Source organism: Sus scrofa, chromosome 2 (assembly GCF_054392235.1).
Source record: "Sus scrofa isolate SSC_HxYL_T2T_F1_AM1 chromosome 2, Sscrofa_HxYL_maternal_Yorkshire_Landrace_v2.0, whole genome shotgun sequence".
In the NCBI taxonomy this organism is placed as follows: Eukaryota; Metazoa; Chordata; class Mammalia; order Artiodactyla; family Suidae; genus Sus; species Sus scrofa.
Window position 1 is genome coordinate 27,723,219 of NC_139384.1, and position 54,475 is coordinate 27,777,693.

General features: G+C 41.0%; 2 protein-coding genes across 6 annotated transcripts in view; one reads left to right on the plus strand and one right to left on the minus strand.

Moving 5' to 3' along the window:
• RAG1 (recombination activating 1) overlaps window positions 1-2,002 on the minus strand; it is an 8,164-nt gene extending 6,162 nt beyond the window's left edge. The window contains exon 1 of the mRNA XM_021081425.2: window positions 1,907-2,002. The gene's annotated coding sequence lies outside the window, so the exon portion shown is untranslated. The remainder of the gene's footprint in view (window positions 1-1,906) is intronic.
• A 29,747-nt stretch (window positions 2,003-31,749) lies between these two features.
• TRAF6 (TNF receptor associated factor 6) lies at window positions 31,750-54,250 on the plus strand. Of its 5 annotated transcripts, none has more exons than XM_085009599.1 (7): window positions 31,750-31,955; window positions 37,325-37,645; window positions 42,291-42,441; window positions 43,186-43,933; window positions 45,267-45,598; window positions 48,940-49,017; window positions 50,616-54,250. In XM_085009599.1, exons 6-7 carry the CDS (start codon window positions 48,940-48,942, stop codon window positions 51,480-51,482), a joined length of 945 nt encoding a protein of 314 aa, XP_084865725.1. In that variant the 5' UTR covers window positions 31,750-31,955; window positions 37,325-37,645; window positions 42,291-42,441; window positions 43,186-43,933; window positions 45,267-45,598; the 3' UTR covers window positions 51,483-54,250. The 5 variants fall into 5 exon arrangements, with proteins under 5 accessions (XP_084865725.1, XP_005652858.1, XP_013845523.1 ...); XM_005652801.3 differs by having other exon boundaries at window positions 43,186-43,344; window positions 45,527-45,598; XM_013990069.3 differs by having other exon boundaries at window positions 31,750-31,877; window positions 43,186-43,344; window positions 45,527-45,598.
• Window positions 54,251-54,475: the final 225 nt, after the last annotated feature.

Sequence of the window (54,475 nt, forward strand, 5' to 3'; positions counted from 1 at the left end):
CTATGTACCAAGGTCACTTTTCTATAGTTTCCCCCCAGAAAAATTTAAGATTTGGCTAAGTTAACGGCAGAAATTGGCAGAACAATATAAATCAACTATAATAAAAAAATTTTTTAATTGGCTAAGCTGCAAATCTGACTACCATTCTTAGCTTACCTTTCTCTTCTGGTAAACACGCAGAAAGGGGACTAAAAGAGGGACCTGTTGACAGCACATAAAGTTAGGATTATGGGTTATCTTGTAGTCATTTTCGTTCTTTCTTTCTTTTTTTTTTTTTTTTTTTTTTTTTTTGACACTCAGGAATTTTGTGAATGCTTGATTTCCTCTCTTCTAACAGAAGGTTTCAGCAGTGGACCAGACTCTACAAGGCAGGGTGGTTGCTGCTGGCTCAGCTGTTCCCATCGGGCTCTGCCCTCTGAGTATTGCCATCACTTGCCATCACAGCAACCAGGGGCCTTCTCTCTAAGGGCACGGATTCATTTTGACAAGTCAGGCAGGGTCAGAAGCTGTTATTTGTGTTAGTGAATCATCAGTAACCTCAGGGGGCAGAGTTACAGCAGCGCCCCCTCCACCTCCCTGCCAAGCTCCCCCGACACACACACCTTACACACACCTCCAAGCTGGCCCTTGGTCAGTCATCTCTCCTCTTAACATATTCCACTTGGTCCACACACAAAGTTCGAGTGACTGCGGTGTGCCCAGGTGTGATCCTTTATTGTCACACCTGTCCCACTCAATCCCTCATTCATTCACTCCACAAATATTATTGTCTACTCTTTGCCAAACACCATCATCAAAAAACGATAGTATCAAAAGCCTTTTATAAGTCTCAGGCATCTACAAGATGACCTGAAGATTCTTACGCTTCCTCCAGGCAACTTCTTGCTTGAAGCACTTCAGCCCCTGGTCAGGAACCCTGTTCAAGAACATAACCTCTGTGTAGGGCTCTACCGTGGCATTCTCAAAATTGCTCTGTATCAGAATCACTAGGGAACTTGGGTTTAAAAAAATAAGGCAGATCGTCAGGTCCCAGAGAATCTGATTCAATTTATCTGGGGTGGAGTCCAGAGATCATATTTTTTTTTTTTTTTTTTTGTCTTTTGTCTTTTGTTGTTGTTGTTGTTGTTGCTATTTCTTGGGCCGCTCCCGCGGCATATGGAGGTTCCCAGGCTAGGGGTCGAATCGGAGCTGTAGCCACCGGCCTACGCCAGAGCCACAGCAACACAGGATCCGAGCCACGTCTGCAACCTACACCACAGCTCACGGCAACGCCGGATCGTTAACCCACTGAGCAAGGGCAGGGACCGAACCCGCAACCTCATGGTTCCTAGTCGGATTCGTTAACCACTGCGCCACGACGGGAACTCCAGAGATCATATTTTTTAACAAGCATTTCAATGATCCTGCTGTATTTCAGTGGCCCACAGGTCACACACTGAGAAATACTGGTCTCCTGGTCCTATATAATTCAGGAAATTCCTGGCACTCCCTGGCAAATACCTGGGCAAGTACATTTCCTCCCGCCCTGGAATTTGTTTGCTCCTGATTACTCTTATTACCTGGACCAGCACAATATTTTTTTCAAGAGTCTCACACCTTTCCTTCTGCTGATTTGCTTTACACATCCACTCAAGAAGCACTCCTTAAACACTTCCTCTGCCTGCAGCATTTATTTACAGTAATTCAGATATTTTCCGTCTTCTCTTTGAACGTACAGTGTCTTCCTCAACTTGGTTTCTGGTTCCTTTCCTATTTTCGTACATTAGCAAGAAAAGTCAAATGTACGCCAGCGTCCCTTGCTCCCTCCTCTCATTCCCCGCAAGGAACAAAGCCCAAGTACTTCTAATGAGAAACATAAAAATGTCATAAATATTGTGACTCAAGGCATGAAAAGGATGAGTGTTACCTTGCTCAGCAGGCTGCCTGGGCAAAGTGTTAGGATGTCTGCACTTCGGTTGATATTACTCGCTACCAAAGAGAAGGCAAAATGTGCTCTCCCATCCCTCAGAGCAGATGGCTGCTTTATTTATCAGCCTCCCCTGTCCTTCCCGGTCCCCCCCACCACCCCAGAGGGCTAACCACCAGTGATGGCAGCCAATCACCAGCCAGGAGCCCCCAGCTCCAGCTGGCACCTGGCTCTTCAGGAAGCTTAACTGGGGGATCTGAAGACCCACACATGGGTGTGTGCTGGAGCACTGCCAAAGCTGCCAGTTCGCTCCCCAAGGCTGTTGGGTTGGAGATGATCTTGTCAACATAAGCTCGGGCTTGTGCTAAGCTCCCGCAGCTCTGTGCCTTAGTTTCCCCACCTGCAAGCTGGAAATCTGAAGAGTCATTTCTGAGAGTCAATGAGGTTATAGTGAGACTTGTTATAGGAGAAGACTTGGGACAGTGTTTACCTTTAGCAGATACTCATCAAATGCTAACTATCTGAGCACTTTTTATTATAATTTTGAAATGGTAACCAAACCACCCGCAGAATTCTCCTCCCTGGTCAGTTCTCAGTCAGGGAATTCTGTGCTCCTTGCAACAACACCATGTTTACATTACTGGAGTTCTTTTCTTTTCCTTTCCTTTCCTTGCTTTTCCATTCCTTTCTTTTCTTTTCAGGACTGCACCTGCGGCATATGGAAGTTCCTGGGTTAGGGGTGGAATTGGAGTTGCATCTGCCAGCCTGCACCACAGCCACACCGGATCCACTTGCATCCGCAACCTACACCACAGCTCACGGCAATGACGGATCCTTAACCCACTGATCGAGACCAAGGATTGAACCCGAATCCTCACAGACCCTGTGCTGGGTTCTTAACCTACTGAGCCACAACAGGAGCTCCTAGAGTTTTGAACTCAATAGACCAGGATTTAAACCTTGCCTTGGGTCTTGGATACGTGACTTACACTTTATGAGCTGTAATCTCCTCATCGACAGCCTAGGCTGGATCATATTAGCCCCTAGTTATCCAGAGCAATAGGCAGTGTCTAAGTGCTTTACCTATTACTTTGGATATTCACGTATCACAATTTTGTGCATTTGATATTATCTTCTCTAAAGAGAGACAACAGAGGTTTAGAGCAATGGAGAAACTTACCTAAGGATACATGCCCCTAAACAGTGAAGTGGGATTCAGAGTACATGTCCTTAACCACTTCACTATTCTGTAAAAGGAGAATACTGGAAGCCCTTTGCAGCAATCGTGTGAGGGTGACTCAAAAATGAATTTCAGTAGACCTACCACGGTCTCTGTTTCAAATCCCCTTTATAATTCTTAGATCATCTTATCCCCCAAAGTACCTCTGGGTGCAGCTAATGTGTGAGAGGTTGCCTCACTCTCATGTCAGCTTCAGCAAAAAATGGTCAAAGAGGCAGGGGCAAGGATTTCTCTGGGCTGTGCTGCCCTCTTCAGACATGCCCCCCCCATTTTGTACTTAACCGCACAGCAGTCCTGGGGACACAGCTTCCGCTCACTAAGACAAAGACTGGGCAGAAGCCACTGTAATAACACTGGGAGAGATGGCCTGTGGCTTCTAGGAGCTGTGTGTTCATACCCAAGGTTCACATGACATTGTGGGGCTGGGCAGGCAGAAGCTGAGAATTTCCTGAAGACAGAGCCTATGTTCAAATCAGCAGGAAGCAGGGCCTCCAGGATGTGGCTTTATGGTCTTGACGGCCTCTCTTACGAGAGGGTCGAGTGGAGGAGTTCCCACTGTGGCGCAGGGGAAGTGAATCCAACTAGTATCCATGAGGATGCGGGGTTTGATCCCTGGCCTCATTCAGTAGGTCAGGGATCCAGCATTGCTGTGAGCTATGGTGTGGGTCACAGACGCAGCTTGGATCCCGCATGGCTGTGGCTGCAGTGTAGGCCTCTGGCCTGGGAACTTCCATATGCCATGGGTTTGGCCCTAAAAAGCAAAACAAACAAAAAAACACAAAAAACCTGATAGGGTCAAGTGGAGAGGAGTCACAACATCGCGGACGCGGGAGAAGATACCCTTCATATCCACCTTCCCATGGAAATGCTACAAAACCCTGCATCTCCACGGGACCCACAGAAAGAGAAAGGGCCAGAAGTTCTCACTTCACCTTGAAGGAAACAGGAAGTCAGTACTTTCTCACCAAAGTGGAACAAAGCAGCCAGTCCCAGCTTCCAAGGGTCAGGCTTCAGTTCCATAGACTCTGTTAGAAGTTAAGTGACACTAGAGTGACCAGCTGAATGACCTGGAACTTTCCTGAGTTTAACCCTGAAAGTCCCAGGCCAACAGGGTCAGTAGGTCACCCTTCCACGCCAAACCAGAGTGAAAAATTTTCTCTGAGCTCAACAATTCATAAATGGAGTCCTTTTCAACATTTCTTAGGAAAGTTAGATGTTCACAGAGATTCGTCAAAGAATATGCACCAGGGCACAGGGGACAGGAATGTGGGGATCAGACCAGATTACCCAAGGGGTGAGCTCTTTTTAATCATATTTACCAGGGATGTCTGTATTGTTTAATTTTTTATCAGTCATGTGTTCAAGATAGAAAAAAAAATAAGATATACAAATAAAAGTATTAATAATGAATGTAAAATGGGGCAAAATAAAATACTGGGTGTATATGCAGAGATACTCCTCTCTTTTTTTATATGTGAAAGCCTGGATTTTTATACAGCAGATTCTTCAAGAGCAGGATTTCCAATATTTTCTTCTTCTTCCCCATTCCCAGGAACCTTCCTCCCATCCACACCGAAATGATGCTGCTGTCCCCTGTTCCCTGCTGTGAGGTGATATCTCCATTGGATCCCCAGGAAAACATGCCGAGCCAAGAATCCTTGTCTCTTTGCCTGACCCCTAAAATTCCATCCACTATTTTTTCTTTTTTCTGTTTTAGGGCCACACCCACGGCACACGTAAGTTCCCAGGCTAGGGGCCGAATCAGAGCTGCGGCTGCTGGCCTACACCACAGCTACAGCAACACCAGATCCTTAACCCACTGAGCAAGGCCAGGGATTGAACTGGCTTCTTGGTGGATACTAGTTGAGTTTGTTTTCCGCTGAGCCACAACAGGAACAACCTCCATCCATTATTTTTTTTTTTTTCTTTTTAGGGTTGCCCCTGCAGCATATGGAGGTTCCCAGGCTAGGGATCAAATGAGAGTTACAGCTGCCGGCCTACCACCACAGCAACAGCAATGAGGGATCTGAGCCACGTCTGTGACCTACACCACAGCTCACAGCAACACCAGATTCTTAACCGACTGAGCAAGGCCAGGGATCGAACCTGAAACCTCATGGTTCCTAGTCAGATTCGTTTCTGCTGCGCCATGAGGGGAGCTCCTCCAACCCCTATTTTTTATTCGGATCTCTTTCATACGACAGACCCCACCTGGAGCAAACCTCGACTTTCATCATGAAACAGCAAAATCAGAGCTACAAAGGATCGCACATCATTCCAAGCAAATCAAAACTAAAATATGGCCGACAGACCTTGGCTAGATTTAGCAGAAGGAAAAGAATGAACAGGGCACACTAGAGTTTGGACGAATTGACGCCAGGTCCCAGCCTTGAGCAGAGCCCTCCTGGCCGTGTGACCAGCTGTGGTTAATGCTAGAAGTGCCAACAAGACCAACACTGGTACTGTCCCTCTGGGCGCATGCGCCCTGCTGTCCCTCCCTTCACCTGCCTCTTCATCCAAGCCCCAGACCTTCCTTAGCAGGGTGCCGGGCACTTATTCCCCTGGGCTCCCCGTGGGCCCCTTTAAAAGGGCTTTTCAAATTCAGTTTCCTTCCAGACAGCCTGAAACTCCAGTTGCTGATATCAATCAAAATCTACTCCCGCAGCTGTGGTCTGAGTGTGTGAACACTGCATTTTGTGCTCTTATCATAATCCAGCAGATGCTGTTTACTGACACCGTGATTACATATAGAGGCATGTATCTATCTATCTCCAGCTCACAAAACTCTTGTCTTCTAACATCACCCCATCGAATGCCAGAGCTCAAAGGGAACTTAGGTTATCAGATCCAATGGATGCATCTTCTAGGTGAGAAGCAGTCCTTGAAGGGCAAAGTGTCCTGTTCAGTGTCACAGCAGGGAATTCATAGCAAACATAACATTACAAATGGGTCTCTGGAGCCCCAGGACAGGAGTCTTTCCACTACACTGAAAAGGCAGCATTGTTTCTTGGCCGTGCCAATTCTTCTTGCCTCTCTTAGCCTGGAAAGGAACTGAAGGTGGCAAAAGAGTACAACCGTAACAGGTCATTGCTAGACTAGAGCCTTCAGGGCTAGTGCAAACTTGCCACTTGCCACGGCTCGGGTGGTAGGGAGCCAGTGTCCCCACAGGCTCTTTCCTCCCCTACTTCCCCAGCCTTGAAACTGCTTTCTAATTAACTCAATGTGGATTATCCCTGTTAGTAAATTTTCTAATGCGTTATTAATTGCCTTAAACGTCAGCTGCAGCTCATTCCCCGCAAATTCCGGAGTGCCTTGGCGGGCTTGCTATGTTAGCAAGGCTGTTTTCTAAACAACTAGTGCCATCGTGTGGGCAGAAAAAGTCTATATAATTGAGCTATCAGAGAAAAAAATCAAAGTCTCAAGAAGTCCATAAACTAGTTCAGGAGGCAACAAGTTTGGTTCTCTTCTCTCCTCCCTTTATTCCAACTTCTATCCCCCCCTGCCCATCCCGCCACCATCTCCACGCCTGTAGGAATCCCCCATGAGCCCTACAGACCAAGAAACAATATCAAAAGCTGAGATAGTCAAAGTAACCTGCTCGAGACCCCAAACCTAGTTTAGTCTTCCACTAAAGTCAAGGGTCTAACATGGAACTCATTCTTTTGCTACTGCTAACTGGCCCCAGAAAATATGTAATAAATGCTTTCTCCACATTCTTCCAACAAGTGAAGATTCGAGGACTATGTCTTCATGAGCGAGTATGAGGAATGAGGAGTGATGTCCAATGTTTAGGATCTACTAGGCATCCTTTCTAAATTGGAGGCATCTTCAAACCCAGATATTACAAAGGCGTTTCTTCCCTCCTTGTCTCATTCATCAGTATAAGATCTAATAATGAGCTCAAACATCCATGTAGGATGAATTTTTTCTAAATGGCTCAGGGTAAGAATTCAAGTTTGAGGAATGGGCTTTCTCAAGCCTAAATATAATAGCCTGAAACAACTAATTGCTGGAAAGCAGCAGGTATCTTTACAAAAAGCCAAACCGGGCACCTGTCCCAGGCTCTACAGTCTGGGAGCTCCTAACATTTCATCGTTGTTTTTGGAGGGTGAGAAAGGAATACTTGTAAACAATATCAAAAGCTGAGATAGTCAAAGTAACCTGCTCGAGACCCCAAACCTAGTTTAGTCTTCCACTAAAGTCAAGGGTCTAACATGGAACTCATTCTTTTGCTACTGCTAACTGGGTATTCACCTGTAATTTAACAGGGGTATTCACCTGTAATTTAATTTAGTTTAATGGTGTTTCTATTTATACTTACTATGTGGCTTAATTTTCTATCTAATGAGAACAACTGCTACGTTTTTAATAAATTTTAATTTACAGCTCTATTCCTATTCATCTTAATGAAGAGTGAGTCTGAAAAGACATGGGTAGAATCAACTAATTATTTCTGTGCAAAAAAAAAAAAAAAACTGCCTTTTAATTGTTTATAACATGTTTCTTCCCCCCCCATCAAAAAAGTTTTAAGATTTACTCTGTGATTTAAATGTATATCTTGTTATAAATTTTTTCCTAGGACATTCTTCCCTCTCAAAAAAGACTATGATTTCCAAATGCAGATAAAAGCTCTATTTACTATTATCATTCTAGAAGAGAGGAAAGTCTGTATCTTTATTTCAACATTGGAAATGTCCACTAGGAGTAATTCTTTCCTTGATGATACAAGTTTCTATAAAGATCAATCTAGATTCTCCTCATTCGTTTCTACATTTCAGGTTTTTTTCTTTTTAGGGTCGCACCCATGGCATATGGAGGTTCCCAGGCTAGGGGTCAAATCAGAGCCACAGCCACCAGCCTACACCATAGCTCATGCAACGCTGGATCCTCAACCCACTGAGCGAGGCCAGGGATCGAATCTGAGTCCCCATGGATCTCAGGTTCATTAACCACTGAGCTGTGAAGAGAACTCCTACATGTCAGTTTTAAAAACTAACTTTGCTTTGGGATAAATAAGGGCACACTGGTTGAATTCAGCTTTAATTGAGATTTGCTGTTCTTTGTACTTCTAACAAAGAAGTTCCCCCCTTCATTTTCCTCAGGTCCCTGTCCATCTCTCCAACCTTTCCAATGCCATCTCAGCACCCCCAAAATCACCAAGCGTAGCAAAACCCCATGATTATCTTTCACAGCATATGTATTAGTAGGCGGGAAACAAAATGTTCTCAGTGACATGAGAAGACATCAGAATAGTCCTCAGACCTTCTCAGTGCCTTTGTGGCTTCCCCATTTCTCATGGCACACATTCCACTGTGTAGAGACTTCTGTAAGATACCAGGAACCGAATCCAGGTTCTGTGGCCCTTTGGCCATCTGGACCCAACTCACTCTCTCCAACAAATCTTATAGTTTGATAGAACTTATTATATCAATCAATGATATAACTTACGGTTATATCAATAACCATACAGTACAATGGTTGAAGGAACTTGTGGTTTATACGTATTGATCTAAAGGTGGGTTGAATTTATGTTCTCCTCAATTCGTACGTTGAAATCCTAACTCCCAGTACTTCAAAAACGTGACTGTATTTCAGGATAGAGCCTTTAAAGGGGTGACTGAGTCGAAATAAGGTCCTTAGAGTGATCCCTAATCCAATCTGACTGATGTCCTTATAAGAAGGAATTGGGGAGTTCCCATCATGGTGCTGTGGAAACAAATCTGACTAGTATCCATGAGGATGCAGGTTCAATCCCTGGCCTCGCTCAGTGGGTTAAGGATCCAGTGTTACCCTGAGCTGTGGTGTCGGTTGCCGATGCAGCTAAGATCTGGCGTGGCTGTGGCTGTGGTGTAGGCCAGCAGCCACAGCTCTGATTCAAGGCCTAACCTGGGAACCTCCATATGGTGCAAGTGCAGCCCTAAAAAGCAAAAAAAAAAAAAAAAAAAGAGAGAGAGAGATAAGGAATTGAGACACCAAGGGATGTGAAAGGGATGTGAAAGCCCAGAGGAAAGACCCTGTGAGGACACAGTGAGAAGGTGGCCAGTCTACAAGCCAAGGACGGAGGCCTTGGAAGGAACCAACATGAAGACTCCCTGCCATCTGACCTCTAGCTTCCAGACCTGTGGGAAATAAATTCCTGTTGTTTGAACCACCCAGCCTGTGCCTGTGGTGTTTTGTTATGGCAGCCCGAACAGACTAAGAATGTGGAGGTCAGTTTTCTCATCTCGGACATAGCTACCTTTCACTGATCCACTCAAGGAGGAAGAATTTCTTTAGATGGTCAACTCTGAGGACACCCACCTCATTGGGCCATCATGGTCATTATTATCTGTATTATCTCCACCTTTTTCTTCTCTGCAGAACAAAGCTTGGATGGTACAGCCCCATTCACGCTGAGGAGGGGAGATTGCTTTCCTCATTCTAATTCCCATGCTTTTCTCATCCAGAAACATTCTCACAGACACACCTATAGAAATAACATTTAGCCAAATACCTGGGCACCGTGTAATCCAGGCAAATTGTCATGTGAAAGTAACTGTCACAGCGGCCTTTGACCTCTAGGAATGTGTATGGTCCAATGTGGAATTAAAAAACACACCTGGAGTAGTAGGTAGGGTACCTAGAGATAATGAGATTATGAATCAAGAGTCAAGAGATAGGAGATGTACCTTCCACTCTGTCACTGTGGAGCTCTGTGACCTTGAACCATTCATGCAATCACTCTTTTCCCCCGCTTTCTATGGCCATGGCTGCGGCATATGGAAGTTCCCGAGCTAAGAGCTGAATCAGAGCGGCAGCTGCTGGTCTACGCCACAGCCACAACAATGCCAGATCTGAACCACATCTTGCAGCAATGCCAGATCCTTAACCCACTAAGCGAAGCCAGGGATAGGACCTGCATCCTCACGGACACTATGTTGGGTTCTTAACCTGCGGAGCCACATCAGGAACTCCCATGTAACCATTCTTGAGTGGTGATTTTCTCAGTTTAGTCTCTATAGAAATGGGTAACACCCACTTGCCAGAATCCCTCGGGGAATCAAATAATTAAATGAAGATGCCTGGCCCAGGAGTCTGACACTTGGGAGGTATTTAATAAATATTAGGTGCTAGGTGGGAGCAAAGGAGGTGACGATAGAACCACATCCCAATAAGGTTTGGGGTCTGAGAGCACAGAGTCAGTTCCTTGGGTTGAGCCTGGGGAAGTGAGCAAAAACCCCATAGAGGCCCTACAGTGCGCCTGCGTGAGGCCCCGCCCCAGAGTTGATAACACCGTGTGGGGGCAGGGGATCAGAGGTCTGAGACAAGCCATGGGTTCTTTGGCACTGGAATGGTGAAAGGGGCACAGACAGGCAGAGAGAGGACTTCACCTGCACAAGGAGGAGGAGGCTGAGCTATAGTCAGATGACCAGTGATGAAAGAGCTCTGTCCACAGATTCCAGGAGGTGATCAAGATCACACTTGATGTCAAGATCACACTGGCCGATGTCAGCCAGGTCCCCACCCTCGTCTCCAAGCCAGGATGTCAGACATGGGAGAGCCACCAAGGAAGATGGGAGAACAAGAGGGAAAGTCACGGGACTGGCTAGTTTCCTCTGAAACGACAGGGAAAATCAGGCACTGTTTACATTGACTTTCCTACCTTTGGGTTGAATGGGGGTTCCTAATTGGAGAGTCCATTAGCTTCTGAAAATAAGGCCATTCGTTTATTTGTAAACTGAACTTTGTAACTGCTCTGCGTATGAATTTTATACATAGTTTCTTTTTTTTCATATTTTTCTACATTGAAGGTGTATAACATGCATAATAATGATTATTTGATTGTTTGACTCAAAGGAAAAAATTAAAAATATAATTTAAGGCCCCCAGTTCAACTATTGACACCAAGCTTTATTGCCTTCACCCAGTACTGCCAGCTCATATGCCCCTTTGATATAACTGAAATTAACGGGTTTCTTGAGCCTTTTAATGTCACGGAGACCACACTCTCAAATACTAATATCCTTTCTCCTGGCAAAGAGCAGTGGAAGGGTGGCTGTCAATGGCCGTCTCTGTGTGTCAGGCGTTTTCATCGTGAAGGTCCAAGCAGATGCCAATGCCAAGTTCTGGTTATTTCTGGGGCAGCCTCCGCTTGCTCCTGAGTATCCTGGTTATTATAGATGCTACTAATCAATTATCCCAACTCTCCCACTCAGGCTTTCAGCAAAACATTAAAAAAGAGGTTGCAGCTTCTTCATTTGTAGAAGCAAAGGTGTGGGGGGATGCCAGTATCTCCATAATTTCATCCTGTACCACATTCACAATTTTTGCCTTATCCAAATACCACCCACACTATTATGTGTTTAATATTTGTCTTTAAAGGAAGTCACCTTGTTTACTTAAATTAATTTACCTGGAGAAGAACTTTTATGTGTTATCAAATATTTGCAGCAGAAATACAATGTAGGGAGTGTGGAAAGTAACATAATGTCTTTTCTATCAAAGGAAATCTTGGTTATTCCATTTTGCTCAGGTTTCAGCAGAAATGCCCTTGCGACCCCCTTCCTGTTTACCTCTTTTCCCAGCAACAATTTGTCTCAATTAGCCAACCGGGAAGAATGTGCGCCCTGACCTGACCAATGGGAAGGGGACAGGTAAATCACCCGCGTTAAGATAAATAGGGGAGGGTCCTTTGTTTGGCGCACGCGCTTTTTGGAGTACCCGCGCCCTTCTGCAGAAGTAAAGAGCCTTTTTGAGATTTCTCCTTGTCCATGTGTCTCACTTTCCAACAATGGCAACCCGAGCCAGAGTTATTTTAATTTCCAACAGAAGGAAAACACTCTCTCTGTTAGAAAAGAAGCTTGGTGAGGATAAAGACCCACCCATACCAAATAGGGAGTTTTTCCTTCCCAAATTCAAAAGGATTGAATGAAAATAGGGAGAGCAATTTAGTGGTTAACGTGTATCTGATGTTAATATCTACACTTGATACCTGCACTTGAAGTCAGGTTGTGTGCTACCTAAACGCATTCCAGGCACCGCAGTGAGACCTTGCAAAACACTGAAGGATGTGATGTCTAAGAATTCTCCCAACTCTTTAAGAAGCTGCAACTTATGTCTGTTACAAATCACTGCACACCTGCCCCGGAGCAGATGCCTGCGTGTGGAAAGTCAGTTCAGGAATATACCCAGTAGGTGGCAGAATTGAGACAGTCCTGCAGGTGGAGACCTTTCCTAATATAGCTCCCTTGTTTACAGCTCTCAGCCTCTTCCTGCAGCTCTTCCTCTTCACCTGCTGTTTTGTCTACATCTGCTTCGAGGTCCCCGAGGAAAACAACAGACCAGAACAGAACTTCATGTGGAAACCAGACTAGGGGTTCCAAAATACTCACATTTGTTGGAAGAAACCCCCAGCACCCTCATTCCCTCTGGAATCTGCGTTCACTCTAAATTCGGGGAACAGAAAGGATCAAGAAGATGCTTGTGCCCTGGATCCAATTTGAAGTTTTCAACCAATCAACCAAAAACTCCAGCCTTTTTAATCGTAAGCATTGTGTTGGACAGGGGTAATAGAACTTAATAACCTGCTGCTTGCAAGCTAGGTTAATTGGGCAGATGATATTCAAGCTGCTGCTATTAATGAACGGAACAGATAGGGTGTGACTATTAAATTGCATGCTGGAGACCATAAGAAATGCAAAGTTTCAAAGGAGATTAAGGGAAGGCTAAGGGGACCCTTCTTCCCCAATGACCCATGAAAATACCCACAGAAACATCCAAAAAGAGAGATAATTTCAGTAGTATCAGATATTAGTGATAAAATGTAGACATATCCCAAGATCCCCAGAAGGAGTTTCTAGAGATGAACAGAATGATGGGTTGATAGGGTCTGTATGAGTCTGCTAGGGCTGCTATTACAAAACACACACTGGGTGATTTAACCAGTAGGAGTTTATTTCTGACAGTTCTGGATGCTGGAAGTCCAAGATAAAGATGTCATCAGAACTGGTTTCTCCAAGAGCCTCTCTCCTTGTTTTGCAGGCTACCTCCCTACTATGTCCTCACATAGTCACCGCTGTGTTGTTGGTTCAATCTCTGCCCTGAGAACTTTTGTATGCTGCAAGCACAGCTGGATAAAATGGGGGAAAAAAATCTCTCCCTAAAACTCTTTTTATCTAATAGCAGGTTTAGATGCATATAAAATTTATTCTCAGTTCAAGGACAATGTTTTACCATACTAAAAACATGTTAGGAAACTAAAAGAAGCCTGCAGAATATACAATAAGTCTATCCCTATTTGCCTTCCTATCCTGTCAAATAAGAATGCACTGAATCAAGTAAGAACAATTTCACTGTGAGTCTCTTTGCATTTGCATTGAAGAATTTTACATTTGGAAAGAAAGCTAGCATTGCTTTTGCTTATGGGGAAACCTCTGGGTATTTTCGTTTGGTTGGTTTTTGTTTTGTTTTGTTTTGTTTTTTGCTTTTTAGGCCAGCACCCGCAGCATATGGAAGTTCCCAGGCTAGAGGTCAAATTGGAGCTGCAGCTGCTGGCCTACACCACAGCTCTTGGCAACGACGCTGGATCCTTAACCCATTAAGCAAGGCAAAGGATTGAACCCACATCCTTATGGATACTAGTTGGGTTCATTACTGCTGAACCACAATGGGAGACCTCATGTTTACTGCCTCTCACTGATGTTGCATTTTTTTACAAATTGGAATTTTGGTGGCAACCCTCCACTGAGAAAGGGTATCAGTGCCATTTTTTTCCAAGAGCATTTGCTCCCTTTGCGTCTCTGTGTCATAGTTTGGTAATTGCCACAATATGTCAAGTGTTTTCATGTTTGTTAAGGTGATCTGTGGTCAGTGATCTTTAATATTACTCGTATAATTGTTTGGGAAAACCAAGAACCATGCCCAAATCAGATAGTGAACTTAATCCATAAGTGCTGTATGTGTTCTGACAGCAATATCAACAACGAGGCAAAACTCTGCACCAGCAAAAAAGATTACAGCTCAATAGATGATGGTTAGCATTATTTGGCAATTATATATATATATATATATATATTTTAATTTTTTGTCTTTTGTCTTTTTTAGGGCTGCACCCACGGCATATGGAGGGTTCAAATCAGAGCTGTTGCTACTGGTCTACACCACAGCCACAGCAACACCAGATCTGAGCCACATCTGTGACCTACACCACAGCTCATGGCAACGCCAGATCCTTAACCCACTGAGCAAGGCCAGGAATAGAACCCGCAACCTCATGATTCCTAGTCGGAGTCGTTTCCGCTGTACCACGACTGGAACTCCTAATAAAGTATTTCTAATTAAGGTATGTACATTAGTTTTGTAGACATAGTGCTATTACTGCACACTTAATAGACTACAGTATAATGCAAACACAACTTTTGCGTGCACTGGGAAACCGAAAACTTGTGTGACTCACTTTATTGCAACATTTGCTTTATTACAGTGGTCTAGAACCCATCCACAATATTTTCAAGGTTTGCCTGTATGTGGTAGGTAGGTCCAGCCTTAAACTCAAGCAGAAACTGCAGGGAGCCTCTGGAGCGAAAGGTGTGAGGGTTCTGATTGAAATAGAAGCATTCTTTCCAGCTCTACATAGAATTCTCCTGTTTCTAGGAAGAATAATAGAACAAAACCAATATGATATCTATGAAGAAATTCTACAGCACAAAGAAAAACCTTTATAAATGACCAAATAATTCAGTGGGAAACTCTTTTTCTGAAATAGAAGACAAATGGGAAAATATTTATTTACTTATGTTCCTCAAAGGAATTGCCTCTGTTGAGCAAGCAGGGGTCTTGATGAGAAGATAAACCAAGGTAAGAGGGAAGTATGATGAAACTAACACCCAGAGAGAGGACATCAAATAAATACACTGGACACTATGAAAGACAAATTTGCAATTTGCTGACACAGAAAACAAACTGCAGAAAAACTCTCGGACCACACAGGAAGTCAATACAGAGATGAAAATAATGAGAAAAAAGATAAAGGCAGATGTTTTAGAATAAACGAAATAATGAAATGAAACCCACAGAGTGGTGGGGGCTCCCCCAAAGATAATTGAATGCAGTCAAATCACATGGAATAAAAGCATTATTCAAGATATTCACTGAAGTTAATTTTCCAGCACTTGAACGAAGCTTTAACGCTGGGAGAGCTCGTCACCATATTCTGAAAAAGATGATCAACAGAGAGATCTCTTCCAAGGGGCAGGCTAGTAAAATGCTCAAGTATAGAGAACGGTAAAGAATCATGAAAATAATCCGTTCATGGAAAATAATTACCTTTAAAAGCAAAAATTAAGAGGTATGATCAATATAAAATGACCTTCATTAAGACAGCTGATGCTGTTTCTTTGATTTGTGGTTAGGATAACTCTTGCTACCCTGCATTGGTTTGCTGGTGTTTTAATGTACCATAGAGAGAGAGAGAGAGAGACTGATTCTATCCTTTTATGTATCTATGCTTCTTTTCTTTTTCACTTATTTGTTTTTTAATGTGCTATAAAATATGTTATACACACAGAAGAATGCTTAAAAACATCCGTGTATACAACTCTTCCCCTTAAATTCAAATAGAACCTGTGACTTGAGTACAGGGAATACAGTAAAGGTGATGCCTATGCTGCTTCATCCAAGACTCTGTCTTAGCAGCCCAGAGGGAGAGACTTTTCTCTCTTGCTAGTTGGAAGAAGTAAGCTTCCACATTGAGAGAGGGCCTATGACGAATGCCACCAGACAGGGAAAGGCTGGCAGACTCTCTTAACTGAGAGCAGACCACCAGGCAATAGCCAGCAAGAAAACAGAGATCTCAGTCCTATATATAACCTCAAGGATATGAATTCTGTCAACAGCCTGAGATGGAAGTGGGTGTTTTTCCCCAGTTAAGTCCTGAAGACATTGCAGCCCAGTGAAACTCTGGGTGTTGCTAAGCCTTGCCTGGACTCTTAACATACACAACGAAATACTGTACTAGCCAAGGGGTGAAAGCAACCCCCGAGTCCATCAAAGAATGAGTGAGTAAACAAAATGTGATAGATACTGTGAACTGAGGTTTGGCACCTGCTGCCAGCCTTGACATGGAGTAAAACATGAGCCACTGCAGCCACCACCCCGCAGCACCCCCTGAGTGGAGTCAGGGTGGAGACCAGCAGTGAGGCACTCTGTGCTCTGGGAAAACTGGATGAACAGGTCTTCAGAGAGTCAGATAGTTTTAGAAGTTTTTTTTTTTTTTTTTTTTTGTCATTTTGCCATTTCTTGGGCCGCTGCCACAGCATATGAAGGTTCCCAGGCTAGGGGTCTAATCGGAGCTGTAGCCGCAGGCCTACACCACAGCCACAGCAACGCGGGATCCAAGCTGCATCTGCGACCTACACCACAGCTCACGGCAAGGCCGGATCCTTAACCCACTGAGCAAAGGAAGGGATCGAACCCGCAACCTCATGGTTCCTAATCGGATTCGTTAACCACTGAGCCACGACGGGAACTCCAGAAGAAGATTTTATGTGCCCAGTTCTTGCATCTCCTCATATCTAGAAAAACACTCAAATCCTTCATGGTGATGTCTGCCCCTTGTGACTGGTAGTAACCTTCAGGAGATCAGCAACAAACTTTTATAAAATGTGTGTGTGCTGCATGCACCTGCCCCTCATCTTTATCGTATCCTGATACTCCCCCTTTTCCTCCTTGGGTAGTATTTCAGCCTGGTCTGTAGTTAAGGATAAAGAATATCACAGGCATCTATATATAAACGCTGTCACCTCCAAGGGTGAGAGCCGGTGAGTCCTGCAGGCTGTGAACACGCAGGATTCTGGCCCTGAGAGTGGAGATGCATATCAAAGGAATGATTTCCATGAGCCCAGGCCTCTTTTGTTCCTGCTCCCTGGCCTCTGTTGCAAAAACCCCTATAAGTCCTAGCTCCTCCCTCACTGCCTGGGAGCAGTTTCTCAGGGCTACCTGAGATCCTCTCTCCTGGGCTTAAGTCCTAATTTTGCACCCAATAAAATTTAGCTCTCAACTTTCAGGTTGTGTATTTTTTTTAGTGACAATACATACAATGGGGTGTTATTATTCAGCCTTAAAAAGGAAGGACATTCTGACATACACTATAATATGGATGAACCTTGAGGGCAATAGGCTAAGTGAAATAAGCCAGACACAAAAAGAGAAATAGTATGATTCTACTTATATGAGGTATTTAGAATAGTTAAATTTGTAGAGACAGAAAGTATAATGGTAGTTGCCAGGGGCTGGAGGAGGGGGGAAATGGAAAGTTGTTGTTTAATCGGATAGTTTCAGAGGATAAAAAAGTTCTAAGGGTGAATGGTGGTGATGGCTGCACAACAATGTGAATATAATTAGTGCCACTGACTTATACACTTACAAATGGTTAAGATGTAAATTTATGTTAAAAATTGTATGACTGGGAGTTCTCCTCGTGGCTCAGTGGTTAGCAAACCCAACTGGCATCAATGAGGAAACGGGTTCAATCCCTGGCCTCACTCACTGTGTTGCGTGAGCTATGGTGTACGTCGCAGACACAGCTTGGATCCCATGTTGCTGTGGCTGTGGTGTAGGCTGGCGGCTACAGCTCCGATTGAACCCCTAGTCTGGGAACCTCCATATGCCCCGGTGCAGCCCTAAAAAGACAAAAAGACAAAAAAAAATTGTTAGTTAATGTAATCATTTTGTAATATATAAATGTATCAAATCAGCACATCATATACCTTAAATTTACACAATGTTATGTGTCAATTATATCTCAATAAAGCTGGGAAAAATAAAAATAACTTAAAAAGAAACTGTTGTAGTAAATAGATGTGGTTTTAAGCTGCTATGTATTTATTTATTAAACACCATAGGAAAGCAATGAAGCATTCTATTCATTTGTTAAAAATATATGTACAGTCTGATGAATACTTTAAAGTGAATACCCATCAAACTATTTCTTTTTCTTTTTTTTTTTTAAATCTTTTTAGGGCTGCACCTGCAGCATATGGAGGTTCTAAGGCTAGAGAGTGAACCGGAGCTGTAGCCACTGGTCTACACCACAGCCACAGCAGTGCAGCATCCGAGCCGCTTCTGTGATCTACATCACAGCTCATGGCAATGCCTGATCTTTAACCCACTGAGCAAGGCCAGGGATCCAACCTACATTCTCAGGGATGCGAATTAGATTCGTTTCCACTGAGCCACGATGGGAACTCCCAAACTATTTCTGAAATCAAGAAATAGTATATTGCTAGCTGACGCCATAAATGTCCCTGTGGGTCCCTCTACCCTAGAGCAAACACTTTCTGGTTTTATTTCATACCTTTGCTATCTAGGAACACCACATGTTAAAACTGGTAGCATACAACCCAAAGCTTTAACCAAATGTAAATCAATTGGTCTAAATGTATTTGTGACATTGTGATATAATAAGAATTAGGTGTTTGATCTTAATCCATGTTTTGATGGATTTTTACTTGTTTTTCAATTTTTTGAGCTATCATAGATATTATATTTTAAATTTCAGTCCTCACACACATATTGCTAGTATGATGAAATACAGTTGTCTTTTTTTAAAATGGTTATCTTATATGCTAAGGACTTCTAACTTTTTTACTTCTAGGAAATACTTATGTATGTGTGCATCGTATAAGATTTTCTACATAGACAGTCATATCATCTGCAAGTAGAAACAGTTTATTTCTTTCTTTGTGATTTGTATGCCTTCTATTTCCTTTTCTTGCCTTACCCTATTGGCTAGAATTTCCAGAACTATGTAATGTAAGAGCAATGCATTGGATATCCTTGCCTTGTTCCCAATCTTAGAGGGAAAACATTTAGTCCTTTACTATTAAGTATAATGTAATCTGTAGCTTTCTTGTAAATGCTATTTATCAAGTTCAAAATGCTGATGAAAGAAATCACAGAAGATATAAACAGAGACATACTATGCTCATTAAAAAGATATAAACAGAGACATACTATGTTCATTAGAAGGACAATATAATAACTATATCAATTCTCCTACAAATTAAAACGTAGGCTTAACACAATTTTTATCAAAATCCCAGGAGGAATTTTTGCAGATAGGCAATATCATTCTAAAATGTATATGGAGGAGTTCCCACTGTGGTGCAATAGGCTAAGGATCTGACTGCAGAAGCTCAGGTCACTGCAGAGGTTCAGGTTCAATTCCCAGCCCTGCACAGTGGGATAAAGGATCCAGCATCACCACAGTTGCCGCATAGACAGAGCTGTGGCTCAGATTCAATTCTGATTCAGGAACTCCCATATGCCATGGGTGCTGTCATAAAATTTTTGTTAATAATAAAAATAAAATGTATATGAAAAGGCAACGAAACTAAAATAGCTGAAGTAATTTTTAAGAAAGAAAATAAAAGTAGGAAGAACTCATCTATTTGATTTCCTGATTTATTATATAGCTACAATAATCAAAATGGTGTGGTATTGTGGTATTGTTGGAAGTATAGACATACAGAATAAAGGAACCAAAAATAGACCCACACAAAGATACACAACTGATTTTTTACAGTGGTGCAAAAACAATTCAGTGGAAGAAAGACAGCCTTTTAAACAAGCGATGGTAGAGTAACAGGACATCCAAAGGCAAAAAAAGAAAGTAGGGAGGGGACAGAAGGGGGAAGAGGAAGGGAAGAAGAAAAAAAAAGGAAGGAGGAAAGAAGATGACTTAGTCCCCTACCTTATACAAAAGCCAACTCAAAATGGATCACAGTAAAAACACTATAAATATACTTAGAAAATGCCAAAAGATATGAAGAGACGTTTTGCTAAAGAGACTATGCAAGTGGCAAATAAGCATATGAAAAGATGTTGCACATCATTCGCCATGAAGGGAGTACAAATTAAACCCAGACTGAACTATTATTACATATCTATCAGAATGGCTAATATAATAAACCTGAATCACACATCTATTGCTGTTGAGAATGTATAATGACAGAGACACTCTGGGAAACTATTTGGCAGTTTCTTAAAAAGCTAAAATGCAAATGCCGTATGACTCAGTGACTGCACTCCTGGACATCTGACCCAGAGAAATGAAAAGTTATGTTCACGCAAAACATAAATTTTTTTGTATAGGAAAGTTTTCAGTCAAATTCAATGCAAAATTAACATACTATATCATTCCATTCACTTGGCATTCTTGAAATGGTAAAATTATAGAAATGGAGAACAGATTAGTTGCTTCCTGGGTTTAAGGAAGGTAGAGGCAGGAGGGAAGTGGGAGTGGCTATAAAAGGACATTTTGGGAGATCCTTGTGGTGATGGAAATATTTAGTATCTTGATTGGATCAAGATCAAGATATTGTGATATTGTGCTATAGTTGTACAAAATGTTATATTGATGGAAATTGGGTAAAGGGTAAGGGTAAGTGAGATTTCTCTATGTTATATCTTATAACTGCTTATGAATTCACAATTATCTCAAAATTAAAGTTTAATTTGTTTTAAAACACTATATAATGACGAACAAATGTGATAGCAAACTTGGGCTGGGACTTGGATGGGAAACCAAATCAAACAGCTCTATGAGCAATGAGATCCTGCTGTGTAGCACTGGGAACTCTGTCTAGCCACTTATGATGGAACATGTAATGTGAGAAAAAAGAATGTATACATGTATGTGTAACTGGGTCACCTTGCTGTACGGTAGAAAAATAAAGGGTAAAAAAAATTTTTTTCTAACCCCCCAAAAAAATAAAATTAAATTAAATTAAATTAAGTGAAATTTGACTTAAAAAAAAAGAAACAGCTCTAAAAGATTATTTGGGGATACAATTAGAGAAATTTGAAAATAGATGCATATTGATAATATTTATTATACAAGTTAAATAGTTGAGTGTGGTAATGGTGTTGTGGTTATATAGAATACTCTATAACTGTTCTTTTTATTAGTACACTGAATTATTTAGGTATCACATGTAATAACACCAGCACTTAACTCTCAAGTAATTCACAAACAAGTTTAAAAAAAAAAAAACCAAAAAACTCGCAAATAACTAAAAGAGAAAGAGAGAGGGGGAGGGAAAAACAGAGTGAGCAAGCTAGTCAGCCAACACAGAACATTGCTGAAGGGTAAGCAAATAAGGGAGTTCCCATTGTGGCACAGCAAAAACCAATCCGACTAGTAACCATGAGGTTTCCATCCCTGGCCTTGCTCAGTGGGTTAAGGATCCAGCGTTGCTATGAGCTGTGTTGTAGCTCACAGGCCTGGCTAGGATCCCACATTGCTGTGGCTGTGCTGTAGGCCAGCAGCTGTAGCCTACGATTGGACTCCTAGCCTAGGAACTTCCATATGCCATGGGTGTGGCCCTAAAAAGCAAATTAAAAAAAAAAAAAAGTCTCTGTAGTCATAATAGTTATGAACTCTGTCCAGGCTAGGAATCTTTTTGTCTTTTTTTTGCCTTTTCTAAGGCCACACCTGCAGCATATGGAGGGTCCCAGGCCACCGGCCTACACCAGAGCCACAGCAACGGAGGATCCGAGCCGCATCTGCAACCTACACCACAGCTCACAGCAACGCCAGATCCTTAACCCATCGAGCAAGGCCAGGGATTGAACCTGCAACCTCAAGGTTCCTAGGTGGATTCGTTAACCACTGTGCCACAACAGGAACTCCAGGCTAGGAATCTTTAATGTCTTGCTCGCCTAGACAAACACTGCCTCCTTTTCTACTCCCTGTCTTTACTTTCTACTTCATTTAGATAAATGCTGTAAACTTCTTATAAATCTGAAACATTTTACTGAATTGATACTGTAACCTTTTTCAAATGCATGTTACCAGTATCTATAAATACTTTTCAAGTTTGCCAGCTTATGGCTTCAATGGCCCCCCCACCCCGACCCCTGTCATCTGAAAATGACCTGCAGTGTCATCTTCCCCGCTGGAATGTCAGTAAGGTGCTAGGCAATTCTTAAAGGTGGCTCATGTCAGAGCCTTGGGACATTTATGTATGCAGAGATCGGGGTGTAGTTATCCCCAAACTCGAGCAGTAAGCATTCTCCTCCTTCCTGAATACAGTTGTATAACTAGCAAGGCCTCATTTAAAATTTTTAAGTTAGTTTTTTGTTTGTTTGTTTGTCTTTTTGTTTTTTTTCCCTTCACAGTGGCTTCTTAGGAAAGTAGAACCAAGTTTCAAAAATGTAAGGGGAAAATCTTAGCTTTTTTTAAAAAAATAATACTCTATTCTAGAATCCTAGAGAGAATGAGTAAGATACACACAAAGAACTTGATGGGGAACAAAAATTGATTGACAATCTTTCTGGGAAGTCATTTGAAACAGAAGTTATAAATATCTATAGCATTTGACCTACCAATTTCCATTAAAGGAACCCATTTTAAAGTCATAATTTAAAATGTAGACAAAGATTCACACACACTTAAGTTCACTGACATGTTGTAAAAGTAAATGCTATACAAGAAATAATTTGATATTCAACCTTAGAGGAATAGTTAATTTATTACAGGTACAGGCATTTAGAAAGGACTTTTTAAAATATTATTTTGAGGTGCTTTAATTACTTAGGAAATCCTTGATACAAGAAGTGAAGTAAATGCAAACTATTTTAAGAGCAGCGGAACTAAAGCTGATGAATCATTTCCAGTTTCCAATTGTGTTCCAAATTCTAATACTTTGTTTCCTCTCTGGGGTAAGATATTGGGCACTTGTCCAATTTAGTTCTGAGGAATTTCCTATCAAAAAACAACTCCTCTCTGGTCATGGGAAAGATTATCTCTTGTTCACTGATTTCTAGTTATTGATTTCTAGTTATTCACTGGGAGGAAAACAAAAAATGTACATGAGCCTTAATAAATGCCTTGAGAAGACATGACCACCACCCCCTCAAAAACCATTTTGGGGAGTTCCTGTCGTGGCTCAGTGGTTAACGAATCCGACTAGGAACCATGAGGTTGCGGGTTCGGTCCCTGCCCTTGCTCAGTGGGTTAACGATCCGGCGTTGCCGTGAGCTGTGGTGTAGGTTGCAGACGCGGCTCGGATCCTGCGTTGCTGTGGCTCTGGCGTAGGCCGGTGGCTACAGCTCCGATTCAACCCCTAGCCTGGGAACCTCCATATGCCGCGGGAGCGGCCCAAGAAATAGCAACAACAACAAAAGACCAAAAGACAAAAAAAAAAAAAAAAAAAAAAAACCCATTTTGGAAATCTTCCCATATGCACATGTAGAATCTTCAAAGACCATTATTAGTTTAACATAATTCTTATACGTTGTAGCCCCTACAGAATATCCTTCGGAAAAGCCTAGAGTATTAGTTATCACTCAGAACATGAAAATTACTCTGCTATAAGAAAGTAGCCAGTCCCATGGTATTGACCAAAGCAATGTTTTATTTAGAAAATCCAGAACGAAATATGTTCTGTTCTGGCGGAAACTGAGATGAAAGTATAAGTATTTTGGGTGGATGAAATGCCTTTGAAAGTTCAATTTGAAATCGGAAATTGTTTGGTCTTAACAATCCGAAGGCATTAACAACTGCAACATGTGAAAAAGGCAGACATGGGCAAAAGCTTCAAGAACCTGGAATGCGTCCTGGTCTATGTGATGAAAAACTGAAAGGTGTGACAGCATTAACAACAACAACAACAACAACAACAACAACAACAACACACACACACACACACACACACACACCTGTTCCATTCACTTTATAGTGAAGCAGTTTCAAATTTACTTAATTTTGTTATTATAATGATCTTCCTTTAGGCTGTTTCCAATCTATAAATGAAGTGTACATTTTCCCCAAAGCATTTTTATTGAGCTATTTGGAACAAACTACATATTTTCTATAAAAACAATGTTACAAATTGTGACTCGTTCCCCCACCTTCCCTGTCTGCCCTACAAAAGATTATTTGACTCCTATCTGAAATGAGCTTGCAATCCAGAGATACAATTATGGAAAATAATATTGTTGCATCAAAGACACAGGATTTCAACTTGAATTGCAGATAATTCAAGGAAACTCAACATTATTTACCTGACTGCCTTTTGGGGAAATTATATTAGAAAATCTAACGAGGAACCCTGGAAACTTATCTCCCGTTCTTCCCAACAAACAAGCTCAAACCACAGTTTCGGACACGTCCTCTTTTGTGCCTCAAATTTTCTCTGCTTTCCACTGCTGCTGTCAGAGTCTCCATACCACTCAGCCAGCAGGAAATCACACACAGGAGGTTTTTGAACTCAGAGCCTCCCTAAATGATAATCCTTTATTTGTTTCAAAATATAAACAAGCCAAATGCTTAACTATACATTTTTGGTTTTGTGTTACAGGGACACAATCAAGGGCTTTTGTTGTTGTTGTTGCTGTTGTTTTTTAAGGATCCCAATGCCTTGAAAGTTTCAACATTGTCCCATTCAAGAAGTCAAACCTCAACCATGCAAAAATCTAATTCATTTAATATGCAAATGTTGGAAAAAAGCAGAATTAAGCAGGAATGTTGCATGTTAAGCACAATTTCCAAAAACTTCAACACAAGACTGCCACAGGGATAGAGAATGAATACCTCCTAAGCTTTTATTCAACCCATTAATTAATGAGGGAATTCATAGGATGATAAAGCTGGTCCAAAGGAAAGCTGGAGAAACAGATTTTTATAGTCAAAGGAATCCTTTGGCTTTACCTGCTTAATAGATAAAAATTGGCTAATATTCCATAATGCATTAACCTCTGGGGGGTACAATTTTTACATTATTCATGGGCAGAAATCTATGAGTTAATGTGTAACTTCAATATCTGGTCTCTAATCAAATTGTAATTAGCAAAATTGAATAGGTGAATTCTTGGCCGTAATTAAATAATTATTAGGCAAACATGTTAAACAATGACACTGTAACTTTCCTTTAATTTTATTTCAAGTTTTGGGTCACGTTTCTTAATAGCCAAGGTTTTAAAAATGTTCAGAAGAGAATGTACCAAGAGAAATCACAAGGTATTAGCTTTTTTTAAAATTTGTGTGTGTGTGTGTGTGTGTGTGCGTGTGCGTGTGTTTTAGGGCCGTACTCGTGGCACATGAAAGTTCCCAGGCTAAGGATTTAATCAGAGCTATAGTTGCTGGCAACGCTGGATCCTTAACCCACTGAGCAAGGCCAGAGATCAAACCTGCATCCTTATGGATCCTAGTCAGGTTTTTTAACCACTAAGCCATGAAGGGAACTCTGCAAGGTATTATTTATTTACCTTAACGAAATACTCTGACCCTTAGCTTTTTTAGTTCAAAAATTGATTTTTCCACCCAGGGTGCCTGTTCACTCACTCAGCTCACAGGAAACGAATGTACAAATCAGTCAAAAGCAATTTGTTTACATTAAAAATATAACTCATGAATAGATCAGATATTTCCATGCTATGGCTGGTACAGTATTTCCCCCAAGGAAAACAATAAATTGCGTCAACTTATCATCTCAGTGTTGCTTGATAAATAGCGAGGAAACCAGGAAAATCTGGCTGCAAGGCAGTGGAAATGCCCCCACCCTCCCAATTTTCCCAAATACGGGGGTGGGGGTGGGTGGGGGGGGAGATCTCCTCCTTTCTCCAAGTGCAGGAAAATGAGTATTGGAGACAAAAATCCAGGTTCTTGATTGGGATTTGGGAAGAGGATGGAGAGGAAAGGTAAGCATTTTGCCTCCTTGCTGGTGGATGGATAGGCTTTACCAAAGAAAACCCACTGCCATGGATGATATTGGGAACTTCCATAGATTCCAAGGCAGTTTCCAAAACAAAGCTTCTGGATCCTAATGGCTCAGAGTCAGCTCTCAGCATGGGCAGTGAAACAAGACAAGGGCATAGCCCCAAAGCCTGTTATTACTGTCTGCAGTCTCCCCAGGAGCCTTTCCCTACACACCCTATGTCCATGCACCTCATTTATCTTCCTTTCTTGCCCACCCCCTACATTCATCATCACCCATGCCCACCTCTGCCCTGAGAACTTTGTTATGTTGGAATGGGATGGGAAGAGAGAGAAATGGTGGTGGCTGTCCTGAAACCCATACCTGATGCATATTCCAAAGCCAGAACCCTGTATTGGGAGGCCTTCCTTAGTGTGTTCCTCTGGCTTCATTTAGCCACTGTTAGTGATTGAGAAATCACGCAACAGGTAATTGCTTTTGCAACTCAAAGATTAATGACATCAAGACATCTCCAAAACTCCTGCCTTTGAAAATGAATAAGTAGGGGGAGATTTTCATCCAGGGTACTTCCTTCCCAAATAGAATATTCATGGGAAATGTCACACTGTATCTCTTTGACTTTTTTCTAGATTCCTTCATATTCCTCCTCCTCTTTCTTTGTAATTTTATCCAAGGTTAACATATTTACTTTCTTGCTTTTTTATCTTCTGGTATGAAAAAGATTCTGACTCAAAGGTGCTATTGTAAGATTGTATCTACCATTGCATGCTCTTAGGTTGGCATGTGTGAAAATGTTTTACAATGCCACACATATTTTTTGGCAAAACTCTGTAGATGCACGTATAGCTCATTCAAGTCTCATTCCATTTATAGGGAACATTCACTACACAATCTTCCTAACAAAGCCAATCCTTATTGACAAGCCAATTCAACCAATCAGATTCACTCTCCATCACTTTTTGATCAAAATAAATCTAATAATATGCCTTATGAAAACAATCTCATTTGTGAGATTTAGCTCTTGAAATAGACCTAAATATAAACAAAGGGATAGCTGTTGAAAGAAAAAAGGAAAGGAAAGGAGGGAGGGAGGGATGAAGGAAGGAGGAAAGAAAGAAAGGAAAGAAGGAAAGAAGGGAGGGAGGAAGGAAGGTGGGAAGAAAGGAAGAGAGAGAAAGAAAGAAAAAAAGAAAGAGGACAGAAGAAAGGGGAAAACAATGGAGACTTGAGGCTTGTTGAGTTTTTCTAAACGAAATAAGGTGAAATCACTTAAAATATTTCTTACTCACTAAGAAATTCTCCTTTTGGAGTTGCCATTGTGGTGGGCTAAGGATCCACTGTTGTCCCTGTAAGCATGTTGGTTCAATCCCTGACCTCATTCAGTGGGTTAAGGATCTGCTCAGTGAGTTAAGGATCTGGCATTGCCACAAGCTTCAGTGTCAGTTGAGGATGCAGCTCAGATCAGAGTTGCTGTGGCTGTGGTGTAGGCTGCAGTTCCAATGCAACCCCTAGCCTAGGAACTTCCATATGCCACGGGTGTGGCTGTAAAAAGAAAAAAAGAGAAAAAAGAAAAAGAAGAAGAAGAAAGAAAAGCCTTTAAGGAAGACCTTGCATAGGATAGGCTAGGTCATACTGCAGAAAAGACAGCCCCAAAATCTCAATGGCTTATAACAACAGAGATTTGTTTCCTGCTCATCTAAGACCAAGGCAGGTGGGTTGGCTTTCCAAGGCAACTACCCTCCATAGAGCAGTTTAGTGATCCAGCCTCTTACCAGGTGGAAGAGGGCCTTTCAATGAAAATCAAATGCTTTGGGAGTTTCCCTTGTGGGTTAAAGGATCCAGTGTTGCCATTGCAGTGAGCTTCAGTGTAGGCTACAGATGCGGCTCAGATCGGGTATTGCTGTGGCTGTGGGGTAGGCAGGCAGCTGCAGCTCCAATTGGACCCTTCACCTGGGAACTTCCATATGATGCTGGAGCAGGCCTAAAAAGACAAAAAAAAAAAAAAAAAAAAAAAAAAGGAAGGAAGGGAGGGAGGAAGAAAGAATGAAAGAAAATCAAATGTTTTGGTTTTGAAATGACATTCATCTTTCACCTGTGGTCCATAACTAGTCATATGGCATTACTTATCTGGAAGTTTCCCGTGTACACAGGGCATGGGTGAGCACTAACACCCTCTACCATGTAGAAATAGGGAAGAAAAAAATAGGATTTGTAGAAGTGGGAGCAGACCCCTTGAGGACACTTAAGAAAATGGTAAAATACATTCACAACACATAATCTTTTTGAAAGCCCAGTGCTAGGGTCTCTCACATTTTTTGTTTTTGTCTGCAACCAAACCATGTAGAAGTTCCTGGGCCAGGGATCAAACCCCAGCTGCTACTCACCTATGCTGCAGTTGTAACCTGTGCCACAGCTGCATCAGTGCCAGATCCTTAACCCATTATACCACACAAGAACTTCCATCACATACATTTTTATTAGTTGTTCCTAACAACAGCCTGGAAGGTAAATATGATTCCTATTTTATGGTTTAGAAAACTCAGGTTCATAGAAGTAACACAACTTGCCCCAGAACTCATATTAATAAGTAAAGTCTAACTTCCTTGCTCTTTCTTTTATTCATTTCTCAATTTCATTTAATGATCTTTGTCATCACATAGGGGATTTAACTCTTTAAATTTAATTTTATTGAAGTATAGTTGACTTACAATGTTGTACTAGTTTCAGGTATATAGCAAAGTGAATCTGTCATACATGGAATATATCCATTATTTTTTCCCCATATAGGTTATTAGATTTAATTTCATAGGGCCCCAAGGCACAACTGTGGATGGATACACAAGAGCTGGCAATTCTACTGGCAAAGTTCTATTGATCAAGCTGAGTGGTGAGCATGCAGAAGTGTGTATAATTCTTTTTATGTCTTAAGTATTTCAGAGAACTTTTTAAAAGAGAGAAAAGCCTGGCAGACAGAGTCTGAAAACCAGTGACAACTTCTTGTCTTAAAAGCCTGAGTATTTTTAGCCTGAATAGCCAAAGCAATATTGAAAAAGAAAAATGAAAATGAAGGAATCAAGCTTCCTGACTTTAGACAATACTACAAAGCTACAGTCATCAAAACAATATGGTACTGGCCCCAAAACAGAAATATAGAACAATGGAACAGGATAGAAAGTCCAGATATATGAGTTCCCGTCGTGGCGCAGTGGTTAACGAATCCGACTAGGAACCATGAGGTTGCGGGTTCGGTCCCTGCCCTTGCTCAGTGGGTTAACGATCCGGCATTGCCGTGAGCTGTGGTGTAGGTTGCAGACGCGGCTCGGATCCCGCGTTGCTGTGGCTCTGGCGTAGGCTGGTGGCTACAGCTCTGATTCGACCCCTAGCCTGGGAACCTCCATATGCCGCGGGAGTGGCCCAAGAAATAGCAACAACAACAACAACAACAAAAGACAAAAAAAAAAAAAAAAAAAAAAAAGTCCAGATATAAACCCAAGTACCTACGGGCAACTGAGCTATGACAAAGGAGGACGGAACATACTCTGGAAGAAAGACAGCCTTTTCAATAAATGGGCCTGATAAAACTGGAAAGTTACATGTAAAAGAATGAAAGTAGAACACTATCTAACACCATGTACAAAAATAAACTCCAAATGGATTAAAGACCTATATATAAGGCCAGATACTATAAAACTCATAGATGAAAACATAAGCAGAACACTCTTTGACATAAATGACAGCAACATCTTGTTTGATCCACCTCCTAGAATAATGACAATAAAGACACAAATAATCCAATGGGACCTAATCAAACTCAAAAACTTTTGCACAGCCAAGGAAACCATTAAAAAAATGAAAAGGCAACTCACAGAATGGGAGAAAATCTTTGCCAATGATGCAGCAGACAAAGGCCTAATCTCCAAAAATTACAAACAACTCATGCAACTCAACAATAAAAAACAGACAACCCAATTGAAAAATGGGCAGAAGACCTAAATAGACATTTCTCCAAAGAAGACATATGGATGGCCAACAGGCACATGAAAAAATGCTCAACATCACTAATTATTAGAGAAATGCAAATCAAAACTACCACGAGATACCACCTTCACACCAGTCAGAATGACCATCATTAACAAGTCAACAAATAACAAATGCTGGAGAGGATGTGGATAAAAATGTACCCTCCTTCACTGCTGGTGGGAATGTAAATTGGTACAACCACTATGGAAAAGAGGATGAAGGTACCTCAGGAAACTAAATATAGAGCTAACATGTGATCCAGCAATTCCACTGCTGGGCATATATCTGGAAAAATCTTTCATTGAAAAAGATATATGCTCCCCTATGTTCATTGCAGCAGCACTATTCACAATAGCCAAGACATGGAAACAACCTAAATGTCCATCAACAGATGAATAGATTAAGAAAATATGGTACATATATACAATGGAATATTACTCACCCATAAAAAAGGCAAACTAATGCCATTTATAGCAACGTGGATGTGTTGTGGGAACATGGATCTGGAGACTCTCATACTAAGTGAAGCAAGCCTGAAAGAAAAAGACAAATACCCTATGATATCATTTATTTGTAGAATCTAAAATGCGAAACAGATAGTCCTATCTAAAAATAACAAAAACAGAAACAGATCATGGCCAAGGAGAGCAGACTTGAGGTTGTGGGGGGTGGGAGGGGTGGATGGGTGTTTTGGGGGTTTTTTGGATGCAAACTATTATATTCGGAATGGATGGGCAGTGGGATCCTACTGTGCAGCACAGGAAATGTGTGTGATTGGGTCACTTTATTGTACAACAGAACTTGATGAAACATTGTAAATCAACTATATTTTAATAATAATAAAAAAACAAAAAAACAAGACAAAACAAAAATAAATATTTTTAATGAATATCAGCAGCAAGAAAGCAGGAAATACAGTCTTGTTAACATTTACTGAGCACGTATTATGTCCTGCATAGTTTTAAATAATTTATTTCTATTTCTATTGGTAGAATTTCTAACAACTCTACCAATGAGGTAGATACTATTATTATTTTTATTTTAATATGCAGTAAAATAAATTGAAGAAAGATTAAGTAAATTTAAAGTCACATGATTTATAAAGGAAAAAACTAGATTGGAACGAAGCACTCTAGTTTCAGGATATGTAACATAAAAACCACCACCCTGTAATGCCTCACTTAAGACGTGAAAGATGAGTCAGATTTGCAGATGTGGGTCAAAATCTTTTTTGTATCTCCAGCCAAGCACCTGTTACATTCCTTAAAGGTTTGCCATTCAGCTAAACAGGGAATTCAAAATAGCTTTCTTGTGACATTGACGGAAAAGGGGATGATGCGGTTAGCAGCAGTTTCAAAGAAATGTTTAACTTCCTTAGACTGGTTGAAGGGGAAGGACCAGGTGATAAAAGAGGGTTCTACCTATCAGGGGAACTTCCTTGGCAAGGAGGGTGGAGTTGGGGAAGGATTTAAGAATTCCCAAGATCAACTGATCTCACTGAGACGGGTTTTTTTTCCTGCTTGGATAAGGAAGCTATAAAAACCTAGGCTGGGATCACTGCTGTTGCTGCTGCTCACCAGATCATTGTCACTCCAGGAGAGATCTCATCGCCATAGTTTTATTTCAGTACACACACAAGCACACACGCACACGCACACGCGCACACACAGAGCAGCTCAGGACTGCTGTGTAAATTCTTCCCAGGTGGGTGTCTCACCCCAGCTGGACGGAAGCCGAAAGCTGTAGATTGCGCTGCGCCTGCGCCTGCGCTGCAGCATGCGCCCGTGGAGGACTGCCGCCAGGGGGCGCGCAGGTCCCACTCGGCCGCTCTGTCTCCTCCCCGGCCAGCTCCCCGCCCCTCGCTCCCTGGGGCAAGCAGAAAAGGCGGAAGTGGGAACGTCCACTGCTGGGGCTCGGTCTCCGGGCGGACGAGGGAACTCAGCAGCGGCGGCGGCGGCGGCGGCGGCTTTACGCTCAAGAGATTGGCATCCCTGCCGGCTTGGCTCGGAGCAAGGTGACCGTCCTCTCCTGGCACCTTGGCTGAGCGGGGCCGTGCGGCCGGGTGGAGTCGGCGGCCCAGCAGACCGGAGGGGTGAGTCCCCCTCGGACGTCTCCCGGCGGTAGCGGCCTCCCTTCGCACGGGCTAGGGACATCTCCTCCCTTCTGGTTTCTCACGGGTTGGGGGCGCAGCCCTATCCCTTCGCTTTCCACAGTTTGGGGGCGCCGCCCGCGTCTCCTCGCTTCCACGGGTTGGAGACGCAGCCCCCTTTTCCCCAGTTTCCCACAGGTTGGGGACGCCAACCCCTGTCCCCTCTCCTCCTCTCCCCCAGGTCTGTGCCCCCCCCCCCGCGCTTTCCATCCCGCAAGCTGGAATCTCACGTCAGTTTTCTCGGCCCTACCTCCCCCAACCCCGCACAGCCCCCTTCCCAGAAAAGGAAATCGCCTCCTGGATTTTCCCGTCGCTTGGATGTTACCAGCTTAAAAAAAAAAAAAAAAAAAAAAAAATCCCTTTTAAGTTCCCACCTACTCGGTCTGTCATTGTCATGGGAAAGCTATTTTTGGGGTTCCCTGTTGAACTGGATAGACGTCCCAGGCAGCAATTTTTTTTTCTTTTAAGGTTCAGCTGACACGAGGGTTTCCTCCCCCTCCCCTGCACTCGGTAGTTCTAGCGATTGTTCCAGACTTTGGTTTGATACAGCTTCCTAGTATTTGGCTTCAGGGGAACTCCAGCTGAGAGTTAGGACTGTATTGAATGTGAACAGAAAGCACCTACAAGTTTTAGCAGCCTGAATGTATAGAATTTGCGTGTTTTCTCTTGTTTCTCGGGAGAGTAAATTCCTAAATGTCTTGCTACACAGGCATAGAAACAAGAAAAACTTGACAAGAAATTCTGAGTGTTGGCCTCATGAACCTGGCCACTGGGATTTTAATCCCTTTACCTGTGATTATTAGGGAAGGCAGAAGGGGCTTTTCCAGATTTTGAGGTTAGGGGTGGGGTGAGGACGCTGTGGCCTCTTGTGACCCAAGGAAGGAATGTGTCTCAGGCGCTTGTGGCCCATGTGATGATCAGAGTTTTCAGCTTGCATGCCTTACATACATCACACTATTTCAGAATTGTAACCCGAGGTCTTTTCTCTGACAAATTTGGGTATGTGTATGCTGATAAATTTTTGGCCACTTCGATTTTGAAAGAAGTTGTTCAAATGTTTGTCTCCTGGAGGAGACATGGTGTTGACTGTTTCGCAGCACCTCTTGGCCACTGCAGCACTTTTGCAGGTCTTTGTAATTTTAAAATAGGTTTTAAAGAGTCGCTAAGTAGTTCTTGTTTCTAAGCTAGCAGCAAATTAAAGGTGATTTCTTAGTGTTTTGTATTACACTCTTATTTTATATATGAGTTACATGTTTAGCAAGAATGAATTTCCTTAAAATTGATCCATTCAGAGAATAACTTATTGATTTTTTTTTTCTGTGTTTATGGCATGCAGAAATTCCCAAGCTAGGGATCTCACTCTTGGCCACAGCAGTAACAACCCCAGATTGGATCATTAGCTGCTAGTCCATGGGAGAACTCCCAACTTACTGATTTCTTTAGCTTGGAATGCTACTCTCATTAGCATCTACTGATCTTAGAGGAACACATTTTTGTGCATTACCCTACTCCCCCTCCCCCAAGATATTTAACAGTATGCTCCTTGGATTATAATATATACTCAGATATTCATGGGTGGATTTAAACCATGATTTATTAAACAGCTATTTTCAGTGTTCATTTTGCAGTCAGAATAATTTGGCAGTGGTTACATCCACAATATCTAATTAAGGCAGTGCCTACTGAACTAGACTCACAATTGTGAAAAGGGAATTACAGTCATGAAGCTCTTAGCCTGCAAGATAAGGAACCGTTTGAACTTTGTTCCATCCCTTCTATTAATTCATGTAGAAAGCCACTTAAATTCTGACAGAGTAGAAAAGAGGCCATAAGAAATCTTCATTTGCAAGTAAGTCTGTCTGTTAACTCTTTATTTATTTTCACTTATGTAAAGCCAAGCCTGCCTCTGTAGCATCTCATGAAATGGTTGCCTAAGGCACCATGTGAGCATATGAGGTTAAAAAAAAAATCCTAATGAGCATAATATTTTCTGTATGGTTACCAGACCATCTTCTAGTCACTTCTATAGCTGACTCTAAGCACTTCTCAGTTACTTCTTGATGTTAATTAAAACATAGTCATTCATTGTAGTTAAACTAGGAAAGTGATTTTCACGTTAAGTCATCACAACCCTTAAGAGTAAAGGGGGAAAATGTTTTAACTTGCCAAAAAGAAGGAGTAAACCTAAAAATACTGAATGGTACTTAAAATACTGCTTTAAAAGGCTTAATTTTCCCTTTGCTATATAGTTAGTTCCATGGGACAAAGAGAGTGACTACCTAAAAAATGTTATTTGGAAGATATAAAGCTTTTGTATTACTTCTTAAAGCATGAAAAGTAATGGATCTAGATTTTTAAGAGTGTTCACTTTCATGTTTTAACACTGTATTCCTGCAGTGGAATTCCTTTTAAGGAATTGTAACCGATTGGACAGGTTTTCTTAGTAACATTTGCTGTAAAGTTCTCTTTAAAGACCTTCAAGTCTTTCGAACTGGACTGCAAGATGGCAGGATATAGACTATCCAATAAACTGAATTTTAACTATGCATTTGAGCATTAAAGGTAAACTTAGCTCAGTTTCTTTTGCTTTTGTCTCCTGGCTAGCACTTTGATATATGCTGTATAACCAAACAGATGTTAATTTCTCAAAAGTGATTTTACTTTAAAAAATAAAATGGTTAAAGTTTCAAAAGATAAATATACCTGGAATTGTCAAAGGTATATAAATTGTGTTCTCTCGTACTTACTCTGCTTCTGGGAGTGGGAGTTAGAAAGCCTGTGATACTGAATATCAAAACATATCATATTTAATTACCAGCATCATCTATCAGAAACCATTAAAATACTTTTTGAATTTCAAAACCATTACATACTTTTTGACCTAATCAACTTCTGAGGAATTTATCTGAGCTAGTAATTGAACACAAAAATATATATGGCAAGAAAAATAACAAAGGATCTAAGTCCTTGTATAGCACAGTGTCATCTGTCCTCAGATTTGGAGGGTATGACAGGGGTCTTGTACCCCATCCTGGAGGACAGGTGAAGTGACTAGTTCTGTTTGCTGTTATCTTGCCATCCCTTCCTTATCAGCTTGTACTGAGTCTTCCCTAGGAATCTGCATTAGCTGTAACAGTGCTTTGCAAACAGTTTTTTTTTAACTTTTCAAAAACATTGTGTTGGAACTGAAAAAGTAAAACAAAACACCAGTCTTTACTGATACTTTGGAATTCTGTCAGCCCAACCTAATAACACAACGCTATAGAGCAATACATAATAACAACTCATTTTTACTTCCAGGCACAGCTTTAAGTGCTTTGCACATATTAACACAGTTAATCCTCTCAGTAATTCTGAGGTAGATTCTTTTGTTATCCCCCTTTACAGATGAGGAGACTGAAGCACAGAAAGGTTATGTAATTTGCCCAGATCGTATACCAAATGATGGAGAAAAGTTAAACCCAGATCATTTGATTCCAGCACCTAAGCTCCTCACCACTTCATGGTACTGCCTCTCCAGCCAAAACAGAGCCTCATCTTTTGTAGGGGCTCATCAGATGGTACTCAAAATCTTTTTGAGAAGAAGAAAAAGGTGTCTGTAGTGGTAAAAAGAGGATTACTGTCTTAACCCACTGTTTGGCATGATGGCGGCAGGGATTTTCTATGTAAAAATGAGGCAGGCAGGGGGATACATCATCTATCATATTGGCTGGAGGCCCATATTCTGTTTCTAGATCTGTCGTTGACGACCAAACAACACGGGTTTGAATTGCATGAGTCCACTTATACATGGACTTTTTCAAAAAATATTGCAGCACTGCGTCATCGGAGGTTGGTTGAGTCCACACATATAGAGCCACAGACTCAGGGCAGACTGTAAAGTTGTATGTGTATTTTTGACTACATGGAGGGGGATAGTGCCCCCATGTTTGTTCAGCAGTCAACTGTATTTCTAATTTTTTTTTTTCTTTTCAACTGTGTATCTTACACATACTGGTAATTTTCCTTAGGTGTTATTATCTACAGCAGAGACCTTGTTACATAGGCTGTGAATTGCTTTTATTTTATTTTATTTTGCTTTTTTTTTTAGAGCCACACTCTCGGCATATGGAGGTTCCCAGGCTAGGGGTCCAACCAGAGCTACAGCTGCCGGCCTACACCACAGCCACAGCAACGCAGGATCTGAGCCACGTGTGTGACCTACACCAAAACTCACAGCAACGCCGGATCCTTGACCTGCTCGCTGAGTGAGGCCAGGGATCAAACCCACAACCTCATGGTTCCTAGTCAGATTTGTTTCTGCTGCACCACGACGGGAACTCTTGTGAATTGTTTTTAGACCTTAGCTTCTCACTTGTACATTTCCTAATGGTTTAGAATTTGAAATCATCCCACCTACCTGTGAAAGCAATAGCTTTCCATAGGCAAACAAAACCTCACTTATTTTTTCCAATCATTAATAATGAAACATAGTCACTTGACTGGAGGCACAAGGACATACAAATATACTTTTTCAATTCCGTTCTTCATAATAGAAATTGCCACCCTGAACATTTGGAGGTGCAGTTGACACCTTGAACCACACAGATTTGAACTGCACAGGTCAAACTTACACGCAGATTTTTTTCAGTAAATACTGATGTACTATGAGATCTGTGGTTGTTGAGTCCACAGATGTGGATCCTTGGGAACAGAGAGCCAACTCAGACTTTCCAATGCATGGGGTCAGTGCCCCACCACCTTCGTTATTCAAGGGTCAGCTGTACACAATAGAATTTTAGGTCTAGGAGAAGAAGCTGAGATCCAAATGGTTAAGTTGCTCACAATCAACTATCTAATAGTTTCTCATGATCATCTGATCCCTTGTACATCGCTCTTCCTTACACTGCCTGCTGGTCACACTATTCTCTTCAGTTTAGGATACTTGAAGGAACCTTAGCAGAGTAGTCAAGTTCTTCAGCAGGTACTTAATGAACACCTGTTATATGAGAGGTCTCATGCTGAGACTGAGGGTTATTCTTGAAACTCCAGTCATAGGAAACAGGCATTTAAAGAGATAATTATGCTATAGCTAAGTATTACAACTGAAGTACTGTTCTTCTTTTAACCTTATATTCCATCTTTCTCCTAGATCATAAACTCCTTAATTTATAAAATAGTTAGTCATGCAGCAAAGATCAAAAAACTTTGAAAGTTTTCTGTAAATAATATGAACACAGCTAATGTATTATCGGTGAAAAGGTGGCCTGCATAGCTAACTATAGTATGGGTGTATGTATGTAAAGACATTTACTTTCTTGCTGTTTCTTTAGAACAATTGACAATCACGTTACTATGAGTCTGCTACATTGTGAAAACAGCTGTGGATCCAGCCAGTCTGAGAGCGACTGCTGTGCTGCCATGGCTGCCAGCTCCTGTGGTGCTGCAGCGAAAGATGACGGTGTGAGTGGAACTGCCAGCACAGGGAATCTCTCCAGCTCTTTTATGGAAGAGATCCAGGGATATGATGTGGAGTTTGACCCACCCCTGGAAAGCAAATATGAGTGCCCCATCTGCTTGATGGCGTTACGGGAAGCAGTGCAGACCCCCTGTGGTCATAGGTTCTGCAAAGCCTGCATCATCAAGTCAATAAGGTATGTGAGCATTAGAAGGAACCATGTCCTGTAACAGCCAAATTCAGAGAACATCATCTGTCATGTAGTCTTATCCATAAAAACCTACTTCGGAAAAAGAACACTAGGCAGAACACTGAGAAATTTATGATCTTATTCCAATTTATACTGTAGTGTGAAAGGTCATTACTATCTCCTCTGACCCTCAGATAATAAACAATAAGGAGCTACTTCCACTTTAAGCCTTTGTATTACAGACTAGGGTGTGTTTCTAAGCTTGAAGAAAATAATATGAAATAATGTACCTTAAATGATAATGCTACTAGAATATAATAATCTCAGCCATAGCAGAATGCTGACTCTGTAAGAAATCATTATTCTCTTTTTAGCCACATTAATTTTTGTCTGCTGCCTGATGTCTATGGACAACTATAAAATTACCAGTATCTTTTGAGAAGGTATTGGTTGGAGTTCCCATTATGGCACAGTGGTTAATGAATCTGACTAGGAACCATGAGGTTGTGGGTTCGGTCCCTGCCCTTGCTCAGTGGGTTAACGATCCGGCATTGCTGTGAGCTGTGGTGTAGGCTGCAGACGTGGCTCGGATCCCACATTGCTGTGGCTCTGGCGTAGGCTAGCGGCTACAGCTCTGATTTGACCCCTAGCCTGGGAACCTCCATATGCCACGGGAGTGGTCCAAGAAATAGCAAAAAAGACAAAAAAAAAAAAAAAGAAGGTATTGATTGATGGCTCTGTCTTCATAATGTATTCAAAATTCAATCCCTTCTCACTGCCTCCATTGCTACCACCCTGCTTTGAATCACCGTCAGTTTTTTTTGTTGTTGTTTTTTTTTTTTTCTTTTTTCTTTTTAGGGCAGCACCCTCAGCATATGGAAGTTCCTAGGCTAGACGTCAAATTGGAGCTGCAGCTTCTGGTCTACACCACAGCCGAAGCAACTCTGGATCCGAGCTGCATCTGTGACCTACACCACAGCTCAGCACCGGATCTCCGACCCACTGAGTGCGACCAGGGATCAAACCCACATCCTCATGGATACTAGTCAGATTCATTTCCGCTGAGCCACAGTGGGAACTCTACCATCAGCTTTCTCACAGGCCTCCCTACTTCTTCTTTTGCCTTCTTCCAGGCTTTCTCTATAGAGCAGCCAGAATGAACTTGGTAAAATGAGTAAGATGATATCATCTCTGCTCAGAACATTGCAGCAGGTCATCTGGGAGTAAAAGCCAAAGTCCTTGTAAGGCCCTATGTGATAGGTCCATAGATATTTTGATCTTCCATTAGGCCTTCCTCCCTTCTGCCAGTTCACGGTTTGATGTTCTTGAAGCATGTTAAGCATGCTCTTGCCTTGGGGAGTTGGCTTTAGCTGTTCTCTCTGCATGGAACAGTCTTACTTCAGGTTACTGCTTAGTCAGGCCCTTTACTCTACTCCCTCCAGTGTGGTTCAGATCTCATCTTTTCATAGGTACCCTGGCTACCTTATGTATACCATAGCGTGCCTTCCCCAGCTCTCCCCACACTCCCAACCTCCCTTGCCTACTTTTCTAATTTAGCATTTTTCATCTTTAAAAATACAGATAACTTGTGTGTTTATTGTTTCCTTGTCCACCTGGAAGATAAGTTCCTTGAGAGCAGGAATTGAGATCTCTTTCATTTCTTGATATTTTCCTAAGTGGTGAGATCAGCACCTGATGCATAGTAGGTGCTCAGTTAATCATGATTGCTTTAACTGAATGAAAGTATATGGGATTTCCACAAATGATTCAGATTCGGCAGATGAATGGATAAAAAGATGTGATACATATATATACAGTGGAATATTACTCAGCCATAAAAAGGAATGAAATAATGCCATTTGCAGCAACATGGACAGACCTAGAGATTATCATACTAAGCAAAGTAAGTCAAACAGAGAAAGACAATTATTATGATATCACTTATATGTGGAATTTTAAAAAAAAGAGGATGCAAATGAACAGAAATAGAACTACATAGAAAACAAATTTATGGTTTCCAAAGGGGAAGGTGGGAGGAAAGAAAAATTAACATATGAATAACCAATAGGGACCTACTGCATAGCAGAGGGAACTATACTGAATATTTTATAATAGCTTACAAGGGAAAAGAATCTGAAAAAAATATATATATATGTATATATATAATGTAACCACATCACTTTGCTATACACCTGAACCTGACACAACATTGTAAATCAACTATACTCCAATTAAAAAAAAAAGTATATGGGGCGTTTCTACAGATTATTCAAATTGATCTCCTAAGAAATAGATACAATTTACCATAATTCAGAAGTAGATGGGAATATTTTTCGGTGACTAAGAAGCTCTGTACAGAACAAAAAAAAAGAAGTGGAATTTTATAGTCTTTAATGATTTAGTATCTAGTTATATTGGTAAAATCATCTTTAGTGGGTTAGCTAGCTATTCACTCTTAAGTTTTTCTCTTTTAACTTTTAAATTAACGTATTTTTTCTTGTGGTATCCTTGTCTGGGGCTTGATATTAGGGTATTGTTGGCCTCAAAATGAGTTTGGAAATGTTCCTTCCTCTTGTATTTTTTGAAAGAGTTTGAGGATTGGTATTAATTCTTCTTTAAATGTTTGATATAATTAACCAGTGAAGCCATCAAATAACCAGGATATTTTTGTTTATTGGGAGGTTTTTGATTACTGATTGAGTCTCCTTACGGTAATGTAGTCTGTTCAGATTTTCTGTCTCTTTATGATTTAGTCTTGGTAGGTTGTATGTTTCTGGGAATTAATGTTTCTTCCAGGTTGTCAAATCTGTTGATATATAATTGCCGTAGTAGTCTCTTGTCATCCTTTGTATCTGTGGTATCAGTTGTAATATCTCCTCTCATTTCTAACTTTGAGTCTTTTTTTTTTTTTTTCAGTCTAGAGAAACTTTCCTATAAAATTTGAATTTGTGTTAACTACATCCATACTTGGGAGTCGGCTTAATTTAAATTGCAAGGGAGCACGTGTCTTTTTTTTGGGGAAAAACATCTTACCCAGTGGTGCATTGCCAGTATCTGTTTAGGATTGGTTTTCTCAACCTCCATACTATTTCTTTGTTGTGGGAGAATGTCATGTATGTTGTAGGATCAGTAACAGCATCCCTGGCCTCTGCTCACCAATTCTCTAGTCATGAGGCTCAGAGTTTCTCCAGACATTGCCAGATGTCCCCTGGGGGCTAAGGTGGTCCCAGTTGAGACCCCCAGTTTAGAGTATACATAAGAGCAGTGTTGAAGGCTCACTTTTTTTCCCTGTTTACAATGATTTTTATTTATATTTAGGTAGAAATAGGACGGTATTATGGATTGTTGATTTTCCTGTAGGTGGAGGTGTGTAGTATTTCATGCCCAGGGAGGTGGCTAATCTTTCGCAGTTTTTAATAGCAAGATACTTATGAAAGTAGTGGAACAGTGGTCTGAAAGGAAGTAAAACCCACAAAAGGAAGTCTGAGGCTTTTTTTTCCTATCTCCCTCTAAGCTAGAAATGACCACTTACTTCAACTTTAATGTTCTCAAAGGAACGGCTCGGAAATTTCTCATCAGTTGTAGTCATTCAGAGAATCAAAAGGCATCTCAATCCAATTCCGTTTTCTTTTGGAGTGATTGCTAATGCTGTGCATAATGGTTACCAGTTTACTTTGTAAGGTTCTTCTTATTTTCTTTTAAACATCCATCACTTAGGTTTAGGGGATGTATTTTAATAAATTTGTTTATGTCTCTGCTTCTCAAAAATATTTGACAGTGTAATAATAACATCACGCAGTCTGAGAGAGGCCCCGTAAAGGTTGACCCCATCACTCATCTCTTTGACTTCTAAAGTATTTAACAGCAGGCCCCATTTTTCAGCACCTTTACCTGCCACAAGAACTGCCACTGTTGCTTTACACACAGGAGGTGCACAGCCAGTGTTTGAGTGATTGATGCTTGGTGGCCTACCTGACCTGCCACATTTTGTGAGTGAAGATTGAAGCATTCCAAAAAGTTACAAGGGAATGACAGACACCTGAGTTTCCTGGGGATAGTTTTTCCCATCATAAGATGGAATAAACCATTGGGAAGCAAGACTTAGAGATCATTTAACCTTGGCTGTGTCATACCCAAGAGAAAAGGAGGCCTTTTGTTGCCCATGAGCCAGTGTAGATGACTGTTCAGAGTAAACCTCAAAATGTAGCCTAGCAGGGCTTCTGCTAATTGGTTTATTTTTACTTATGACTAATAACTATAGACATGTTCTTAGTATATTGTGAGCAGCTTATATTTAGTTACATCTCAGTAGAATGTTCTGTGCTGACAGAACAGGGGCCTGCTAGACTGCCAGAATTCCCACCTTTAACTTTCACTTCCGTTTATGCCCATCAAAATACAATTTTATTTAATTGATTTTTCTCTTTTTTTGGTTGGAATCTATCCCACAATCTAAAATCCCTCAGTTTTTGGAAGGTAATCAATATGGTGCTAGTGGTATCCATTTTATAAAAGAAGCTGTTTTCTTGATATTTACAATATAATTAATTTATTTTCTATAGGAAATAATAAGTGGAGAATTTATATGTGGTAAATTAAAGTTGTTTATATTTTCTAATGTGAATGTTTGTTTAAATCTATTTCTTTTTAGGGATGCAGGTCACAAATGTCCAGTTGACAATGAAATACTGCTAGAAAATCAACTATTCCCTGACAATTTTGCAAAACGAGAGATTCTTTCTCTGACGGTGAAGTGTCCAAATGTAGGTTGTTTGCACAAGATGGAACTGAGGCATCTTGAGGTATTGAAGTTATTCTCTAACCATTAGCATAGATGCAAGGAAGTTTCTAGAGAATAGGTTCTTTGCTGTGTCTGGGTATTGCCAGTGCCTAGCGTATAGTGACTGGTTAGTAAATTCTTGCTGAATTCATACCAACCCTTTTATTGTTTATATAATTAACAACAATATAAGTAGGAACCAGGAATTTCTTACTCCATTTACTCTGGCTTTGCCCCATGATAATAAAAAAGAAATTAGTATTCTTCAAGTTTTGGGGGTGACCATTATCTGCAGTAAAGCTGAAGAGTATTTTAAATACAAGTGTCACATTTTTAATCCCATAATATCATTTTTCTCATTTTGAAATAAGCATGAGTCCCATATAGCCATCATCTTAGCACCCTCATCATACTCCATTTGAAATTAAACATTTAAATATATTTGTAACTTGCCCCCTTTACCTAGCTCCTTTGAAGGAGTGGCCTTTTTGACATAGTGCTAAATTGGTAATTGGAAAATCTGACTTCTTTCCATCTCTTTTCCCTAATTGGATACATGAACTTGAGAAGTCACATCATCTGTATAAATTTTCAATTCACAACCATTATTTTAAAAAATCCATTGAGGCCTTCATATTGTAGTTTTGTGGTGTGTAGGTTCAGTAGCTAATTGTATAGAAAAGAACAGTGTATTTTTAGAAGAGATTATATTTAGGAGATTTCTTAAGGATTGACAAATATTAATTGATTATTTTTTTCACCATAGGATCATCAAGCACATTGTGAATTTGCTCTTATGAATTGTCCCCAGTGCCAACGTCCCTTCCAAAAATGCCAACTTAATATTCACATTCTCAAGGAGTGTCCGAGGAGACAGGTTTCTTGTGTAAACTGTGCTGTATCTATGGCATTTGAAGATAAAGAGGCATGTACTAACTTGGATTTGTTGATTGCACTATTTTTTTTTTTTAATGTATATCAGAGAGGGTTAGCAGTATGTTTATCTTGTTCTGAGTCTGTATTACCAGTTGTGAGAGGATTGATTTTTAAGAAAATAAGTTCAATAATCCATTTTAGTCATTGAGGGTAGGGTTTACATTTGCATCTCTTTCTTAGATAGTATTATTTATACTACTTCCCACTATAGTAGATTTACAAGTAACAAAACCTTCTAGAAAAGGTATGCTCATCTACTTTCCTATGTGATATTTTAATGACCAATCTCAGAATAGAGAAAGACAAGTAAAATAATTGCTGTACAAGACTTATAGTTTTCTCTTTAACATAGAGAATGAATTGTTAAAACTTTTGTGGAGATTAAATTAAATCCCACAAAATGTGTTCCTTTGGTGATAATTCATTGAGCTATACACATAAGGAATTCACTTTTTTGTACATGTGTTATACTTTAAATTAAAATGTTTTATTTTTTAAAAGAAACTTCATGGCACTTGACAGCATCATGATAGAATATTTCTTTTTTTTTTTTTTTTTGTCTTTTTGCTATTTCTTGGGCTGCTCCCACGTCATATGGAGGTTCCCAGGCTAGGGGTCGAATCGGAGCTGTAGACTCTGGCCTACGCCAGAGCCACAGCAACGCAGGATCCAAGCCGCGTCTGCAACCTACACCACAGCTCACGGCAACGCCGGATCCTTAACCCACTGAGCAAGGGCAGGGACCGAACCCGCAACCTCATGGTTCCTAGTCGGATTCGTTAACCACTGCGCCACAACGGGAACTCCAGAATATTTTTTCCATTTAGAAACTGAGATGTAGAGAGAGTAAGTAATTTTATATTAATATTGTCAGTGACAAAGCAGTGAGATCATAGATCCCATCAATACCATACACACAATCCGTCTTCTTTTATAATTATTAAGATACTTACTTAAACTTTCTTATAAATTCATTTTTGTAATTTCCCCTACTTTCTTATGAGATAAAGCATATTATATTCATTAAGGTTGATGAAGTATTTTTTTTAAAAAAGTCAGCTAACGTACTAAAATATGAAGAGAAGTCTGAGGCATAATTAGAGTAAATTGGTGTCTTCCTAAACTTCAGTAAATTAAATGGATCTAACCAGAAAGGTTTATCATTTCTTAAATTGATTATATTCTAGAAAAGGCTCACCTTTCTGGGGCCTTGAGAACCTGGGTACCAAGACCTCCTGCTGTAATCATGCTTCTGTTCTTTAACCCTCCTGATGAGAGTTTTAATTAAATCATCATGCTCCTGCTGGAAATTTGTGATAGGATGTCTTGGGAGAATTACAGTATTGGTAAATGATGCCCCAAATAGTCACAGATGCTCTGCCTTATGTTAAAAAACGATTTAAGAGAGTCTCTTTTGGAGTTCCCGTCATGGCTCAGCAGTAACAAACCCAGCTATTATCCGTGAGGAGACAGGTTCACTCCCTGGCCTCACTCAGTGGGTTAAGGACCCAGTGTTGCCATGAGCTGTGGTGTAGGTCACAGACATGGCTGGGATCTTGTGTTGCTGTGACTGTGGTGTAGGCTAGCAGCTACAGCTCCGATTCAACCCCTAACCTGGGAACTTCCATATGCTGCGGGTGCAGCTCCAAAAAGAGACGTAAATAAATAAATAAAAGAGTCTCTTTTTGTGTACTGCCATATTCCTTTAAAGACTTGGAGGGTGGGAGTTCCCATCGTGGCACAGCGGAAACGAATCCAACTAGGAACCGTGATGTTGCCTCGCTCAGTTGGTTAAGGATCTGGCATTGCTGTGAGCTGTGGTGTAGGTTGCAGACATGGCTCGGATCCTGCATTGCTGTGGCCGTGGTGTGGCCAGCAACTGTAGTAGCTTCGATTGGACCCCTAGCCTAGGAATCTCCATATGCTACTGGTTGTGGCCCTGAAAAGCAAAAAAAATAAAATAAAAAATAAAGACTTGGAGGGTGAGATGAATCTCATTACTACACTGGCAAAGGGAGAGAAAATAACTTTTATAGATTATTCTCACGTTTTTGTGTTACACACATCAATGTGCTTAATTCATAGTGAAAAAATTACTTTTTAAAAAATTGGTTGTTTTTACCTTTTCAGGTTTTCTCACGTTTTTCTTATGTTTCCCTAATAAAATTTAGATTCATGACCAGAACTGTCCTTTGGCAAATGTCATCTGTGAATACTGCAATACGGTGCTCATCAGAGAACAGGTATAATGATTCCCTTTCATAAATCAATATTTCTATAAAGAAGTGAATTGGGTTTTTAATTGAAAAATTTAAAAAATAAGGTAAAATGAACATAGATTGAAGAAGAATTAAAATTATGTTAATTTTAAATGCAAAGCAAAGCCACAATGAGGTTATCGCATCACACCAGTCAGAATAGCTAGCATCAGAAAGTCTACAAATTTTGGGGAAGAGGGAACCTCCACCACTGTGGATGAAAATGTAAATTGATGCAGCCACTCTGGAAAATAGTATGAAGTTTTCTTAAAAAACTAAATGTATAACTACCATATGATCCAGCAATCCCACTCCTGGGAAATATATCCTGAAAGATGAAAACTCTAATTCAAAAAGATACGTGTACCCCAATGTTGACAGCAGCATTATTTACAATAGCCAAGGCTTAGAAACAACCCAGATACCCATCAACAGACGATTGATATAAGAAGATAGGGTAGGAGTTCCCATCATGGTGCAGCAGAAATGAATCCGACTAGGAACAATGAGGTTTCGGATTCTATCCCTGGCCTCACTCAGCGGGTCAAGAATTCAGCATTGCCATGAGCTGTGGTGTAGGTCACAGATGCAGCTTGGGTCTGGCGTGGCTGTGGCTGTGGCGTAGGTCGGCAGCTGTAGCTCTGATTAGACCTCTAGCCTGGGAACATCCATATGCCGTGAGTGTGGCCCTAAGTAGACAAAAGACAAAAAAAAAAAAGAAGATAGGGTATATGTAAACAATAGACTATTACTCAGCCATAAAAAAGAATGAAATACTGCCATTTACAGCAACATAGATGGACCTTGAGAATATCCTGAGTGAACTAAGTCAAAGACAGATGTCATAGGTTACCACTTATGTGTGGAATCTAAGAAATAATGCAAATGAATCTACACGCAAAACAAGTAGACTCACAGGCATAGGAAACAAATTTAGGGTTACCAAGTGAGAAGGGGAGGTGGGAAAGGATAAATTAGGAGTGTGGGATTAACAGATACAAACTACTAAACATAAAATAGATAAGCAACAAGGATTTATTGTATAACATAGAGAGCTATATTCAATATCTATAGTAACCTATAATGGAGTATAATATAGAAAATATAAACATGTAGTAACTATTTTATACGTGAACCCAACACAATATTGTAAATCCACTATATTTCAGTTTTTTTAAATATGAATTTTTTCAAATAATATACTTTCAGAAAGAACAAAATACTCAGCTCTAAGTGCCTAAAATTCTTGTCATTAACATAATACCTATGTTTATGTATATTCATAAAAGTTCCAAAGCAAGCCTAGTAATTATAAGATAAAAATAATTTAAAATGTTCATTTAAAGAACAAAAAAAAATCTTCATAAGGAGTTCCCATCATGGCTCAGCAGAAATGAATCTGACTAGCATTCATGAGGACGCAGTTTCGAACTCTGGCCTCACTCAGTGGGCTAAGGATCTGATGTTGCCATGAGCTGTGGTGTACGTTGCAGATGCATCTCGGATCCTGCATTGCTGTGGCTGTGGTGTAGGCTACTGTTCCAATTAGACCCCTAGCCTGGAAACCTCCCTATGCCATGGGTGCAGCCCTAAAAAGACAAAAAAAAAAAAAAAAAAAAAAAAAAAAAAAAAAAACTTCATAAGAAATACATTTTTCTACACTGTGAAATAAGGATTTTAGGTATCCAAAAACCAGTTGAGACAGTAAGAGAGAAATGAATGAAATAAAAGAGAGCAGATCTATTCAATAGCAGAACATTACTTGCAACCATGACCTCTGAGACATATTGGAGATTTTGAAATTTCCAGAATCTGTAGCCCCTCTGCTCAGCTGTCTATAGACCACTGATGGGACATAATCAGAAGTAGGAGTTATAATAGAAAACTATTCATTTTTTTTGTTAATAAGAGAAAGGAAAATTCCATCTGATTGTTATCTTCTGACATTTGGAGAGTTACCCACAAAATATGAATATTAGTCACTAAATATTTATGTACCCATGAAATCTGCAAACCCAGAGATCATAATTGATTACTTTACTAAATGGGAACAAGCAAAACCTGTCACTTGACTAAACTTTTCCATTCATCTGTTGACAGAGTCCTTTAGTTTTTTTTTTTCCAACAAAGCCTTAATTTGAAGGTGTTAAACTTGTTTTTGCTTATGAAGTCTCACCTCCCTGGTTTTTCTTTTTGCTCTGTTTTAGTATTTAAAGGAAACCATGTAGCACATCTAAAACTCAGCAAAAGTAGAACTTAATGTAGGAAAAAACCCTAGGTGAAGAGTCAGAAAACCTAGATTTTGATCCTCACTGTGCCACTAACTTGCCCACTGATCTCTGGCAAGGAAGTTGACATTCTCAAGCAGTGATCAGCAAACCCGCCCACCATCCAAATCTGGCTGCTGCCTACTTTTGCAAATAAGTTTTATTTGAACAGAGCCACGCCCATGTGTCTGTATGTTGTATATGGCTGGTTTTGTACCATAATGGTAGAGTTGAGTACTTAGTACAGAGACTATGGCGCTTATAAGGCTGAGAATATTTACTGTTATGACCCTTTACAAAAAATTGTCCTGACCATTATTCTAGATTATGAGAAATAAAGGATTGAATTAAATAGCTTCTGATGTTGTTTCTGTTTGAAGTATCTATGATTATAGCTAAACTAATTTCCTAAAGGTAATTTAGTACCACTTTCAAAGAACATGATTCTTCATAATGGATCTTACCTTAAACAATAATTTTCAGAGTCCCAGAATCAAAGGCTGAAACTTTCTTAACCCTTTTAAGTGCTTAAAGTATCCTTTGAGTTGCCCCATTGTAGTCAGAGCATGCCCAGGTTAACAAAAAAAAATAATAATAAGATTTATGACAAGTGGTCAAGAGGGAAGTATTAGATGTAATCAGTGGCTCTAATGTATACAGTTTACTGGCCCCTGTTGAGTAGCCTGGACCACAGTGTGGGGTGCTAGTTGAGTTTACAGTCACGGTTGACATGGGAAGGTGCTTTTTCTTTAAAATACCACTAGAGGGTGCCAGTTTCTTGGCAGTAGGAATAAATTCATTTCCTTGAAATGAATTTTGAGTGATTTCGGGGGCATAGTATGAGATGATAACATTACCTTGCTCTGTGACTTTTGGAAATAAGTATCATTTTAATCTTTGTGGACTAACTAACATGTTTCTGTTAGAACTATAGCCATAGGCAGTACATAATTTTATTTAGAGGAAATGTAATTCTTCATTTCAAGTGTGATCTTGTCCAACAAGATTAGATATGCAGGGAAAAACATTTTTCAACCTTTTTTTCTTTTTGGTTTTCAGATGCCCAATCATTATGACCTGGACTGTCCTACAGCCCCAGTTCCATGCACATTCAGTACTTTTGGCTGCCATGAAAAGGTAAGGTTCCTTTTTTTCCTTTTAATTCTTGACTATAGATCAAGAAAATTGAACTATATAGTGTAGCGGAGGATACAGTTGTGATGGGAGATGGCTGACATGCAGTGTATATGTGGTCTTAAGCTCCAAAGAGAAACTGGGACTCAAGAGTATTGGTTTGGGGAAGTTGTTTGTGATAATAATGGAGGGTGTGATTGGGCTCATATGAGTAAATGTGCATGGGGAAAAGAAGTAGACCAGGAAAGGAACCCTGAGTGAACAGTCTTAGAAGGTGGTGAAATAAGCAAGGAGAAGGAAGGTATTGCAATCTCCAAAATTAGTTTCAAGACCTAGTGATCAGTGTCAAATGTCTGAGAGAGACTGTTCGTGTAAATCTCTCTTTCTGGAGAGTGCCGCGAGTGCAGTAACACTTTCGCTTTTCCACTGTGCTTTTTTAATTTCTAATTTTTTTTTTACAGTAAGTATGCATTTAATAATTTAAAAAATAAAATGAGCAAATAGTATATAGTATGACTACACTGTGGGAAAATTCTGTATTGTTCGTGAGCATACAGAAAGACTTAAAGGAAATGTATCAATATGTTAATGGTGTTAGGTGAAATAAAGCAACTCATTTTCTTTCTGATCATCTATATTTTCTATAATATACAAAAATTACTCTTACGATAAAAAATTATGTCATGAATATTTTTTCATATCAAAATTAAAATATTGATGACTTTGGAAGATGCTGAAGACAGGAAAGATTCCATTTTGCAATAGATTTGTAAAAATAAATGAGGGTTTGGGGTCAGTGTAGACGGACTACTTTTGGTTATAAAAGGAAGAGGGAGGAAAATAGTATTAGCTCGAGGGAGATAAAAGATCAGTATAGAGGTTTGCCTTTTTTGTTTGTTTGTTTGTTTTTGTTTTGTCCTTTTAGGGCCGTACCAGCAGCATATGGAGGTTCCCAGGCTAGGGGCCGAATTGGAGCTATAGCTGCCAGCCTACTCCAGAGCCACAGCAACACCAGATCGGAGCCACGTCTGTGACCTACAGCACAGCTCATGGCAATGCTGAATCCTTAACCCACTGAGAGAGGCCAGAACCCGCAACCTCATGGTTCCTAGTCAGATTCGTTTCCACAACGGGAACTCCGAGGTTTGCCTTTTTTTATAAGAGTTTAATAGTTATATACTGAGGGAAAGAATTAGGGGGGATGTTTAACAGTAAAAGAGACAGGGGGTAGCTAAGCAAAACCTCTGAGGTGTTGGAACGGGGTGGGTGCCAGTTAGAGCTACAGGAAGCATCGCTCCGAGACCAGAGGAGAGTCAGCTCTGAATGAGAAGAGAAGGATGGGCGTAGATCCTGATACTTTGACAGGTGGGAGAGAGGTTTATCTGAGTGACACCTGGAATATTCAGCAGATAGCCTTGGTTTTTCAGGGAATTAAGAGGTGAGGCCACCTCTGGATTGAGAATCTGATGAAGACAAAGAAGGTTGTGGGGGATTGAGGGCAGTGATGACATCAGTTAAAAACCTTTTATTTCACGTGGCCAGGTCCCTTTCCTAGTCCTCATATGTCTCTTCCTAACCTCAGGCCTGTGCTTGATTTGTAGATGCAGAGGAATCACTTGGCACGCCACCTGCAAGAGAATACCCAGTCGCACATGAGAATGATGGCCCAGGCTCTTCAGGGTTTAAGCCTCGCAGTAGCTCCTGTACCTCAGCGTGATATGCTTCCCTATGATTCTTCCCCTTTGTCTCGGATTTCCTCTGGCTGTTGCTCAGACCAGAATTTCCAGGAAACCATTCAGCAGTTAGAAGGTCGCCTTGTAAGACAGGACCATCAAATCCGGGAGCTAACTGCGAAAATGGAAACTCAGAGCATGTACGTAAGTGAGCTCAAACGAACTATTCGAAGCCTTGAGGACAAAGTTGCAGAAATAGAGGCACAGCAGTGCAATGGGATTTACATCTGGAAGATTGGCAACTTTGGGATGCACTTGAAATCTCAAGAGGAGGAGAAACCTGTTGTCATTCACAGTCCTGGATTCTACACAGGCAAACCTGGCTACAAACTGTGCATGCGTCTGCACCTGCAGCTGCCCACGGCACAGCGCTGTGCCAACTACATATCCCTCTTTGTCCACACCATGCAAGGAGAGTATGACAGCCACCTCCCTTGGCCCTTCCAGGGAACGATACGCCTTACAATCCTCGACCAGTCTGAAGCGCCTATCAGGCAAAACCATGAAGAGATAATGGATGCCAAACCAGAGCTGCTTGCCTTCCAGAGACCCACAATCCCACGGAACCCCAAAGGTTTTGGCTATGTGACTTTTATGCATCTGGACGCCCTAAGACAGAGAACCTTCATCAAGGATGACACTCTATTAGTACGCTGTGAGGTCTCCACCCGCTTCGACATGGGTAGTCTTCGGAGGGAGGGTTTTCAGCCACGAAGTACAGACTCGGGGACATAGCATCCCCGCCTTGTTTTAAAAAAAAAAAACAAAAACTTATCTGGGAGTTCCTGTTGTGGCTCAGTGGTAGCAAACCCAACTAGTAACCATGAGGACTCAGGTTTGATCCCTGGCCTCTCAGTGGGTTAAGGATCCGGTGTTGCTGTGAGCTGTGGTGTAGGTTGCAGATGCGGCTTGGATCCCAAGTTGCTGTGGCTGTGCTGTAGGCCAACAGCCGTAGCTCCGATTCAACCCCTAGCCTGGGAACTTCCATGTGCCGCAGGTGCGGCCCTACAACACAAAAGCAAACAAACAACCCTCATCTGGAAAAAACTGTGCCTTTACTTGCCCTGTACTCTACAGTAATATGCAAACAAAAAAAGCAGTGGGAAAGATGCAGTACCCCTCAGTGAATGTGATTGGAGAGGTCGCTTACTACTTTCCTGTTAAAAATACCCCAAAGTGATTTTTTTCTTTGGAATCTACATGTCCCGTGCTTTTTCAAAACTGTCATACCCGAAGTGCCTGTGGCATACCGCAGCAGCTGTTTGTCCAATAGGATACCTCTTTGTTGTACTTTCCTGGGCTTTTGCTCCAGGGGGTGTTATTAAACCTAGGGTCGGAGTAGTGAAGCTCAGACCTTTTAATAATAATGGACATCCCTTAAAATTCCACGTATTTTTATAGTATTAGATGCAGTGTATTTCAAGTTGAGAATCACTACCGCCTTGTGCTGGTGCCAGCAGGAAGAATGATTACTCTCTTGAGTTGAGTTCTCATTTTATTTGACTTCCAATTGATTTCAGAGGATTTGAACTGTAATCCTTGGAAAGCTTAAGTTCTCATTCACCCTGTTTTTCCCCCCAGGGTGTTCTTAAGGATATTTAGGGACTAGTTTAAACCCTAAACATAACCTTACTTATTCAGTGTGAATGTGTTGTCTGTTGCATAATTCTTGTGTAAGTGTTTCTACCTTTGATACTTATTTCCTTGAGGCTACAATGTAGCATCTTCTCCAGAGTTCAGAACTCTGACAACCATGTGGAAACCAGCTGCTGGGTGTTATGCTCTGAATCCCTTTTTGTCTATTCCTGGCAGAGTGAATTCCTGAGCCTTGGTATGTTCTCTCTGTTGCTTAAAGCTAACAGGACAGGGAGATGCACAAGCATAATCACCAACATGAAAAATAAAAGTGACCCAACTCGTCCACCGATACGGCAGCTCATGGATGGTGACAAAGAAGCTATTTGAGCCAGAAATTTTCAGCGCTTTTGAACACCTTCTGGCTTAGTTCAGTTAAATGGAAGAAAGTTGCTTTCCCAAAAGCAGAGTTTTTTATTGCTTGGGAGATTGTCGGTGTATGTGAGAGGCCACCAAACCAGGGTTGGAAGCCCCAGCGGTTATATCAGGACTTTTCTGGAGTGAGTGGCTTTGGTCCAACAGTTCTTACCAGAGGAGGATCATGTAGAATGTGATAAAGTAGCTAAATGTTCCTAATAGGGAGAGATTTTTGTGTGTGCACCATTACATGTTCATTACAGCCTGTAGGTTTTAAAGATGATGCTGAAGTCTAGGTATTAAGGGAGTCCCACACTGGTGTTGGCTCCTGAGAGGACCCACACAGCATGCCGTTTACACAAGACTGTTTGAAGCTGTCTGCACCTCCAGAGAGGCCAGATCAGCCCCCTGACCAGTGTTCAGGCTCAGCCTTCATTTCAAGAGGAAACCAAGAGATTGCGGAGAATGGTTTCAGTTCAGGCAGACCGAGCAGGTGTCCCTTTACTCTTCTCTCTTCCCTCCCTCCCACCCCACACGGAGGCTCCTGCTCTGGTGGGTTTATGTTATAAAGTGAAGAAAAGTCATACAGAGATCCTGTTCCCACTGCCACCACCGTGGCCCCTGCCCATCACTAGTCCACAGTTTGCCTGCTGGTAGTTTGTGTTCCGTGGCTCCTGAGCTCTCCAGCCAGCTCCTGACAATCACTCGGCACAGCCCTCTGGGTGGGGGAGCCGGCACCGCTGCTGTTTCTGTGGCTGTTTTCCAATAAGTAGACAATTATTGAGTTCTAGGTAAAAAACAGCGATTATTCTTACTGCATATAAAAGGCCTGTATGAGTTACCTGGTGGTCTAGTGGCTAAGGATTCGGCCTTGTCACTGGTGTGGCTCAGGTTTGATCCCTGGCCCGGGAACTTCCACATGCCACAGGTGCAGCCAAAAAAAAAAAAAAGAGCCTGAAGAAAACATGTCGTTTTCTCAGAGAAAAATATTGCCGCAAAATATTCAATCCTAGCAAAGAAGGAAATAATATTTACAAGCCTCCTGGTCAAATTTCTGTTAAAGACATGGCTGTACATTAGGTACTGAGGTGAGTCATTTCCTGCTACGGTTTTTTTTTTTTTTTTTCCTACTAACTCAGGAGCCTTAATCCAAACCAAAAGAGTTTTTTGCTCCACTTCAACTTTTCCTAGCTTCAGTTTTCCCATCTATAAAATAAAGGAGTTGGATTAAATGTTTCTTATGTGCACAGGAACCATAAAATTCTGTTTTCAAATGAAATTCTAACCAGCAAAATGTTGACAATATTTACAAAAGTGTACAGTAGAAAAATTGTTTTAACTTATTTTTTTGCTGACATAGTGCCTTACTTCAATCTATTGTCAATTTAGGGTCTCCTCTTAATTTGAACAAGCAGTCTTTTTACCCCCAATATTTGTATTAAACCTGCCACTTATTTTATATTGGTTGTTCATTGTGAATATGGTGGAATAAAAGTAATGGTCAAACTGTCTTTGCAGATAGGAACTTCTGTTGACTTCAACTCAGACTCAGGTCTTAGCTGGAAAGTGGGTCTCTTCCTTACACTCTTCAAGCCTCCTGCCCCACTCTGAAACATGCTGGTTTCACCCAGTTGGCTCCCAAGTTTGGGGGCTGCAGGTTTATATTTTGTTTACCTTTTAACATTTTTCTTAGGACATTGCTAAATTAAAAGGAAATTGTTTCCTCTTTTCCCAGA

What these genes read in the sequence shown, in the direction of transcription:
- TRAF6 (XM_005652801.3), top strand. Translation starts at nt 37,347, where the DNA reads ATGAGTCTGCTACATTGTGAAAACAGCTGTGGATCCAGCCAGTCTGAG. An exon ending in TGCATCATCAAGTCAATAAG is followed by an intron (nt 37,646 to 42,290) that starts GTATGTGAGCAT and finishes ATTTCTTTTTAG; the next exon opens with GGATGCAGGTCACAAATGTC. An exon ending in TGGAACTGAGGCATCTTGAG is followed by an intron (nt 42,442 to 43,185) that starts GTATTGAAGTTA and finishes TTTTCACCATAG; the next exon opens with GATCATCAAGCACATTGTGA.